The 72,089-nt window shown below is 42.4% G+C and overlaps 2 protein-coding genes across 3 annotated transcripts; both read left to right on the forward strand.

Moving 5' to 3' along the window:
- Window positions 1-8,557: 8,557 nt before the first annotated feature.
- Window positions 8,558-22,368, forward strand: hepacama (hepatic and glial cell adhesion molecule a; the record flags this gene model as incomplete). The annotated part of the gene is made up of 7 exons (XM_080772058.1): window positions 8,558-8,663; window positions 15,253-15,603; window positions 16,160-16,441; window positions 20,118-20,208; window positions 20,938-21,017; window positions 21,519-21,589; window positions 21,943-22,368. The coding sequence occupies 7 exons, from the start codon at window positions 8,558-8,560 to the stop codon at window positions 22,366-22,368; spliced, it is 1,407 nt and encodes a 468-aa protein (XP_080628184.1).
- A 10,520-nt stretch (window positions 22,369-32,888) lies between these two features.
- On the forward strand, window positions 32,889-51,943 carry pde9ac (phosphodiesterase 9ac; the record flags this gene model as incomplete). 2 transcript variants are annotated; one of them, XM_080772223.1, is made up of 18 exons in its annotated part: window positions 32,889-32,957; window positions 36,444-36,514; window positions 36,679-36,756; window positions 37,242-37,285; window positions 37,473-37,527; window positions 38,598-38,668; window positions 39,584-39,671; window positions 39,799-39,880; window positions 41,081-41,155; window positions 42,271-42,357; window positions 42,980-43,084; window positions 43,754-43,836; window positions 44,807-44,963; window positions 46,498-46,614; window positions 47,292-47,396; window positions 48,166-48,294; window positions 48,863-48,958; window positions 51,890-51,943. In XM_080772223.1, the coding sequence occupies 18 exons, from the start codon at window positions 32,889-32,891 to the stop codon at window positions 51,941-51,943; spliced, it is 1,566 nt and encodes a 521-aa protein (XP_080628349.1). The 2 variants fall into 2 exon arrangements, with proteins under 2 accessions (XP_080628349.1, XP_080628350.1); XM_080772224.1 differs by having other exon boundaries at window positions 51,893-51,943.
- Between the last annotated feature and the right edge of the window lie 20,146 nt (window positions 51,944-72,089).

Below are 72,089 nucleotides of genomic sequence, written 5' to 3' on the forward strand. Positions count from 1 at the left end.
AGTCTAAGGGCTCTCGGGCCCATGGTGATGAGCGTGCCACCCGGTGCCTCAGAATAGCTCTGAACATGTACAAATGCAAAATCTAAGGTTACCCTGATGCCCCAACTGTTTGATTTCTTTGCGCAAAGCATTTGAAACCCGTAGGTCCGTAGTTTTCAATACAAAAGTGTTTAAACTACGGACCTACGGGTTTCAAATGCTCACCCACCATGGGGTGAGACCCCAAAAATGTCAGAATCGATAAATACATCTACAAGAGTCTAAATCTTAGGCTATAGCCTATAGAGTAAATGCACATGCTTCACTTTTCCACCGGAACACGCCCCCCTCATCTAGACTGAATGGCAAAACATTGAGCAGGATGGTCACACAATGGTCCTGCATACCACCTGTTTCTAAAATGCACATAATGCAGGAGGCAGCAGTATGTTGCTTTGCTTCAATGACATGACAGAAAGTAGCCCATATAACTTGTCTATGGTGGATTTTTATGAAACAAAAACTTTACAGATATAGAAAGAGGATCAGGCTTTCCGTATACACCTGCATGGAATGTTGGTGAGTTTTTTAATATACAATCAGATAGCTTTTCTGTTTGGATGAATGGGCTGTCAAGGCCAGAAAGTAGTTTTTGCCACTCATTCCTGCAACTTCCGGGTACGATGATATCATGTGCATAGCCTAGCCTCTATAGTATAGGTGCTATATATGGCACCAACAAGATAGCCTATGTATGTGCTACAGACTAGTAGCACTAAAGGAGGTTCCCCTATATGATTATGAGCCAAAGAACTATTTTAATGCCATTTGTTCGCAGTATCACCAGTAAGACAGCAGACTGTCTTACTGCACTGGTGCTTTGACATGGGGCGTCAGATCAACATATCCGCCTGGGTGACGGCAGACTGCTGGGCGAGCGTTGGTGCTTTGACATGGGGGGTCAGATCAACATACGGAATGAATTATATATGGAGCGTGTCTTGAGTGTACAGGGTTTGATGAGGTCAGATCAACGTAATAATGTCAGAACAGGTCAACTCCATTTATGGAGATCTAAGGGTGGCAGTGGGGGCAGTGTCTTGAGTGTACAGGGTTTGATGAGGGCATATATGGAGATCAGCATCTCCATATATGGGCTTAATATATATGACATCACGTGATGTCACGAGGCATGCTGCATGACCATATATGGGGGAGTGACCAACCAAACAAACAACTGACGGGAAATGCACGATTCCATAGTCAATGCGACGTGCCGTCGCAATTACAGTACGACTACAAATCTATGGAAAACGGGTCTAGCAGTGCTGTGAGTGATTTTTCATAATACATTATCGCTCAGCAGGAGTCCATAACTAATGACCACCCTACTACAGACTCTGTGACTATATTCCCATGCTGCTCCATAGATCACCAAGCCAGCCAACCATAGCATGAATCAGATTGAGTAGTTGCAGTAACTTATTTATGTAATCGATCAATAAAAGTAGCCTTTTGCAAAGTGAACGAATGTACTCGCAAACCGTACTGTATTGTGGTTCTCAGTGGGGTCCGGGGGAGAGGGTTCCAGGGGCTCCCCAACAACGTTAATAGATATAGCATCGAAGTCAGTTCCACCACTTAAATATAGGTTCAACCCAGTAATATAGGGCTGTGGCTATAGATCTGCAATACAAAAAACAAAATAGAACACAGATCTTGAGCGGTCCCTGGCACAAAATATTAGTGTGAAATGTGTGTTGGAGAAGCACTGCTCTACTAGGATAGGCTACTGTATGTGCCTTGTGTGTGGTTTGACAGGGTGTGTTCTAATTGTGGCGTGACAGATTCATGGCCGTATGGCATCCATTCCTCTCTCTCTCCATCGTCACACGCAGCAGTAAGCACTAAGCACGCTCTCTAATTAGAGACAGAGAGCTTGTGTTACCAACGTTGCTGCTGTTTCGTCTCCCATGTGGCCCGATCGAACGACAACAAAAAAGGGGAGCCGATAAATAACTCATACACGCTCATAACTCACAGCCGTTGTACATTTTTAATGTTTAAAACCCACTTAGGCCCTGGTTTATACATTGTTGTGCAACGTGCACATGCAATTATCTTCTTTCTCTGTGTGTGCAAACTGTGCATGAATAGGCCTATACATGGACGTCTTTGTTGTTGTTGTTTCGTCTCTGTCGGGTGGAAACCTCATATGTGTCCAGAACTGTTCAAATTAAGAAATATCAAACTTAGCAGATCTACAAGCTCAAAGTGTGTGGCTTCGCGCTACCTTTGATGCTTTTGTGTGACGATGTATGTAGTATGATCAAGTAGGGTAAGAATTTATGGAAAAAAAACCGCAAAAGGTTAAAATATGGAGATAAGAGGTTTCTGCGAGACAGCAACGATATGATTTCCCAAAACAGGGGGCTTTGTTTTCTGATTTCCCAAGCTATGAACAGGTCTATTATACAGAATAAGTGATTATGTTTTGATTCCCATTCAGTGTAGAAAGAACAAGATGGGTGATGCTGCTCGGAGCGGTGTATACAGAATGGTTTCCGTGAGATTCTCTTCTCTCCCCTAGCATCCATCCATCCATCCATCCTCCTCCCCACCACGCTATCCAGTGCACCCACACACATCACACATCTGAGCCCGTACACCAGCACACGACACACATATCCTCACCACACTCCTGCATTCACACAGCAAAAACACCCACCCACGCGGGCCTGCACACGCACACACACACACACACACGCACGCACGCACGCACGCACGCACGCACGCACGCACGCACGCACGCACGCACGCACGCACACACACACACACACACACACACACACACACACACACAGTCACACACACGCACACACACACACACACACACACACACACACACGGCTCCCACGCACATGGAGTTACTCATTCCCACTACGCGCATCACAATTTCTTGCACAGCCAGACAGACACACACCACACGCATGCACACGGCCACACGCACACGCTCGTCCTGCATGCATGTACTGTATATTGTGCACAGGTTCGCGGTTCTGCTGTCACCAGCTGGGGGAAGATGGGACATTTAAAGTGTCAGGAGGCAGGCTCCCTGTGGCATTGCACAGCTTTAATGTAATACGCTGCTTCTTCAGCCTGACAGGCCAAGTCCACAACGGTCTCATCAATGTCCCAATCCCTACTTATAGAGCCATTGCCTGCCTGCCCACCATCTCTCTCTCTCTCTCTCTCTCTCTCTCTCTCTCTCTCTCTCTTCCCCTCCCTCCATCTTGCTCTACTTCCTGGGCCCCTATAGGTGCTATGTTCCCCTGTCTCGTTAATGTGAGATCAGATCACATGTGTATTCCACATGCACACACCTCCCAACATAGTACAACGCCCGTGTGGGGGCTGTGAATTGATGTGTGCCTTTATGTGAAGAAGAGCCTTCGTTTATATTATTAAATCTTGCATCTGCATTGGCTAACTATAGATCTGTGCGAATGTTTTTATGTATCTGTCACAGTTCAGGTCAGGATATAAAGGACCCAAATGCAGTTTGAGGCAGAGCAGGTCGGCACAAAGTGTTTTAGAACGGAAAAGAAACGAATAACAAAGCCACATGCAAGCTGGTGGGTGTGGCCACATAAAGTCATTTTAACACTTTCAGTATACTCTGAGAAGCGGGTCAGATCAACATATTGAATTAATTCTGTACTGGTCATAATATGATATATTATGATATATTATATGGAGCGTGTCTTGAGTGTACAGGGTTTGATGAGGTCAGAACAACATATGGAATGTCAGAACAGGTCGTCTCCATATGGAGATCTAATGGTTTTATCAAGATAATCAAGTTTTGTCACTCATGTTCTAGACCTCTTTTTTTTATATATTATTTGATATACTCAGGTTGAGACCTCGCACCTCTTTGGGCTTCTTGCATCCTCCTTACAATTTATTTTGTCCATCCCTATGTTTAGGGTACCAGTAGAGGCAAAAGTGGCGCTGTTATGCTAGAAACAGAGAGAGAGAGATATGTTGCACTGTTGCCTGCTAATTACAATGTGGAGTGTGCAAGAGAGAGAGAGAGAGAGAGAGAGAGAGAGAGAGAGAGAGAGAGAGAGAGAGAGAGTTGTCTGCTAATTCCCCCACACAGTAACTCTGTAATTTCTCGACCGTTTCGAACGCACCCTGGATGCGTTCCTGTGGACCTGGAAGTTCCGGGGACCCTCACACAGAGTTGCACCACTCAGTTCACACGGGTGTGACTTTTTTGTATTCTATGTATGTCCTTTTTGTATTGTTTTATAATGTGCTTAATAAATCAAATCAAATCAAATGGGTGGCAGCAGGGGCAGTGTCTTGAGCGTACAGGGTTTGATGAGGGCCCAGGTAGGGCCGGGCCTTAAGTTTCGGGCCTGTTGAGAACTGCACTAATAACTTTGGGGCAGGCCCGTCTAGAGTTCGAATGGACAGGTATTAGTCAAAAGGGAGACATCGAAGAGAAAGGACGGGTGGGGAAGTATCAACATACTGTATGGTATGGAATGTCAGAACAGGTCAGCTCCATAAATGGAGATGGAGGCGTGACCATATATGGAGGCGTGATGTCACGAGGCCTGACCATATGTGGAGGTATGAAAAAGCGAATCGATAGAACAACCACCACAAGGATATAAGGAATAGTTGCAGCCCTAATCCAGAGCACGGTTAGTTAGTAGGCCTCTGGTTGTGTCGCTGTACAAGGCGTCACATCATAGATGGACTATTTTGGGATATGGTGTTGGTCTGCACGGCTGGCTTCTCTGCTTGCCTCAGACAGCCTGTCAGTGGGATGAGATCCTGCTCTCCTGGGGTGGTAATTATACAGGGATATGAGCCAGCACAAACAGTAGGGGGCGCACACATCTGCTCTTCAGTGGTTTAAATTATTATGACTGTTAGCCTACTTAGCTCATGCTAACGCTTCACCATTAGATGTCATGCCAACACGGTAGCGGTGTCCTTCAGATGTCGGTCAGTATGGTAATTCTAATTTGTCCACCATCTATAAACAATAACACACTTTCACTGACACAGTGAAAGTGTCAGTGACAGGAGCAGGGTAGCTAGGGGCAGGGTTGCTATCGTTGCTGTTGGGCAGAAACCTTGGATCTCCATATTTTACATTTATATGGGTTGTCGGGGGTAAATGAATGCCCTATTTTGTCATACTACAGACAGTGTCACCAAGAAGTATAAAAAATATGCACTATATATCTATAAGCAATAGTGTTCATCAGCTATTTTCGATTTTTTGGGAAAGTGTGTCTGTGGGATTTATAAATAGGTTAAAGTAATAGTTTTGGACCACCATACCGGTAGCCTATACTATGTGCAGCTTCTCTGCTTCTGTGACACGCCTGCACTCTCTTTCACGCCTGTACTCTCTTTCACGCACGCACACACACACACACACACACACACACACACACACACACACACACACACACACATGACACTACAGTCACTCCACTCACTCACTCACTCACTCACTCACAGATGCAGGCACAGAGAAGCTCATTCTCTCGCCCTCTCTGCCACCCTGCTCGGTGGAAAATGTCCCTCTTGATTTAGGGTTGTATACCGCTACAAGATGAGAGGGGATGAGAGAGGCGATGCTTTAACCCCAGGCAGACAGAGGGGGCATAGAGGGGTGATGGTTCCCACTTTGATGGCCCACAATACTGAGAGAGAGCAGTCAGTATTCTACTGCCCTGGGAATATATACATTTATATGACGTGGTGGACACTAAAACAAAGTACTAAGTAGCCAGTGCCGGATTTAGGAGTTGAGGGCTAGAGTCATTTATCTGGTCCCCGGGCCCTAAAAATACCACCATTTTTGAGGAGCTTTGTGTGATTGTGCACTATACATAGTGATGATTTGATTGGCTGAGCACGGAATCTGTGCTCACTATCACTATCTGTGAGGATGTACGATGATAGGAGTGCCCCTCACTTCACACAAGTGTGATTTTTTACTACACAGTCTGTGTCTCATAGGAGGGCTGTGGGCAGTTCAGAAACCCAGTGACATCATCGTTTGGCAGACTGTTTTAAAACAAGATTTGTGGGGTGGGGGGCTTTTGTGTTTGTGAATGTGCTGAGCACGGAATGTTATGTACAATGATGTATGATAATGATACGAGCGGCCCTCACTTCACATGACTGTGATTTAGTATATATTTATTTATTTATTTTTCTCGAACGATGGCTTGATTGCATTCCATTATCGCCTTGCAACTTAGGAATAGAAAGACTGCCGTTTCTATTAGCTTGGATTCCCCATCGATGATGTCACTGGTGGACGGGTTTCTGAACTGCCCACATCCCTCCCATGAGACACAGACTGAGTAGAAAAACATTGTGGCATTTTATCATGAACATTAGTGAGGACCAATTATATGAAGACAGGTTGAAAAGTGGTGAAGTGTTCCTTAAACTCTATATTGAAATGGCAGATAAGAGCTACAAGCTCAGAACACAAAGTACAGACAGTATAATTTCACTTGCAGTTGAATAGGCCTAACATTTGACCAGGAGTATCTATCTAATCTATCTATAGGTTAGTACTGAGGTTGACTATACTTCTTTTTTCTCTCACCACTGGGAATATGAGGCGCATGGTATCGAGGCAGGTGCGAGACGACAGCAGCTGTTCCCACACGTCTGTTATAGTTTCCTAATCAAACCCCTCGTGTTGACGACACCTCCCTACGAATTCACACCCATAGTACACTATTCGTGCATTTCGTCATTGCTGCCGGGGCAGAAACCTCTCATCTCCAAATGTTTTAACTTTTTGTGTTTTTTCGTAAATTAGCGCCCTGCTTGATCACACTGCAGCGTTGCACAAAAGCATCTAACGTATAGCTCACGTTTTAACCTTTCCATCTGCTGCTTTTGATGCTTTTGAAAGTAACAGTTTTAGACAGATCCACCCGACAGAGACCATTCATTTGTGTAGTATGGACAGTCGGTCACATAACATGTCATTAGTTCTCAGAGGATCGTGGTTTCAAGGACCCACTAATATTTATTTCCTGACAAACATATATTATGTGCAAGAGCCAATCTCCTGTTTCTTTAGTGTATATACACTACAGAAAGGCCCCTTTTCCACCAGGACTGCATTTGTATTATTTATAGTACAATCTTTTGGCTTGCAGTGCCCCCACATTGTTTCTTCAGAAACAATACTTTTCTAGTTGGTATATGCAAATTATATGCAAATCTGCCAATCAAATTGATTCCTGTATTGATTGTGATAATGTGATTCCCATGCATCATGCATGCCAGACATTGCTGATTTAAAAAAATAGGCAGGCACAGCCTTTTTCTCCAAGCTGGTTTGATGCATCTTTTACGCCACCAAGAGGGCAGACTGAGAATGACGACGATGTTCCTTCTCAGTAGGCCTATTCATCTGGCAGACCTGCTCAGTAGTATAGTAACAAAACCTGTTCCAGACGTGCGTGCGTGTGCATGTGTGAGTAATGAGTATGTATGCGCCATGAGTGTGTGTGTCCTCCACTTTCTGCAATTGTCTCTGCATGTACATCAGGTTACATTTGTGTAAAATGTACGATACATTAACACTGAGGATTGGTACTGTGTGTAGAGTCACCAGCAGGACTGCTAGCCAAGTGAAAAATGGTCTGTTTTATTGTGAGGCTCCCAGTGGGGATTTGCACAGGAGGGGAGGAGGAGAACATAGGAGCGGATGGAAGAGGGAGTGAGAGAGGGAGGGTTGTTGTTTTTCAAGTTCTGACATCTTAAGTTCTTCAAGTGGGGTCCCTTCAAAACCACTGTTCTGTTGAGTTGTTCTTTTCAGCCGGAATTCCAGCCAATTATCAACTCATAAAAAAAGAAATTCGTTATTTTCTTTAACATTTTTTGGAGGGGTGGGGAGGAAAGTGCATTCGAAAGTCATTTGTACACATTGAGTTATTTTTTTTGTCTCAAAGGTCAAATCTCAAATGATTTTGGGGGGATTTTACCCATTTATGAACAAATATTACAATATAATATATAGTGCAGTATCACTTAAGAAACATAAGAAACATATAGTTGAATCGCACTGTTCGCACAAAGAAGGCTTTTTTATGATTCTTTGACTCTGTATTGCATTTGGCTTTGTGGGGCACCACTGTATATACCATTCCAATAAAACAAACTATTATCTCTCATCTTTTGTGTGTTTTTTTTCCTTCTTTCTATTTTTTTTCTTTTTTGGAAGGGGCAAAGTTGAAGAGAAAGAGGTCTGCTGTCTCACATGAACACACACACACACATACACACACACACGCACGCGCACACACACGCGCACGCACACGCACACGCGCGCACACACACAGTTGGCTGTTGTTGACTGTGAGTGACTAGGGTGCAATGAGGAGAGAGAGCGGGGCTCAGTGGGGCCGGGGGAAGGCCAGTGAGAGTGTATAGCGCTCAGACACAGAGCTGTGTGGTGCGGTGGGAGGCTGGCTGGATGAACCATGTTCGCTGGGTGGAAGAGAGACTCAACATGAAGGCAGAGAGGACCTCCTCTTCCTCCACAGTCACTCTGAAACGCATTCCTACGCCGCCCAAGGTCTCTGGCCTCGTCCTGACACTCCTCGTCTTCATCACAGGTGAGCGCAAAACTGTGAAATGAAATGAATGGATTCAACCAAAGGTTAAAGTCTGCGTTTGTTCATATAGGGCAAGAAGAACAGGAGGGGGGGGGGAGCAAAATAATGTTCTGAAATCTACTTATTGAAAGGTTTATGAATATCTAGTTATTATTATTATTGATTTATTCATATTTTTGGTAAAATATCAAGGAAGTTTACAGTTTCAGAATAAAATCAACTATGGATCTTACCGTGGACATATACAGATCAGTGTGTTTGAGAAAGTAAAAGTGTGTGGTTGTTTTTGTCCTAATGTAAAGAAAAATTACACAAAATGAAAATTGAGGTGATACCCATGACCCATGATTGCTGTTTTGCTTTAAGCCACCTGTAGGTTGTGTTGGCCACAGGGTTGTTTTTTTGGCCTGTATTATACTGTGTTGTATTAGTCCAGGGGGCGTCATTGGGGTCCCAGGGGATGCCACCACCCCATAGCGTTCTTATTTAACCACTTAAACCCTATGTGGTTGAGTGGAGTCTTAAAAAGGTTATCTTTGAAAAACAAAGAGCACACTGTCAGAAACTTGCCAAAAATGTTGCTCTTTATTGGTCAACGTTTCGGTCGATTAGACCTTCATCAGGACAGACAATTGACCATTGTCTGTCCTGATGAAGGTCTAATCGACCGAAATGTTTTTGGCAAGTTTCTGACAGTGTGCGGGACCCTTCTTTGTTTTTCAAAGATAACCTTTTTAAGTATGCTTTATTGCCCTACGCACCTGTCACTAGCCTTCTGAGGTGTGCATCGGCCTTTTGCTAATAAGTTGAGTGGAGTCTCTCAGGGCTATATGCTATATATGCTGTCTTTTCAGTTTTCTGCTATTGTTTGGAGCTTTTGCTGAAAATAGCCAACACGAAGCATTGTTGTTAGCTTGTCGATCTGCAACGTTGATTTGACTTTAGTGCATCACACAATCCACATCCGTTCCTCTACATCGTTTGTCTGCAATCATAGGCCTATTACACACCACATGAAGCCACATGAAGAGTTCACAGAGATTTTTTAGTTTTTGTCGAAGCCAATAATTTGATGACCGGCGGAGTCACTCGGAGGCTCAGTATAGGATACTCAAAGAGTCTCCTATTGACCCAGTCATCAAATTATTGGCTTAGAAAGAACAAACAATTCCTTTCAAACTCACAATGCGTCACAGCAAGCTTGTAGAACCATAATTTCCACTACATTTCACACTAGATAAAGTGCCCCTCGGGGCACAGGTCTCTAGGGCAGGTCAGGTTGTGGCCTCCTGGTGGTGCTATAATAGGCCAATGTGAAAAGGATGCCATTTGCCATTTCTACTTACGCCTTGGATGGCAATTTAATGATTTGAGGCATTTTGTTCAAAAAATGTGTTTTGCAAACATCCACCTGTTGGTGATAAGAGGCCAATGTGAAAAGGGTGGGATATATTCCTCAGCCTAGTAGGACAGTCTGTGAAAGATTTCACGTAAATTGCACGCTGTATTCATGATTTGAGGCTTTTTGTTCAAAACGGGCCAATCCTGCAAACTTTGAAAGCCAATTACGATGGAATATGAAATATTGGCCAGATCCGCATTGAACACATGACTATAGAGATACTGTGTAACGATTTGCGGGATTTTTGGACAGAATCTGGAGGATTAATATGAAAAAAAATGTTTTTGAAAAGTCGGCCTCTTGGTGGCGCTATAACAGGCCGTTCTGGAAATTTTGGGGCAGAGGTTCATCGTTGGTGCAAAACATACTCTCTCCCCATGCCTTCGGCCTGGTGGAGACAATACGTTTTAAGTGGTTACTTTTTTTGTCACCCCCTACGCTGTAACGTAGGATTATTTCTGTCCTTGCAATGCAATACATTAGTCGTAGGGTTGTTTTTATTATATACTGTACAAAGTGTACAGTACATTAACATTGTATTAGTCATAGGATTGTTTCTGTCCTTACATAGGCTGTGTGGATTGTTTTTGTCCTTACTCTACCCTGGGCAGACAGTAGCATGGTCTACTCTAGTCTCGTTCACAGTAGCTGCTCTATTCACAGCTTGCAGCTTCCTGAGCTCAAAGGAGCCTGGACCGGCCTCCGCTATTGTGGACATGTACTGGAAGAGCTTTATTACTGTACTGTAAAGGGGAGCATGAGTAGTACTTGAGTCCTTGACTCACCTCAAGTCCGGCTTCGAGTCCATATTTTCATTTACTCTGTCTCGCCTCAGTCTCGCCCTTAATTTGACTCGGTCTTGTCTCGGTCTCGCCCATAATTTGACTCTGTCTTGTCTCGTTCTCGCCCTTAATTTGACTTGGACTTGACTCAGTATTGAACTAAGTTACTCAGGACACTTCCCCCATGCACCGAGTCCACTCAAGTCACGAGTCACGTTTGTTTTACATCATCATTACATCGACTAATCATAGCAACATGAGTTAGACTTTAATATATTAACGCCCCTGACTTCACACAGGTGTGATTTTTTATACCCATATTATGATGAGCCCTTAACATTACCAGTAAGACACCCTGAGGGCAAGGTCGCGTGCACGCATCCGCCTGGGTGACAGCAGACTGCTGGGCGAGCACTGGCGCTTTGGCATGAGGGGTCAGATCAACATATGGACTGAATTCTGTATACTGTATGGAGCGTGTCTTGAGTGTACAGGGTTTGATGAGGACAGATCAACATATGGAATGTCAGAATAGGTCATTACTCCATATATGGAGATCTAGAGGGTGGCAGTGGGGGCAGTATCTTGAGAGGGTTCGATGAGGTCTGGCCATATATGGAGCATGTCTTGAGTCTCTGTCGGGTGGAAACCTCATAGAGCACTGAAGTCCTGACGTCACTACTGTGTTATTTTTCAAACACAGTTCTTATATGAAGCGACCTAAAATGGGGATGGGGGGATTTCAATGCAAAAAAGATAATACATGAACCTGTGGACTGGCGCCCTCTACTGAAAGTGACGTCAGACTTAACTGTATGTCCAAAATTGGTACTTTTCAGAATTCAAATTCAAAAGCAGCAAAAGTAGAAGATCTACAAGCTCAAAACTTGTCGCTTCAGACCGCGTTTCACGCTTGTATCTACTAGCCTAGACTTTTGATACTATTGTGTTACGCTGTAGTATGATCAAGTAGGGTATTAATTTACACAAAACTATACAGCAACAATATCTATATCCACATATGCATGTACATACACAATACACAAACACTCTCTCACACGCACACACACACACACACACACACACACCATGTAATTAATGTAGAACTCTATATTTTAGTTGATGTGAAGGCATGTTTTCTGCAGGGTGTGTGTTATTGGTGCTGATATGAGTAAGGGGTCAGTGTAATATCCCATCATGATCCGTACCAACCGTCCAGTTTACTCTGCTGCTCCCACCATGTCACAATCACTGCAGCCTGTGTGACACTGCTGCTCTGCCAATGACAAAGAGTCTCTCTCTCTCCCCCCCTCTCTCTCTCCCCCACCCTCGCTCCCTCCCGTATGTGCTCTCTCTCTCTCTCTCTCTCTCTCTCTCTCTCTCTCTCTCTCTCTCTCTCTCTCTCCCCCTTTCTCCTTTCATGGGAGGAAACTTAGTTTCCAAAACAATCCCGCTCTTTGTCTTATCGTCCTGGCAACGCCTGTCAGGCGGACCAAATGGTTACTACGGCAATGAGGCGATGCCATGCCTGCTACTGCCACAATTTAGAGAACAGTGGATAGTGCTGAATCAATCTCTCTCTCTCTCTCTCTCTCTCTCTCTCTCTCTCTCTCTCTCTCTCTGTCTTAGTTCTCATTAGCTCTTTGTGGTGTGTTCGGAAGAAACCTATAATAATACTTGAGTCAGGACCATTTACTGCAACAGATGGAAATGGAATACAGTTCAATGTGGCATGAAGGGCTCTGCTCTGCTTTAGCTCGTAAGATGTTCCCTAACTAAGCAGGGGACGCTTTGCATTCTCTATTTCATTGAGATCACACATTTTGCAGATTTGACCTTCTTCATCCAACCCAACATAACGACCTAAATATTCAATATAAACTATTATATATTGATATTTTTTTTTTATATTGAATATTGATATATATATCAATATTCAATATAAACTGGCCTATAATCTGAGCACAGACTAGTGATCTTAGGTTTAATAAAACAGTTTTCTATACTATACTATACTATACTATACTATACTATACTATACTATACTATACTATACTATACTATACTATACCATACCAGTATACCTGAGAGCGAGATGAAGGCGAGGTCGCAGACTGCTGGGTGAGCGCTGGCGCTTTGGCATGGGGGGTCAAACAGATTCTGTACTGGCCATATAAGGAGCATGGCCTGAATGTACAGGGCTCGATGAGGCCAGATGAACATGGAATGTCAGAACAGGTCAGCTTCATACAGTATAGACTTGGTTCACTTCTATAGAGCCACTGTGGAGAGTGTCCTCGTCTTCTCAGTCACAGTGTGGTATGGAAAACCAACCATTTTAGAAAGGAAACAGCTGGAAAGGCTGGTACGCACGGCATCAAAAATCATTGGCCTCGACCTCCCATCTGTCTCCTCTATCTATTCCACTCGCACCAAGCGTAGGATGCAGAAGGTGATTGCAGACCCACCTCCCGCAGTCCCGCTTTAAGAACAGCACTTATCCCGAGGCTGTTCGCCTCCTGAATGCTGACCCTCTTTTCACTCGCACTTTACAGCGTGAAGCTGCTTTGTAATAACGATGAACTGCGAGGAATTGCTATTTATTTACCATGAACTGTAACATTGCATGCTTCTTATTTATTGGTCTCTCTCTCATGAATTGTAACATTTGCATTCTTCTTATTTATTGGTCTCTCTCATAGGATGTTTGTACTTTTGTATATTTTTCTACTGTCTGAATATGTGATGTGAATATGTGTCTATGTGTCTGTTTTTAGTGCACTGAAACAAATTCCAATCAACTCTGTTGACATGGCAATAAAGTATTGAATCTTGAATCTGTATATGCCTGGATATCTAAGGGACATTCTCTTGAGTGTACAGGGTTTGATGAGGGCCCAGGTAGGGCTGGGCCTTAATCTTCGGATATATTGAACAGGTTCTGACATATATCTATCTATATGGAGATCTGAGGTCAGATGTAGAGTACCTGGCCAATATTGATGGCATCAGGGATCTCCATATATGGGCTTAACTGTGACAGCAGGTCGCATACACCTCATCTGCATTCCACCATCACCTGGGCGGCTGGGCACCATATATGGGGGCTGATGTCCTGTGATGTCACGATGACCTGAGCAATGGTGGCTGCTGTGGCTCAGGAAGTAGAGATCCCTGGGTCGGCGGTTCGAATCCCGGCTCCTCCTGTCCACATGTCAAAGTGTCCTTGGGCAAGACACTGAACCCTACATTGCCTCCAATGAGTCGGTCGGTGTAAGCTTGCCACCATTGGTGTGTGAATGTGGGAAGTGAGGACGCTGGCGTTGACTGTTCCCCGCTTCACCTCCCAATGTATGAATGAATGAACCATTGTAAAGCGCTTTGAGCACTTGGAAAAGTGCTATAAAAATACAATGAATTATTATGACGATGTCACGTGATGTCACGACGACCTGCATGGGGGCTTGCCTGGTGTGACACAATGGAAATGCAAGATTCAATAGTAATTGGGTTTAAGTGGCCATGCAGTGTCACTGTAAATAGCCAATCCAAAGCCTCGTGCTGAGATTGTAACTTGTGAGCTTGTAGATCTGCACTTGTGAGACACAACACGCAAACACAAAAAAGCAGGCTTTACATGGACCTACCGACCGTATGTTGTGACGGGAACAGATTTATTGCATGTGGTTGTCAAGGCAGAGCTGAAGTATAGAACGGGCACAATGGTTCCTCCATAAATCTGTAGGAGCTGTGATTAGACAAACATAAATCACTACCAGCATCTGACCTTTACAGTGAAGAGCAAGATGGCTGCCATACATGTGGTTAACCACAGTTACCAGAGGGTATATCAGCACAGTAAATTAAGTAATTTTCATTACTCTTATAAATATTGTACTTTTACTCCACTACAATTATTTGAAAACTTTAGTTATACTTTACAATCTGGGAACCCATCGGCAAAAAAAGGAAAAATGCTGATTAGTTAATTCGTAGATTTTGATTATTATTACAAAACATTAACCACTTCAGCCCTATATACATTTCCGCCATTTGAAAATAGCCGATCTACAAACTCACAGTGAGCTTGTAGATCTTCTATTTTTATACATTTGAAAACTAGAAATGCTGCACAATGAGTCTGAGTACTTTTTACTTTTGGCACTTTAAGTACATTTCAATGCCAATACTTTTGTACTTTTACTCAAGTACATATTGAATTCTGGACTTTTAGTATTTCTGTATTGATACCTTTTACTTGGGAACCCCTTTTGGTGTTAGCATTATGTTGTGCTTTAGCTGTTGAAAAATAGCAGATCTACATGTAGAAGACATTTTTTTAATCTGATCTCAGGTCAGAATGTAAAACATGTGAGCACTGTTTCCCACCACTGCTCCACAACAGGCACCCAGGTGTCGGGGGTGAACGTGACGAGCCCGACCCAGGCGGTGAGGGGCACGGTGGGCAAGGAGGCCCTCCTGTCCGTCAGCTACACCAGCCGCAGCGCCGACCAGCCCGTCATCAAGTGGCAGCTGAAGAGGGAGCGGGAGAAGCCCGTCACCGTGGTCCAGTCCATCGGCACCAGCGTCATCGGCAACCTGAGGCCCGAGTACCGCAACCGCGTCCTGGTGTTCGAGAATGGCTCCCTGCTGCTCCACAACCTGCAGCTGTCCGACGAGGGCTCGTACGAGGTGGAGATCTCCATCACCGACGACTCCTTCACCGGGGAGCACTCCGTTGAGCTCTCCGTCGACGGTATGTGTATGGCGACCGTCGGCAGTGTCCAGGGTTCCTAAACCAAAGTACATCATATATAATACAGTACTGTACTTGAGAAAGACTCATACGGGTGGAAACGTTGTCTGGCCTGCTGTGTTCATGAATAAAACGTACCTGGAACATTACAAAGCGAGTTGCGAGGCCTTGCTTTCATTTATGTTATTGTCTCCCCCCCAGGCTGAAAGCATGGTGAGAGAGTATGTTTTGCACTCCATCGATCCGTGTGTGTGTGTGTGTGAGTGTGAGTCTGTGTGTGTCCGGGTGTCCATCCGTCCGTCTGTGAACAGCTAATCTCCAGCACCGTTAACCGTTCGATGCCAAATTTTGCACACACACTGGATGCCAACACTAAACCTCCTTCCCAAAAACAGCCTGTTATAGCGCCACCAGGAGGCCAACTTTTGAAAAACATTTTTTTTTAAATATTAGTCCTCCAGATTGTGTCCAAAAATCCCGTAAATCGTTACACAGTTGTACGTTGTATATAATATACTTTTCCCACCACTGCTCATTGGCCTTCTGTCGTCCACAGTTCCCGTGTCCAAGCCGAACGTGCAGATGATGGCGTCCTCCGTCCTGGAGTACAGCGAGTACTTCTACATACACTGTTTCCACAGCAACGGCACCAAGCCCGTCTACGCCTGGCTGAAGGGGGGCAATGTGCTGGCCAATGACTCGCGCCTGCTGCTGTCACATGACCAGAAGGTCCTGACCATCACGCGTGTCCTCATGTCGGACGACGACGTGTACGCGTGCACCGTGGACAACCCCATCAGCAGCACGAGGAGCGCGCCCGTCCATCTCACCGTCTACAGTTAGGTGGCGCTGTGATGCTATACTGCCACAGTACGACAGTGGTTGTCAAGGGGAGGGGAGGTTACACAGGTGGCCCCCAGCAAGATTGGTTAATAATCAGTTTAAACATTTGGAGCCTTTTTCACCCCATGAGGTTCTTGAGAATAGCCAATCTATACAAGCTGCAGTTTGCCTATTTCTGAGGGGGGCCCCTTCTATGTCCAGCTTTTCGTGTGTGCGTGCGTGTGTGTGCATGCGTGTGTGCATGCGTGCGGGCATGCGTGCGTGCGTGTGAGCACACAATGAGATGATGTATGATGATGTCCGATGATTTTCTATTATAAAAAATGAAAAAGAGCGCCCCTCACTTCACACGGGTATAGATGGTATAGATCTGATAGAGAGAGAGAGAGAGAGAGAGAGAGAGAGAGAGAGACTGAAGTGTGCCTGCTTCTCCAACAATGCTGTTTACAGATTCTTCAGTTGGAACCTCCAGGGCCAGATATCCTAGTATAGGGGTTTCCAAGTCGGCCCCCCAGCTAAATTATGAAGTTTAATCGGGCTACAAATCGGGCTACAATTCAGAGAATTCTTATTTCATACACACAGTATCATGTTGGGGGTCCTTGATCTTAACATGTTTGAGAATAGTTTACAACAAATGACAATCACTCCGTGGAGACTGGTGTAGGATCCCTCCATGGCCGGGCGCTCTACCCAGCACATGTGTCTGTGTGGGTGACAAGCCAGCAGGGGAGCACGGTCTCTGTCTCCAACTCCTGCAGGTTGGGTTAGTTTAGGTGAGGTGACTGTTCAGTAGAGTGGAGCTGGGAATAGTGTGTGGATGAGATACACTACTCCTTACGGTCAGCTGAAAACAAGCTGCTGGTGACTCCATGTGTACCAGAGGGGACATGTGGTTGACTAGTCTACACCCTCCAAAGCACAACAAGACAGGGTTGGCACTTGGCAGTGACAGTGTTTGTGCAGACATACAAACGGTATGCTTGTGAGGACCTTTTTTATAGGCTCATAAAACTGTTCCTGTTGTTTTGATGAGTTTTTCTCGACTACAAATGTCAATATGCTATTTATATAGCATGTTTTTGAGACAGATGCTAGACCCTGATGTGATGTTTACCAGGTATCCTAGTTTCTTTGCACACTACGTAGCTATTTGTCGTATTGTATGTTGATGAGGGTTCATGCTTCGACCTATGTAGGTAAACTGTACCTCTTTGATACGAGCGGAAAGCATGGCAAGGTTTCACTATCTTGTCGACAGAGTTGTTCATGCAGAACACTGAGCACAGAGCAGAAGTAAGACATGTGACTGCACTCTGCATGGCTCTGTTCTTCATGCAGAACACTGAGCACAGAGCAGAAGTCAGACATGTGACTGCACTCTGCATGGCTCTGTTGAACACTGAGCACAGAGCAGCAGTAAGACATGTGACTGCACTCTGCATGGGTCTGTTGAACACTGAGCACAGAGCAGAAGTAAGACATGTGACTGCACTCTGCATGGCTCTGTTCTTCATGCAGAACACTGAGCACAGAGCAGAAGTCAGACATGTGACTGCACTCTGCATGGCTCTGTTGAACACTGAGCACAGAGCAGCAGTAAGACATGTGACTGCACTCTGCATGGGTCTGTTGAACACTGAGCACAGAGCAGAAGTAAGACATGTGACTGCACTCTGCATGGCTCTGTTCTTCATGCAGAACACTGAGCACAGAGCAGAAGTCAGACATGTGACTGCACTCTGCATGGGTCTGTTGAACACTGAGCACAGAGCAGAAGTAAGACATGTGACTGCACTCTGCATGGGTCTGTTCTTCATGCAGAACCCTGAGCAGTGAGCAGCAGTAAGACATGTGACTGCACTCTGCATGGCTCTGTTGAACACTGAGCACAGAGCAGAAGTAAGACATGTGACTGCACTCTGCATGGCTCTGTTGAACACTGAGCACAGAGCAGAAGTAAGACATGTGACTGCACTCTGCATGGGTCTGTTCTTCATGCAGAACACTGAGCACAGAGCAGCAGTAAGACATGTGACTGCACTCTGCATGGCTCTGTTCTTCATGCAGAACCCTGAGCAGTGAGCAGCAGTAAGACATGTGACTGCACTCTGCATGGGTCTGTTCTTCATGCAGAACACTGAGCACAGAGCAGAAGTAAGACATGTGACTGCACTCTGCATGGGTCTGTTCTTCATGCAGAACACTGAGCACAGAGCAGCAGTAAGACATGTGACTGCACTCTGCATGGCTCTGTTGAACACTGAGCACAGAGCAGAAGTAAGACATGTGACTGCACTCTGCATGGTTCATGCAGAACACTGAGCACAGAGCAGCAGTAAGACATGTGACTGCACTCTGCATGGCTCTGTTAACACTGAGCACAGAGCAGCAGTAAGACATGTGACTGCACTCTGCATGGGTCTGTTCTCCATGCAGAACACTGAGCACAGAGCAGCAGTAAGACATGTGACTGCACTCTGCATGGGTCTGTTCTCCATGCAGAACACTGAGTACAGAGCAGAAGTAAGACATGTGACTGCACTCTGCATGGGTCTGTTGTTAGAGTTGTTCATGCAGAACACTGAGCACAGAGCAGAAGTGAGACATGTGACTGCACTCTGCATGGGTCTGTTGTTAGAGTTGTTCATGCAGAACACTGAGCACAGAGCAGAAGTGAGACATGTGACTGCACTCTGCATGGGTCTGTTGTTAGAGTTGTTCATGCAGAACACTGAGCACAGAGCAGAAGTGAGACATGTGACTGCACTCTGCATGGTTCATGCAGAACACTGAGCACAGAGCAGAAGTAAGACATGTGACTGCACTCTGCATGGTTCATGCAGAACACTGAGCACAGAGCAGCAGTAAGACATGTGACTGCACTCTGCATGGGTCTGTTCTTCATGCAGAACACTGAGCACAGAGCAGCAGTAAGACATGTGACTGCACTCTGCATGGGTCTGTTGTTCCCACAGAGTGGTGGCACTGCAGCAGTGCTGGAAAGTATCAAAGTGCATTTACTCAAGTACTGTGTACTTTTAAGTGTAATGTTGAGGTATTTTTCTTTTACTTAGTACTTCCAATGTTCAATACATTTACTTCTACTCCAGCACATCTCATATTGTACTTGAGTTATAGTTACTTTGTAGATTTTGATTATTATTACAAAACCTCTTCAGGCCGAGCCCTACAGTACAGTATATGCGTTGACAATTTGAAAACAGTAGATCTACAAGCTCTGCGGCGTGTTGTGAGCTTGTACTGTACACCTGGATTTTTATACCCATTTGCAAACTTGTGAAATGGGACCTCCTGCACAATGAGTACTTTTACTTTTGTTACTTTAAGTACATTTGGATACCAACACTTTTCTATTTTTTTTTAAAATTTTGATACATGAAAATATATATTTTTTTATATTATTTCTATGGTTGTACTGATACTTTTACATTAGTAAAACAAACATGTGAACATCCATCACTGCACACGCACGCACACACATACACACACGTGCACGCAAACACACACACACACACACACACACACACACACACACACACACACACACACACACACACACACACACACACACACACACACACACACACACACACACACACACACACACACACACACTCACCCCTGACCCCTGTCTCTCTCTGGTTTAGGACGTAGCTCGCTGTACATTATCCTGTCCACCGGGGGCATATTCCTACTCATCACCTTAGTGACTGTGTGTGCCTGCTGGAAGCCATCCAAGTAAGTAATCTAGCCTATATCCAATCTCTCTCTCTCTCTCTCTCTCTCTCTCTCTCTCCTCCCTTTCTGTGGTTCAACTGTTGCTGGACTTCAGGACGTGATTAGAATCTTAATGAGTCCTGTCTCACTCTTTTCACACAGCTATATGCACACGTAATTAAGTTTGTGCACACACAATGACCAGTTTTCTCCCCCCCCCCATAGCAACATATAGGGAGTAAATCATATACATCACAACGTATCAGCCTAAAGTTATCAGGCTACAGTATGTTGTCGTATGTAATATTTTATATTTTTATTATTATTATTATTATGGACCTGAAGGTGCTAAGGCCCCTATTTTCCTACAGTTTTTTCTTCCGGCACTTTTTGCAGGTCTGGCAGTTCTGTGCCGTCGCTTTCGACGGAATCTGGCAATATGGTAGACGGTCATGGGAACGGTCAAGAACTGAAGGACCTCTGACCTTTAGATCTCCCAATTATATGACTGGATGAATGATATGATCCACTCTATATCCACTCCTGATGAATGCGTCGGAGATAACAGATAACCACTCCCCTTGAAACCGCATTTCCATTAATTTGTAGTCTGGAGTCTGGAGCCTCCTCTTGCATGGTTGGCTGCGGGAGTACAGCGTTGACTCAGACAACCCCTATTCAGACAATCAGCGTAAACAAAAAAAGTGACGTCATCTCCAGTTTTTCAAGAATGTTTATATTTTTTGGCAGAAAGAAGAACCGGCCTGTTCCCCCTCCTCAGCCTCCTAGAGCCCCCGTCTATGTGGAACAGAATGAAATTGGCTACGATGGTGAGCTACATTTATACCCAGGGGTCTTCGAGGTATTTCAGGTCAAGGACCCCTTAACTGAGAAATAGATGAAGCAGGGACCCCCAATACATAATGTATAAAATTGCATTGCAGATTAAACTTTTTCATGAATTTTTCATGAATTCATGACGTTGTGTAGAGTGGTCCTAATGGGCAAAAGATCTGGCTGAAATGTGCCTGAATAAAGCGTTTTATATTAACTGTACAATATGTGAAGACATTGAGGGCGGGATAATAAGCCTAGACCCCAAGGCACTTATGAATAGTCTGGGGTTGGTTGGGAGACAAGTGGAGTGCTGGTAAGCTCGATCCTAGCAACCAGACAACACTATGCTGATTCTGGTATAGTGGGATGTATCAGATTCATGTTAATGTGCATTTTCAGACATTTAACCACTGTACTTGGTCTGCTCTTTTTCGGCAAAGAGGTGCAGCACATAGTCAGCACAAATACTAAACCAAATCTATTCATGTTCACAGTCGATGTTGTTCCTAAACCAACAACTCTGGGCCGAAGGAGTCCCATGCCTCTATATGTTCTCAATGAAGATGTAAGTGACATTTTCTATAGGCCTACTGCCACTCTCTTTCACACACATGCAGGCTTTGTCTAAATGTAAGAAAAAAAAAGAAAAACAGTGTTACGATTAGGGGACGTTTGTGACAAGATCCTAACTTTATAGATTATCGTCAGGTATACTCCCGTGAGGCCTAAACGGTTGTCCGCTCTGTTTTTTTTATTTTGGGAGCTTTTAAAACGGTGTGCGGATCTCCTCTCTCCTTTCTCAGTTATTTTTTGGATCCTGCACCCGTTGCAGTTTGTGGATGTGCGTGCACCTTTTGACCATTGTGGACGGTGTACATTTCCACCATGTTAATCAATCTCCTCATTCTCCTGTTGCAGGAAACTCTAGAGCGGTTTGAAGAGCGGCCCGGCAGTCCAGTGAGTCTGCAGTCAGAAATGAGCAGCCTGCACCCTCCCTACATCCCCGTCTCCCATCCCCGCTCCTCCTCCTCCTGCTCGGGTGGCACGCTGGATAGGCCGGTGTGGACCACCCCGCGCCGCTACAACCGCAGCCCCGTGCCCTCTCCCCTGGCACATCCCCTCCCACTGCGGCCCCCGGCTCCCCCCCTGCGCCCAGTCCGCTCCCCGGTCCAGTTGCCTCCTGGGGAGTTGTCGGAGTTGTCGTCATCCCAACATGGCTTCACCCCCATAAGGAAGTACAGGCCTCCCGTAGGTATCCCCACCAGCCACCACCACCTGCCTGTGGAGGCGGCGGAAGGCCCGGAACTGTCTGACCACCAGCGTCATTCACCCGTTCCACAGTGATCAGACCTCATGTTTCTCCTCCTCATCCTCCGGTATAGAGAGTGCACGGTTCCCAAATGGGGTGCTGAGGCACATTGGTGTCCACTCCAGAATGATGTGCCTTACAATATTGTGACAAAAACACATTGTTGCAATACGTATTGTACATGAATATATTTGTTTCTTTGATTTACTATAGCCTATCAGTATTATGCGCCCTTGTTTCAAATTACATACCCTAACAATATATATATATATATATATATATATATATATATACATAGGCCTACTTTCAATCTGGCATCCTTATTTTGGGCATGTCATTATGGGCAAAAACAAAAGTAGGCCTATTGTTTTGTTTTTCTCACACATTTTCAAAAATGGAGAAAATTGCCGATCTACAAGCTCACAACGTGTCATGATGAAATGCGCTGTTGTGAGCTTGCAGATCAGATATTTTTGCTGTGAACAAAGTCATGCCTTAATTGTGATTTTGACTTGTATGTGCCTTGCCAACAGAAAGTTTGTAAACCACTGTTTTTTTAAGGTGTTACTTTGTTACATTTTGGCATTTAGATGATGGACATGATCCACAAGATGCTATAGATGTTTCACCTGGATATCCAGGAGATGTTAAAAAGAGATATACAGTCATTGTTCATTCAATTCAATACACTGTCATATATCAGAATATAATATTTCTAAAGATACAATGTGTAAAATATTTCTGCTGTCTTTTGGTGTAAATTTATTTATATTATATCTTTGCACCAACATTTATGTCAGTCATTGAGACAGTTAAATAATGCCTAGGCCTGGGTTGCACACACACGCACGCATGCGGACGCGTGTGCACACACACACACACACACACACACACACACACACACACACACACACACACACACACACACACACACACACACACACACACACACACACACACTGTTTGACTGCTATAGATATACAGTGTATGCTTGTAAATTATGTAAATAATTCAAGAGAGATTCCAGATTCAAGATGGTCAATGTGTCTGTTACTTTTGTGTGTTAACTATTCAATATAAATGGCATTGGATAACCTAAAAATAGTAATTAAAAATAAAAAAAGTAAAAAGCATAATTAATGTTTTGTTATTCAGCCGCCATGCCATCTGCCTTGACACCAACAGAAACCTGCTCTTGGTTTTTTTAATGACTTTGAGGGTTGTTCCTAGTTTGTCCATTAGGTGTCACCAACACATTTCTTTAAATGTTTCAATAGACAGTGTGGCCAAGAAAGGTTTTACCTCCACTCCACAGGCCTGTTTGTTTCCGGTCTCAATCTCCGGTATCTTGTTTGTGACATTGTTAATGTTCGTATCATCGCACTTAAGTTCAATTAGCCCAGGAGGACACATCACTCAAATATAATTACACACACAATGACGTCTTCCTGATGACTATGCCAAAAAACAACACGTTGTTGCCAGGTAAGTGTGTGTTTTGTAATAAAAATCCAAGTCTACAAAATAACTTTTCACAAACATTTAGAACATAGGCCTAGGCCTATACTGGAAACAAATGGCATATCAATAAGAACCAGTGCAGCGTAAAGCCAATGTGGATGTGCGAGAGACAGCTGTAGTCTATCAGTAGGCCTATCACACAGACACACACACAAATTACCCATTGCATGTAGATTAACCGCCTAAATCTTTACTTTATGGTCGCTGTTAGGTGGAAACCTCATTTATGTCCAATATGACCATACAGCAAGAGCAAGGGAAGAGACTTTTTCTAGTTTTTGAATGGTTCTCTTCTTATCAGCAGTGGCGTTTCCCCTAGACCAAGTCTGGAGAGTCTTGCAGGGGGTCCAGCAAAACTGCTTAATAGCGTCAACATTAACCACTTTAAACATTTTACACATGCCAGAGTGCCACCCTGTGGGAAACTGCCCATAATGACACGGCACCGTTTTGTGAATATGAACAGTGTGGGTAATCCAATATCATGTTGCAACAGATGATCAGTGACTTGCAATTATATTCTGATTTGATTTCAGTAACGAGGTGTCCAATTATAATGTAGTAGAGTAAAATCATAATGTTCTTATAGCTGGGAGGGAATTTGTGAAAATCGTGCACTTGGTGACAAGTTTTTGATTTTTGGCATGGTGTTTGTATGGGTATAAAAAACATCTCAAATGAGTTGGGCTCGACCCGTGGTCTGTTTGCATTGCAATGAATCCAATATTAGCTAAATCAGTAGGCTATATGGTTGAAGGTTCTGGAAAGGCATTTTAAAGATAACGTCCGCAGTGGCTTAAAATGCCTATAAGCTGGGAGCCATCTTGAAAATGATGCCTTACATTTCCAGAAGTTAGATTTCTGTTATTGTCTTGTATGTTGTATTGTTGTATTTATATATTGGCATACAGTAATATACTGACCTAATATTGGGGGCGAGCCCAACTCGTTTCACCAGCACAACCCACCCGATCCAGTGCCTCACCCACCTGTCCTAGTTTATTGGCAGTTACATATAGTAGGCCTAGGCTATCTGCTATGTAAGGGTTTGGTTCAATCATTTTGCCCTGCGTTGCACAAACTTATGCATTCATTCATTAATTTGTTTATTGAGAATGGAATGGATTTTAGTTTTTTCTTTATTTGCCAAATGAGTATTTGTGCCGGCTGTCGTAGACATGCGCAGAGCAAGTTCAGTCAGGGAACCTCAGTGCAGTTGCTGCTGGCCGTTAATTGGGCCGCCTCAGCATCACGCTCTCATTCACATGATTCACTCAACCAATCACACACTCACTCCATCTCATACCGGCTACTTTAACCGGAAGGTTTGCATTTCTCCTCCTGCTTCCTTTCTTGCTGCTGCTGTATCAGCGTGCTGCTGTATACAAACCTGCTGCTCACCCACCTCCACCCAAGCTACCACCTGTCGTTTTGGATCTACTGTTTAGGTATGGGGGATTCAGAGTCCCTATGGCCGGGACTGATGCGCTTGATCTGAGTACCTAAAAAGCAGATCCAATATATCGCCTAAATATATATTCCATGATCCATTCTTGAGTTGTCCTGACTGAACTGCAGAGTGAAAGAAAGGACCTTGACAGTATGAACTTCAAAATAAAACACAGGCTATAGGTGTATTGAGTAGTACACTGCTGTCTCTTCTGTCATTATTCCGTGAGTCTTTATTTAAACCTTTTAGTGCGGATTGCTTACTAGGGGAAATCAAAGCTGTGCTAAAATGAATGGATTGCGTTTTAGGATCGCTCCTTTTTCCAACGTTGGTGCACCATGCAATATTGAGACTAGTCTACTGATCTTTCAATCATGATTGCAGTGGTGGTGAGTGTTTTGCTGCTCTCTCTCTCTCTCTCTCTCTCTCTCTCTCTACTTTGCCCCATGCTCCCCCCCCCTCTCTCCCACATTGCTACACATGCATTTGTGTTAGCCAAGCGCACAGCCGCACACCGGTGTCAATTGTGAAGGACCTGACTGTGAAACAGATGTCAAAACGCAAGCTCTCTTGAAGTAAGCTGCGCATACAGTTCTCAAATGGCACTTAGCTTGAGAAAGTTTATTTAAATATCTTGGAGTATATGGCTCGACCACAGAGCTTACCTTCAAACCACACATAGACTACTTGTTAAAAATTTGATGTTAGGAAAAGAATAATCTCTCAAGTGCTACTTCCTATTATAGATTATGACGATGTCGTGTACCAGAACACCACAGACTCATCTTAAGCCCCTTAATGTCTTATATAACTCCCTGTGCAGGTTTGTATAAGTGCATATGATACTGCATCAGTCATCACTGCTTCATGTTCAAATGGCTGCAGTGTCCTCCCTACCTGAAGCAGTACTTGGCCGGTTGGCCCAGTCTACTTCATCATATATCCACTTGGACATCTACAATACCCTTACTTTAAAATACCAAAACTCTTCAACAAAGTTATAGGTCTTTCTGTTATAAGCCATTTCATTGGAATAATCTTCCTCTATCTCTTAGATGGATTTCATCCTTCAGTTGCTTTAGCTAGGACTTCCCTTCATTCACATCTTGACTCACCTTGTTTATGCTTTTAAAGTACCAGTTAAAGCACATCCACCAATGTATTTGCACTTTCATTCCTCTTATGCTGAACTGCTGATGTTGTGGTGGTTGGTGGGTTGGGTGGGAGAGGCTGAGCAAGCTGTCTGTATTTATGTATGTACAGTATGTATTTGTATATTGTCTGTATCTGTGTACTGTACGTCTTATGTATCTTGTTTGTATGTTATGAACTTACGGGTCCCCCTCTAAAATGAGATGCTGCATCTCAAGGGGCTATCCCTTCAATAAATCTGAAATCTAAAAATATCATGATTCCCAAATCAGCCCCCATCAAACAAGACAGTTGTGGAAAATGATATTGAGCATTGGAACACACATTTTATTTCATTTTTAACATATATATATTTATATGTCAAATTATTTCACGTTATATTCACATAGGCTATAGAATCTCAGTTTAGAACATCTTAATATGGTGACAGAGCCCTCTACAGTATGTGTCATCAGACTGCAGATGGACTCTTCAGATATAGTCAATATTTAGATCAGTGACCATGGAGCTAAAGAATGCTTTAGGAGCTGTGTTCACGTTGTGAATGTGTCCGCCCAATTCACACAGATACAGGAATTAAGTAAACCGGAGATTGAGACCGGAAAGAATTTACGTCATGTTGTAGTCTGTAGTCATCTAGCCTTGTAAACCCAGACGTTTTATTTCCTGGAAGAAAGAAAACGTCTAGTCATCAGGCCGGAACCAGAATTACCCAAAATAATGTTCAAGGGCATCATAGTTTTAGGGCCGGCTATACCCAATAAAAGCCTAATGAATCTGACAAGTTTCTGTCGGATATAGTTGTGGAATAGTTCATTTGGTATCAATCTTTTATTCCAACTCGTATCGACTGGCGAGACAAACATGGTGGACCAAAGAAAGCGACAGCGAAACATGGGAACCATCTTACTGTACATCTTTTTTTTCCCAGTGTTTCTTTCGTTGTTGGCATAATGGTATGATTTTGGAACGTCAGAAAAGCGCTGTTTTTTGATTGGCACTTTTGCCTCTCAAGGTTTCAGCCTCCAGGAATACAAAGGGAAGAGATGGGCATTGGCCACGGACACATGCGCACACGCACACACACAGTGATGTGCTCCTTTCAGGTGTCCAGCTGGATCGACCTCTTTTATCATGAAAATGTGCATGTTTTTGTATCGCTTTTATCCTGAAATTGGTCCCTGATCAGCCAAGGGTGTGACAATCAGGCATACGTGTGTCTGAACAGATGCATATGACATGAGAAGATCAGCCTGTTTTTGATCTGCAGTCTTTGTTCCGTTTGAAAAGAGCACCCTGGCTGCCTCAGACCAGTACATGTACTCACTACTCAAGTACCATTTTGAGGTACTACCTGAGTATTGTCCGTTACTTGTTCTACTCCACATCTCAGAGACAAATATAGCACTTATATCTTTTTACTAATTATTTGAAAACGTTTTTTGTAGATTAGGATTAGACCTACAATACATACATTATAGCCACTTCAGCCCTATAGAGGCCCAATGCATTATGGCTATTTGGAAATAGATGATCTACGACATGTTGTGACTGTGAGCTTGTAGATCAGCTATTTTCAACAAACTAGACCTGTATGTGCCCGTCGGCCTGCTTAAGAACGATGCAACTTGGGATTCTAATAATACCCGTTGTCAACTTGTCATAGCACCCGTTTTAACTATCTGCCTGTGTCCCACATGGAGATCTCTGAATCTGCCAGTCTGCCTGTGTCTGAAGAGTGCAAACTGACTGGGAAAAGTGGAGTGGTTAAGTAATCAATTTGCAGGTGTGGGGTTGCCATGGCAATCAATTGGCCGAGGCTGGAAATTGCACAGGTGAGGGGACTTCAGCTCTTTAAACCCACTGGCAGAGCCTGACCAGAGCCTTTTGTGGTGGTTCTGGAGAACCGTGGGTCCGACCGACTGGATACCGGGCACTGCACTCCCTGCGGGGGTGTGGAACGCGTGTGTCGAAGTTGAAGTCGGTGGGGCAAACGGTTCTCGAGTTACGTGCATTACAACCGTACACACACGCACGCAGGCACGCTGACCAAATCACAAACTGTCCCTGTGCTGATTAAGGAAAAGTCAAGTGGGTCATTTATGGTTATGTCATGTTAAATGTACTGTATCCTGTTTGCATTAGTATATTCCCCCACTCTCAAGTGTGTCCCTTCCCAATGCCCCGCCCCCACGCCACAAGAGGAGACCCTCGCCCACACCACAGCCGAAAAAACACCTGGTTGGCTGTGTCCCAAACGCCACACTAACATAGCCTACTAATCATTACCATGCTAAATTGGTATGTGAGGATTTTTAGTAGCCTAGTAGTCCCGTTCGGGCATATGACATACCCAATCCCTACCTCTCTCTTCCCTCTCTCTCTCTCGGTTCCCATCTCCCTCTCTCTCCAACCTTCCAGCCAATCACAGCATGAAATGCATGTTAGATTATTATTATCCATAGGCATAAAAGGGGTGCAAATTTTGAGGACACAATTACAGTTGTAGTTGTAGTAGCTATTATTAAAAACAAATGGCAAAAAACTATTGGAAGCATGAACATTGTGTCAGAAGGTGAATGAAGATAAACACATTGAAGGAGGTGATTCATCTAAGTGAGCTTGGTAGGTCATTCCAATCGGATGGGCTTTAAATTGATTCATCTTTTTTAATTGTACAGTTCGCGTTTAGGGCGCTCTGCTTGTGCAATTAATAATGCATGTGTGTTTCTCACACATTCATTGTGTGTACAGTATCTCCTGTCATGGCACCTTGATCTAGTTAATGTTAAAGGACAGAACATCTTTGTTTAGCAGAACTGCAGAAGCTCATGCATTTCAATCCATGGTGGATTGAAGTCGTCAAGTCAATCGTTGTCAAGTCAATGAATAACACCTGTTCAGTTCAGTCGTTATGCAGTGTATAGACTCATCGCCTGCTATATGGTAGTGGTTCTCAAACATGCAGTTTAATGTCAAGGTTCCCCACATGTATGTTAGGCCGCATTCCCCCACCGAAAATATTGTGCCAGAGACCCTCATACAAAGATTTGTGATGTTCAAATGACAAAATAAGGTTTTCAAGATTTGTCTAAAATAGCAGATGTACTGTAGAAGTGATTTTTGAGAACCACTGCTAAAACAAAATGATCTAAATCCTAAGATATATATATATATATATAATGAGCTGCTTTCCTGTTTTAATGGGTTAAACTACAGTTCTATTTTTAACCCATGACCTCACTGTCGATGTGCGTATGCAGGTTAACCCTTCATAAACACAAGCTGGCTCTTGACGTTTCATAGCAACATGTACTGTATACATGTATGCAGTAGGGTATGCCGAAAACTCAAATGACTATCTTGACTGAAAGAGCTCAGCTGATATGAGCTCTTCTGACTAAACCATCTGTCAAGCCCAAAGAGTGGATGAGTAGTCGACGTACACACACACACACACACACACACAGATATCAGATATTTTTGTCAAAGACATTTGGTTTAGATGGGACAAAAGCAGTCCAAGTACAAGCCAACTCGGTCCAGTTAAAAAACAAATCTTGAAAGTGTTTGAAACATGTTAGGAGTGAATAATTTTAGGGGCACAGTGGCACAGTCGGTAGTGCTGTCGCCTCACAGCTAGAAGGTCCTGGGTTCGATTCCTGCTGGGGACGCTGTGGGTGCTGGCGGCGTGTTCTCTCCTCCGCGTCATCAGTGCCCATACCCGAGGCGGGGTTGGCGAAAGGGCCTTTCTGTGTGGAGTTTGCATGTTCTCCCCGTGCCCCCTAGGGTAAAAAAAACATGCAGTAATCCTGGTCTCTAAATTGCCTCCTCCTGGCCAGCCGGGGCACCTGATGGAGGGGAAAGGAACTGGTCGGAATAACGTGTTCCTTCCACGTGCTACGTCCGGCTGGTGAAACTCCCCCCTGTCAGGTGAAAAGAAGCAGCTTGGATTCCTCATGCATAGAAGGAAGCATGAGGTCAGTCCACTGCCCCCCCCCCCCCCCCCCCCCAGGTTGGCAGAAGAAGTGTAGGATTACATTAGATAATTGACACTTTGTGAAAAAAGTGGGTTGCAAAATCGTGCGATATAAATTATTAAAAAAGAAAAAAGGAATGAATAATTTTGAATTATGAGAAAGTCTGAGAATTTGTAGAATCGACCTGCAGGTCTTAATGTTTTAGCTAAATAGCATGCCATGTAACTGTGTTTGTTCCATCTGTGTTGCACTGACTGCCCACTGCCCTTTAGGCCAGTTCAGTTACAAGTCCATTGGGGTCAGATTTCAATCAGAGAGGCGTTGTATAGGGCAGGTTTATTCTCCATCATTTGATAAAAGCTCACCGCAGGCACCCAATGCACCCTCCTGACAAAGGGCTGGGTGGGTGGAGGCCGGGGTTAGACAGTGGTGGAAGTGCAGAGATTATTTTAATTAAGTAAAAGCAGTTGCAATACTAATGTATAGTATTACTGTTACAAGAGGCCTGCATTGAAAATTACTGGGACATTTTCTGGCATCATAATATATCTGTGCCACATAAAAAAATTGAAATCTTTAAAAAATGTATCAGTTTCGGCTATTTAAAAAAAAACTGGGCTGTGTACATACATCTACTGATGTACTGATTGCCTCTGAGGTGTAGTGGAGTAGAGCAGTATAAGCATCGAAAAATGAACATACTCAACTAAAGTAAAGGTGCCTCGAAATTGTAAAAAAAAAGTGTGTAAATGTAGGTATTATTGCAGGAGAGTAGATCAGGTAGATACGTTGTCTGTGGTTAGCGTATATGTAAACGCGCTGTGCAGCTCAAGGCTAGGGCTGTTTCCCCCATAGTAACAGTTGCCACTGACAACCAAGGAGAGCACCAATTCTGTTCCTAATACTCCTCCGTCCTCCGCTGGTCTGTCCATCTCAGACGGTGGTGTTAAGTAACCCAGTGCATTTACTCAAGTATACTGTGTACAATTTTGAGGCTTTCTATTTTTCTTTTACTTTACTGGTGTATTTCACATTTGCAGTACTTTCGGTACACTACATCGCAGAGACAAATATTGTACTTGTACTCTTACTTATTTGAAATATTTAGTTACCAGTTACTTTGTAGTTGGTGATTATTATTACAAAACAACGTGGACATTAACGCACGCACGCACGCACACACACATGCACACACATAAATTGTATTTATCCTGCTTCCTCTAATCGCTTTCATCTCATCCGCACCAGTATCTCCGGAATCTTCTCCTCATCCGTTCCCCCATGCCATCTCCTCCAGTATCTCTCTCATCTCATCCTCATTCAGCTCCTATACGTACATTTTGGACATTTCAGAATTGCCGATCTGCTACTGTAGCCTATACTTAAAAGATTTTGATACATTTGAAAACGTGTGGACATTCTGCACAATGAGGATACTTTCTGTTTTTGGTACTCAAGTTCCGCACTTTTACTTGTAACGGAGTACTGCAGTATTGATACTTTTACTTAAGTAAAACATTTGAGTACTTCTTCCACCACTGCATAATATCATTGTCTCATCATCTTCTCTGTTGTTCACAGTTCACCCTAACCCTAACCCTCCCCCCTCTCTCTCTCTCTCTCTCTCTCTCTCTCTCTCTCCTCCAGCTCATCCCATTGTGAACGTAACAGGTCTGTGTGCATGTGTCTCTGTGTGAGCCACACACTGACGCCTTATCAGGACCTACGCAGCACCACAGACGCTGTGAGTATACTGATGACTACTATTATTAAGATTGTTGTTAATTATTATAATAATACCAGCTAAAATATACCAGCGCTTGCGACCTCAAACATTATCATAGAAAAGACAAGAAAATAAAACAAATAAAAGTACTAGTCAGGCATACTGTATTTTGAGTGTGAGGCTGTGAGGGTCCACATCCATAAAGGTGATGCATTGTTTTACTTTATAACCTTAAAATCACTTTGCAGAATAATGATTTATTCTAGTGTGAGTTTAAAGATTGAAATTGTGTGTGATTAATGATTATATTATGTGTCATGTCCTGTATGACTTTATGCACCTGTCTTGTGTAAGTCCATGGATATACATTTTGCTTTTATGCAGTACTTCTCTTGATAATTTAGAGCCTGCCCATTTGAATATAGTCCTTTTTTATTGTGTTTCTATTCCTTGGCTTACATTTTCCATTATTTGTTTCTATTATTTAAGCCAAGATATTGATGGTTAGGATTCAGAACCAAATGGAGCCATATTGTTGCAGGTCTATAACTCTGTCTGTGCATGGCTTAATTCATACCAAACTGTTTGTGATGATCAGATGATGATGTACAGTATACTGTCAGTACTTGATCAGATGAGTATGTGATCAGATTGTGGCTCATGGGTGTTTTTCTTTCAGTCTGGACCTCCAGGTGTGTAACAGAGGAGAGGGAGCTATAGGTGACCATGGGCTCTGCCTCCTCCTTTTATGGCCCCAAACACATTTACCTGGATGTGGACGGGAAGGTGCAGAAGGTGGGTCCAGCACAAGGTTGCACCCTCTGGTCTCAATATGCTTGTTCGTTGCTTATGTTTAACCCATTTAAGACCTGAGACCAGATACTACATAATGTCCTCTAAATCATGACGGTTTTCTGAAAGACCTATATGTTTCTATATCGGTGGTTCTCAAACCATTTCATGTCAAAGACCCCAAGGACCCCCCCCCCAGAAGTGAATATTATGTTTGCTGTAAAAAAGTATATATTCAAAAATGTCCACCCATTGTTACGATAAAAAATTAAATAGCAGATCCGCGCTATTATATTAATAGCTTGTAGATCTGCTATTTAATAGCTAAAGTTTAAAATGATGGTTAAAGTGGTGAACAGCTAAGGTGACACATGCATTTACGAGGTTAGGTTGTCAGTTTAGGTATCCATGGTGCTTATTGGAGATGCTCATATAGTACCTTACGTTCTTCTCACACATGTTACGGACCCCATATGGTGCCATACTGTACATAATGCTTACCTTATTACAATCAAATGCAAGCATTTGTACGTCACACGTCACCTCAAGGGAGGGTAAAAATAGCCTACTGTACAGTACAGCTGAGCAACTATACTGTTGCTCAGCACAGGTGTCCTTGACACACCAAACATATGCTGATAGCATGTTAAACACTGCTACCACATGCATTCTCTTCTCGGTTAGTCCTCTTCCTCATGTCCTCTGATGTGCTTTTAAGGGATATTTCACTTTCACTTTCAAAAAAACGTTTGGTAATTTTAATGTCTACTCAGGCTTATTTGAACACCCCAGACAGTTTTTAAGTTACTTGATTCAGTAATTAGATAGTTGAGATTCATTGTATCTGCCCCGCTCCCTCCCTATACAAACCCATTGTAACCTCAAACTCAATTTTATCGAAAATACCCTACCTTTACTCTGTTGACTGATACTGCCCTCCTAATATGTGAGGGCGCTGTGGTTTTTCATTTACTGTTTTCATTCATTTTTAATAATTCTTTTGGAAAAGAACCTCCTCTAGCGCCGCTCAAAAAATCAAAAATAATTATTAAAAAGAAATGAAAACACTAAATGAAAAACCACGGGTATTAGATGGACAATATCAGTCACCAGAAAAAAGGTTGGGTGTTTTCGATGAATCTATCATCATGGTAACTTAAATTGGAGTTTTAAGTTATGTATGTACAGTATAATGTATAGGAAGGAGGTGTGGCAGCTAAAATTAATATCTAATTACTAAAGCAAGCAACTTAAACACTGTCTGGGGTGTTCACATAAGCCTGAGTAAATGAAAAAATTACAAAAAGTTTTTTTTAATGTGAAAGTTTAAATCCTTCATCCTTTGTTCATTAAATATATATTTTTTTATCACCCAAAAAAAACATCCCTAGAGGCGCTTTTAGAGTACCTCTATCTTTCTCCTTGTTCAGGATGTATATGCCTATCCTTATGTGGCCAGCCCTCACGACCCCATTCACGTAGATAAAATAACTGCTTTAGGTCTCCAGGAAAATACTCAAAATCTCCAAAAAAACAACACTGTCAAAATAAATTAAAGAATTGTGTTGCAACGGTTCAATTCAGCACAGCAGTCGTTAGGCACTTCTATTGACAAGCATACGCTAATGTCCCCTTAGGCCGGGGCTCCGTACAAGCACACAAGGGTCCTCTGGTCTCATGTTTTGATGTTCCAAACACGCTGCATTGATAAATGACGCACAGTGGTTGATGCGCTGAGCTGCCGTCGAGTGTTTCAAGTACAGAGCTCTGGGTTTGACACATGTCTGTTGAAGAGCCCCATAGAGGCTCACCATTTGTCTGTTACACCTGCTGGCTTCAACATTTTACATTGCAGGGCCACAGTTGTCTCCGTGCCTTATCAACTCGTGTCTTGACACCCTAATTAAGGGCCTTTCTCGGCCCCGCCCCTCTCCAATTCTTTATATTGTTTAGTTTCCAAGATGGCCGCAGTACCAGGAGGGGTTGGGGCGGAGGTGGAGTGGGTGGAGTTGACATATGCCCTTTCTGAGCTTACTGAGTGAGAATAGACAAGTGGCGTTCCGTGCCTCATCATTCGTTGGGTGTTACAGCACTTCCATACACTTATATATATTTATATTATATACGTACCGTAATAATCATTTATTGACTGAATTCTTTCACAATTATATATTAACAAGAACAAGAACAAGAATAATACTTGCCATGTGGCAACTATTTGGCAAATAGTTCCAAACACTATACTGTATAGTTCAGTGGATTCCAGGGTCTTATAGGGTCTAAATTGACACTTTGATTTGATTGCACATTTTCGTGGCATAGAAATGAAATGAATGTATCCCCGGTTTGAGCCGAATGTGGGTTGCACGTGGTTTGTTGAACTAACTCTGGTGTTGTGATTGTGGACTTTGTTGACATTAAGGAGGTATTTTGACAGGTACATGTATCTTGGGTAAGCAAATCATGTAGACCAGGCCCATTGCAAGTTGCTGTACGGTGTCAACCCTATAAGCTAAAGGGGAGACCTTGAATTATTTTTTAAGTTTGAGACCCACTGGTATATTTCTGAACATATTAATCTTCATAATGGCTGCTGATTAAAGCATGCATGATATGACATCAAAGAGCGTAACTCTTTCAACAGGTCTGATGTGACTGCGACCTTGACCCTGATTTCTTGTGTGAAGCCTCGCGCCTCAGCTGTCCCGTTCCTTCATGGTGTGTGTGTGTGTGTGTGTGTGTGTGTGTGTGTGTGTGTGTGTGTGTGTGTGACTGTGTGTGTGTGTGTGTGTGTGTGTGTGTGTGCTTCAACTCGTGTACATCAAGTAACACAGACACTGGATTCATACAGTATCCCCATGTGACTTTAATGTCTGAATTCAAACACATGCAATGTGATGATAGGCCTCATCCTCTGTTCCGACACCAAACATCTGGACAGCAGCATGTGACCTTCGGTGAAAAAGTAACGTGGCTACGTTTACTCAAGTCCTGTGCTTGAGTACAATTGTGAGCTACCCCTACTTTAGTACTTTAGTATTTCCATTTTTAGCCTACTCCACTCAAATATTGTAATCGTTCCTAGTCTACAATAATTGAAAACATAGTTTTACTACTTTAAACTTTGTTGTTACTTATAGCAGATTAGATTGCTATTACAAAACTTAACCAACCACTTAATCCCGATGTCATACTTCAGCTTTCCAAAATAGCCAATCAAATTTGACTCCTTGTGTGTAATTCTACCTTTATATATATTTTGTGTACTTTGTGGTCCTCACACAGGCTGCTCTGTTCAGTCATGGAGTTGCACAGTTGTGGGGATGTTTTTGTGTGAACATGACGTGAAAAACTGCATCTCTATTCGCGTGCGTGCGTGCGTGCGTGCGTGCGTGTGTGTGTGTGTGTGTGTGTGTGTGTGTGTGTGTGTGTGTGTGTGTGTGCGTGTGTGTGTGTGTGTGTGTGTGTGTGTGTGTGTGTGTGTGTTAGGTGGTGTTCAGTAGAAACTGCAGTCCATATGACATCAAAGAGCTGCTGTGTTCCTCCTCCAACATACCCAGGTACTGTTCCTTGTTCCTCCTTCACTCTTGCTCTCTCTCTCTCTCTCTCTCTCTCTCTCTCTCTCTCTCTCTCTCGCTTGCTTCTTCCCACATGTTGATGATGATGTTGATGAATGGTGATTACGTTGAGGATAATAATGAAACAAGTGGTGTCATCATGTCAGGAACACCGGCATCGTCCTGATGGACCCAGACGGTGCCATGGTCTCCATAGACCCCACCATGCCCACCAACACTCCCAAGTACAGTAATGACCCTGACACACACTGTCTGTCTGTCTGTCTGTCTGACAGAGTTGTACAGTATGTTACATATTACTGGTCTTGATGCTGTGTCATTCATTGTGTGAGACTGATTTTATTGAAAGCAGCACCATGTGCACCTTTTTAATGCATATATTTATTTAGATTCTGTCCATACATAACTTATAATTGTGGTGGTATATTATTCAGTCTCCCTGCTCTTCTGTTGAGACATTTTTAGATCGTGTCAAAGGTCATGTCTCACCTATAGACACAGGATCTGACACGAAGTTTGACCTGATTCAATTTATCCCCTGAGCAAGCAGGCAGGCTCTATTAACCCAATGGTTAAAACAGCACGGCAGGAAACCGAGTTCAAATCCGTAGTAGAAGAGGAAAGTTACATATAGTGCGGCTTTAATTACATGAAATAAAATTACATACAGTATATCTAAACTGATGATGAATGTACATTTCTCACACAGCTCCTTGTATAGAGTTGTACCCTTGTCCACCAATCAGCTTGGAGGTAAAAACACACACACACACACACACACACACACACACACACACACACACACACACACACACACACACACACACACACACACACATTCCTTTAACACCAGTAAGCTAATTACCAGCAGTGGCTGTTGTTCCCAGGCAGTATGGGACTCATCACAGTGACTCATCACCTGTGCGTCTCTCTTCCACAGATAAGGAGAGCATATTCCAGAACGTGTTGTCTCAGGTGGCAGATCAGTTCAGCAGGTACAATTTACAATTTAGCAGATATATACGCTCTTAACCCAGAGCGACTTACAGTAAACGAGGTCAACGCGAGGTAATACAATCTAGTATCATAGCAGGTAAACCAAGAACCTTGTATAACAAAATAAAATCTGTAAATTGTAACTACCTATACAAACTATAGGACAGGTGGTGAGTCTACTGGAGGTCACTAGTTGTATAGTCATCTGGAGAGAGGGGATAAAAAGGAGGACAGGCATGATTATGTTGGTGACATGTTAATTCAGATCAGTTCAGTATAGGTACAGTACACAGCGGCACACAGTGATGTGGATATTATGTTATGGCTGACACATACAGTACGTCATTCACACGCCAGAGCCTTTCAAACATGTTGAGTGACAGTCAGCAGGCCTAGCCTGCAAGCATTTATACTTGGTCTCAAAAGACCCCAAATATCCGAACTGCTTGTATTGGCTATTTTGTGTGTGACCTTATACTCTTGGCATACGACCAATAGCTGTCTGCCGATGCATACTGTATAGTACCGGTATTACTGTTCTACAGAAACCACATACTGTATTATTATGCTTTTCTAGTGAAATGCACTACTGCACCTGCCGCTACTTTTAAGCTCACCTATGGTGACACCGTACTCATGTGCATACACACCGAGTGGTGCGCTATGAACTTGTAGGTCTGCTATTTTTTTTTAATCGTTAAAATGGCCTCAAATCTTTCAGAAAAAATTTTTTTGTTTGTTTTTTCGACGTCAGGCCTGAATGGGTTAACCTGTTTCTATCCTGTGCTTTTCTCCTTGCTCTTCCTCTATTTCTTTCCTCCTGCCTTTTCACGAAAACCAAGAGAACGCAATTGCAAACATTTCATTTCACCCCCTTCTTTATACCCCTGTAAACCTGTGATGTGTGACAATACATTTGGATTATAAATCAGGCAGCAACGACCGCTGGCTAGAGGCAGGTTATAGGCCAGAGCCCAGGCTATATGTCGTCCTCATTGCCACCCGCAGCAGTGTTTATGTGACCCCACATATGAACAAACTGGATAAACAACTCTTTGTCTCCCCACAGAGCATTTCGCATCACTGAGTTGAAGACGGAGGTCACTAACAGGCTAGCCATGCTGGAGAAACGCGTGGAATGTAGGTGTTGTTGTCTCCGCCAGGTCAATAGGCATGGCGAAGACTATGTTTTCGGCCCTGTCCGTCCTTTCGTCCGCGTGTCTGTGTGACTGTCTGTCTGTCTGTCTGTCTGTCTGTCTGTCCTTCCGTCCGTGTGTCTGCGTGTCCATCTTTCCCTCTGTTACCAGAAAATCTCCGGCACCGTTGTCTCGGTCGCTATACGAAACACACAATCCCTGCATGCCATACAGCGACGAACCTCTGCCCCACATTTTCCAGAGCGGTCTGTTATAGCGCCACCATGAGGCAGATTTTAGCTAAATAGTACTTTTTACATTACTCTTACAGATGTTATCCATATATCACGCAAATGGCTACACAGTACGTATATCCATAGTGATAGTGATTTCATTCTGATTGGCTAAGCTTGGATTCCAAAGTTTGCAGGATATCGGTTTTTAACAAAATGCCTCAAATCATGAACAGTGTGCGATTTACGTGACATTCCCACTAGGCTTTTCTGTCTGAGTTCATATGAAATAGTACAACCAAGTCAGCTTGTGTCTAAATAACAACATCTTCAGTTTGTCTCAAAAGGATTGTTGTGGGCGTGTGGTGGAAAAAGTACTCACATGTTTTACTTAAGTAAGTATCAATACTGCAATGTAGAAATACTGTAGGATAATAATAATGTAGGATTTAGAAGATATTTTTTTAATTTCGACGTCAGGCCTATACATTTGGTTAAGTACAGTACTTAAGTGTACTTTTAGTGCACAGACAGACAGACTGTATGCTCTATAGTCAGCACAAGGACTCAGGTTCGGATCCAACCCCTGTCTTGCTCTTTCTCTCTCTCTCTCTCTGCCCTTATAGTTTCTTGTAGTCTCTCTACATCTGTAATGAAGCACAAACATGTTGTATATATCGTTTCAGTGGAAGGCTTGAAGGTGATAGAGATTGACAAGTGTAAAAATGAACTGAAGAAACTACGAGATGAGATGACCTCCAAGGGTGGCAGCAGGTAAAAACGAAACAATGTATTATACTAAATATTGTTAAAACATCCATGTATTAATCATTTAGACTATGAGAGATGAGTTAGAGAGACCAATGAAAGTTGTGTTTCATTTTCTATCTCCTGGCTTCAGAGTAAACTGCCACTGTAAATACAACTACACAGATGATGGTAAAAAGCTCACCCCTAGACGGGACGTTCCCACTTATCCAAAGGTACAGTATATATTTTGTTTTTTTGTTTATTTAGATTTAGCCAGAAATCTCTTTTACAACAGAGACCTGAACAGAGATACAGAGATAAACCAGGTTAGGATGTCCACCAACATATTTGCATTGATTTATATGTCTTATTTTATCTTAACTGTTGTTGTGGGGTCTGAGAGGGTGGAAGAGCTTTACTGTACAATACCCTTGTTGATATGTTTTTGTTATATGTTTGGGTTGTTTTCTTATTGTGTACATGCTTTGAGGACCCCCTCGAAAACGAGATACTGAAATTTAAAAATAAAATAACGTGTATACGTCTCCAAAATATTGTAAAATGTATTAAATTATTATAAATTATAATTTCAAAATATTTTCAAGAATGTAAACCTTATAAATTAATATTTCTAAATTTCAAGTGTGAATATTTTGTAAAAGAATTTCAGAAATATTAAGAAAAAAATCCGAGGCGACCGTGTTGCGCCAGTGCAACACTACTTATGGAATACTTTCATTACCGTAAGCAAGGAAATACTTTTGTTTTGTAGTTACTTTTGGTCAATTTATTTATTTACTGATTTATTAAGTAGCCGTGTCTGCCTCGCCGCTGAGATTATCCTGTCGCGGTTATTTCTCAACAACGACCAGCGTGTGGTCAAACCAAGCAATGAAAGAGAAGTCTGCACAACAGCTCTGCGCCGCAGTGTTTTATTTCTTTAATACACCAACATTAGTGACACAATTAGTGACACAACGTTTCAGCCATGACATCACCTGATAAAGGCAGTTATGGCCAAAACGTTGCGTCACTATATGTCAGTGTTTTAAATAAATAAAACACTGTGGAGCAGAGCTGTCTTGCGGACTTCCTTCTCTTTTACTCTGTATCAACCTTTGCCCAGCACCAGCGAGGGATTGGGTGTGCCACAATACACAAGAGGTGTGAGGTTATACGTTGTATTTTATGATGGCTGCAGAGGCGTGGTGAGGCACGAGACTCCAACCCTCTCGCTGGATCACTGTAACGCACCTGGGATTGATCAATTAATTTAAGGTGTAGAAAGTAGATTATCGCAAGATTTAGGTCTATTCAGAAACCAGCCAATCGGAATCAAGTATTTGGTACTAACCGTTTTAGAATATCTCTTTTGTAACCACTTTGTCCATGTGTGTGTGTGTGTGTGTGTGTGTGTGCGTGTGTGCGTGCAGTACACCTTGTCTCAGGAGACCATCGAGGCGCTGAAGAAGCCAACGTTTGACGTCTGGCACTGGGAACACAATGAGGTTTGTTCATGGCAGCCCTGTTACTGTAAACTCAGACTGTATGTCCTCACTTCCCCTTCCTGGTCATCCCACCAGTTCAAACCCTGTGGATCAGATTTGGATTATGGGTATTGGCCGGTGCAACGTAACTTTGAAGATTTGATTATTAAACGCACAAAAACAATACATTAACCGCCCTATATTGGCTACATTTCGGCCATTTGAAAATACCCAATGTAGGCTGCAAGATCAGAATGCATCACATCAACCTTTTTTTTTGTATTTTCAAAGATTTTATATTTTAAAACTTGTGAAATGGGACATTGTGCATGATGAGTACTTTCTACTTTTGGTACTTTTAAGTATATTTTGATACAAATACTTCTGTACTTTTACTCAAGTACATTTTTAATTCCGGACTTTTACTTAGTGTGTTTCTACATTGCAGTATACTTTTACACAAGTAAACATTATTGTACTTTTTCCACCACTGACAAAAACAGTATTGGGATCACTTTGATATCTGATCAGTGATCATAGAATTATTTCAGCAGTTATGCCAATAACAAAATACGTTTTTGATTAATCAAATAATATGTTTACCACCCAAAATCCAAATGTGATTCACTCGGATAGGGGTTCAATCTTTGGAACAACAGGCAAGTCAGCCGAGACAGGCTCACACAGTGTTCAAATGCTTTAGCCCAACAGTCTGGACATCATCGGAAGGCCTGAAAAAAGTAGAAAATAATACAAAATTAAAATAAAATGCACTGGAAACCAAATTAGTTAAAGCCTAACTATAACCTACTGCTTGACAAATGGAAATTCAAAAATATATTTTAATAGGTTTCATTGTTTTCATTAATGTAAATGGCAAGCGGATGACAGTTTCCTGTTACAACAGTAAATGGGGCAGAGTTACATGCAGGCTCTCTTATGGCATTCGAAAATTGTGTAAGAATTGAAATTCGAATGCGTGTCAGTCGTACGGCTACAGTAGTCCTCGTTCGAGACAACCAACATCATCGAGCGACAGCAAGTTTAAACGAACGCGTGGCATATTTTGACAGTTGCAGGAGGTTTTGAGACGTTTATCTGGTGCTGACCATCTCGTTCCTCCATTGTGGCTGCAGATGTTGAGCTGTCTGGAATACATGTACCATGACCTGGGTCTGGTGAAGGAATTCAGCATGAACCCCATCACACTCAAACGCTGGCTGGTAAGGTTACAGTACAGGACGATGGCTCTGCAGGACGGGTCTGTATGCGGCGACATGCACAGGGAAGGGAAGGTCTGCTCAAATGGCTTGGACGGGGGGAGTATATACAGTATTATGGGTTAACCGCTTGGGGTTGATTCTACAAATGCCTTTGTAGAATCACTCACTCGGTAGTTTCACACTTTCAAGATTTTTCAAAAATGTTCAAAACTAGTAGTTGTGCAAGCTCGCAGTTGTGTGGCAAAAGTCAAAGAGCGGTGTGTGATCCGTTTGCTGCTTGCTTATAGTTGTTTTCGCATACTCTTAACAGTGCGCGCTACTGAAAGGCATGTAAATGTAAATTTGCAAACAGTGACAGGGTGGGGTCACACTGTCACAACTACATTTAGATTTACTGGTTTTGATGGGGATTTACTGGGGTATATACTAATGGTAGAACTTCAAAAGATTTTTGGAATATACTGTAAACTGTGCATTTTGTGCCGGATCACACTCAATCACCCACCCACGCACACATGCACGCACATGCATGCACGCACACACACACACACACACACACACATACACACACACACACACACACACACACACGTCAGTGAACAATGAATGTGTTTCTCCTAAGTTGGCCATTCAGGAGAACTACCGCAGCAACCCCTTCCACAACTTCCGCCACTGCTTCTGTGTCAGTCAGATGATGTATGGCATGATTAACCTCTGCAGCCTGCAGGTGAGGCGTGCGTCTGTGCGTCAGCGTTAATAGTAGTTTTATGGTTAAAGGAAAACTGTCGGAAAAAGACTCGCTCGCCACATAAATTGTTAAGGAAGACCCTCTTTTGAATGCTCATAAAGTGCTCTGTCCTCAAATTGAGGTTAGCATTAGCAAATATGTTGGTCCTTCATCAGTGCTAATAGCTCCCAGGACCGAAATGTTTTAACCTCACTTTGAGAGCTGAGAGCACTTTATGAGCATTCAAAAGTAAATTCTATTTTCTTAAGGCTCTGTCTAAGGTGTCTTCCTTAACAGTTTATGTGGCGAGCACGTCTTTTTCTGCCAGTTTTCCCTTGTGTATTTGAGACCACCTGCAGTCAACCCGGAACAACATGCAGTACTATACTACTACAAAATACTTTTGTGTTTTATGGTTAAAAAGTGTTTTCCTAGAGTTAGGTTTATTCAGGTTGGGGTTAGTATTAAACATTTAGATGTTAGGTTTAGGGATTCTAATATTATAAATAGAGATATCCCTGGCTATTTAAAAAAAAAAATGCCATTCATAAAGTCACGGTCTTAAAATGTTGTTGTCTGTTGTCCTCACCTGTGTGTGTGTGTGTGTGTGTGTGTGTGTGTGTGTGTGTGTGTTCTCTCGCATTTGTTTATGTATGTATTTTCCTGTAGGAGAAGTTGACTTTGCCAGACATGTGCATTCTAATGACAGCTGCAGTGTGTCACGATCTGGACCACCCTGGCTACAACAACACGTAAGTTGGGTCTGAGGAGCTTGTTATTGGGTCTGGGGGGCCAAAACAATTCCAATTGTACACTCTCACAGTTACAGACCCGTAAGGGTCCATTTGGAACCCCCTCAAGGAACCCTGAGGGTCCCTGTGTGTTATCTTGAATAATTGCGATTAGTCGAATATGTAATAATTGGGACAGACCTACCGTAATCGCAATCCTATGTGGCTCACGTGGACAATTTGTAGCTTCATTGTAACTAGGGAAGTTAAATTGAATTGTTCAAAACATCAACAATGTTATCAACTGGATGCATGTGGGCGTGGTCAAACTGGGGTAATTCCTCTAATTTAAAAAGGTTGAGAACCACTGGTTTAAAACAACTCCTGCATCCCCTGACCCTGAGGGTCAAGGCATTAACCAGGGTACATACATTTTCTCCAGGGGTATAGCCTACACTTAGTTTTTTTTTTAAATCGTCCCTAAAGTCCTGCTATAGTTTTTTGCACGGCACATGTACACGCAGGGGAAGGAGCTCTCTATATTTAGACGAATGTGACGGGGCCACGTTGGGCATCTCTTTGTAGGGGTGTTGAGAGACACATCGCTACAGATGTCCAAGCATGGCCTGTGCAATATATAATTGTCATTGAGATGTGGAGCTGCTGTTCGGGTGTGGAAAGAATGACGACTTATTTTATGCATGTTGGGGGTTGTTTTCAGCAGTACCTTCTCACCACATGAGGTTTATTTTATGCATGTTGGTGTGTGGTTCACATCAGTAGCCTATACCTTCTCACCACATCAGGTGATGTTTAAAATAAACTTTATTTGTGGCATTCATTAGATTATTCGATGGAAACTTGACTTTCTCTTCATCCATCTGTCCATTGATCCATCCATCCATCCATCCATCCATCATCCATGCATCTACACATCCACGCATCCATCTATGCATCCATGCATCCATCCATCCATCTATGCATCCTTCAGATACCAGATCAACGCGCGCACAGAGCTGGCAGTGCGTTACAACGACATCTCTCCCCTGGAGAACCACCACTGCGCCGTGGCCTTCCAGATCCTCGCTCTGCCGGAGTGCAACATCTTCGCCAACGTGGAGCCCGAGGCCTTCATGCTCATACGACAAGTAAGCTCCAGTATAGGACTGGTGACATTTCTTTTCTTTGTCATTTTCTTGTTTTTTAAAGATTTTCTGACTTCAATTGCACCCAAAACAACCTGGACTTTGAACATTGAGGCCTCATTCACACGTATCAAACACCAATCAAGTAAATGTTTGGTCGTTTTTTGTTTTGTTTTTTTAGGCCACCACAATGCTTTTCCAATGGGAGTCACATGGTTTGACCAAACATTTATGTTTGATTTCCCATCAAACAAAAATGTTTGGTCAAACCATGTGACTCCCATTGGAAAAGCATTGTGGTGGCCTAACAAAACAACCGAAATGTCCTTGATTGGTGTTTGATACGTGAGGCCTCACTGGATTTTCTGTGCTATTGTCTGTGCATGCTATGATTTGCCTGTGGACGGTGATGTCACGGTCCACAAATCCCACCCTTCTCCTCCCTGCCCCTCCCCTATGCTTCAGCCCTGGGGGGGCGGAGAGGGGAGAGGGGGCAGAGCAGGGGTGATGGATAAAATAAGGCGTTTTTCCATTGCATCTGAAGAAGCTTTAGAACACAGACAGAAAAAACACCTGGCATGGCATACTGGAGTGGATTTTTCTTTTAAAACCTTTCAATACACTTTTGAAGGACCATGACAAAATGACTCTAAATGTTGTTCAAATGTTGTTAAAAAATTATGCGGATTGTACAATTTTCTAAATGCATATCATGATAATTAAAACATGAGTGAATGCTTGTGCAGCCAGCAGGAAGGGAAATAGCAACATCTGCTGGGCCACTAATGGATGCCGCCTATTTTTCGGATGTCTTGTTCATCGTTAAGGCCTAATGGTAATTGCAGCGAAGTGTGTTCTTGTGTGAGCTAGCAATTTCCATTTTGAGGTATTTGTACTTTACCTGAATATTACTCCACTACATACTTTTACTTCACTACATGTAAATAACTAATAAACAAATACTAGTTACCTTGTATATTCTGATTATTATTACAAAACATACATTAACCACTTCATCCATATACATTTTGGCCATTTGAAAGTAGCTGATCTACAAACTCACAATGCGTCATAATGCGACGCATTGTGAGCTTGTAGATTGGCTATTTTCAAAAGATTATTATTATTAACTTTGGGGCTATTTGCCTTTATTGATAGATTACAGTATAGTTTGACAGGAAAGGGGAGAGCGATGAGGGGAAAGACATGCAGCTAAGGTCGTCAGGATCGGGACTGGATTACCAGCCTGGTGCCTGGCCGCTCGGCCGGCCAAGGCTTCAAAAGATTCTTATTGAAAACTTGAAATCGGACATTCTGCAGGATTTTTACTATTGGTACTTTAATTACATTTTGAAGACAATACTCTTGTACTTTTACTCAAGTACATTTTGAATTCCGGACTTTTATTTGTAAGTAACAGAGTATTTATAGTAAATAAGTTGAGTACCTTTTCCACCATTGTCAATTTCAAGAGCTCTCCCTTGCTGCCTGCAGCCATTTACAAGACTTTGACATTGGCTCTTTTGTCCTCTGGCAGGCAATCATCACCCTGATCCTGGCCACGGACATGGCCCGTCACGGGGAGATACTGGACTCCTTCAAGCGCAAAGTGGAAGACGTCTTTGACTTCACCAACGAGGAGCACCTCACATGTGTACGTTCTAGGGGTGTAACGATACATGTTAACAGCGATACAATAGGCTATATATCACGCTACATGGTTGACTAAATGGTAAATGGTGGATTTATATAGCGCCTTTATCCAAGGCACTTTACAGAGATTGTGCATTACATTCACCCATTCACACACACATTCACACACACACACACACACACACACACACACACACACACACACACACACACACACACCGATGCCATGAGGCAACCATGCAAGGCACCAACCTGCACATCAGTAGCAATTAGGGGTTCAGAGTCTTGCTCAAGGACACTTCGACACTTACTCTGGGGGAGCCCATGGAAAGACATGAAATCATGTGGATAGAGCAGGGAAACATTTATACACATATACACAAACACATATACCGGTATATCATATATCTGAACACATTATGGACAAACCTACACCTTAACATGAACACAGAGAATACACACATTGTTCGATAGAAGTGTAGCGATATAGAGTGCTTAGTATTGATAGCCTACAATAGATTATTTGCATTGCAAAACGCTTCAATACCAATTATTTTAATTAGGAGCGTGTGTGCGCGTGCGCGCACGTGTGCGCGTGAGTGCGTGTATATGTGCGTGTGTGTCAAGATCTGCTGATTGCCCAGTTTCTCCTTTCAATAACACCTGCGTGTGTTTCAGCTAAAGATGGTGTTGATCAAGTGCTGTGACATCTCTAATGAAGTGCGACCAACGGAGGTGGCAGAGCCCTGGGTGGACTGTCTGCTGGAGGAATACTTCATACAGGTGATGTTCACCTCACTCCTTAAAGGGGAGTCCCGGACCAGCCATTTTCTTACTGTAATATGATGGCTAACTAACTAACGGACAGGAGATGCACGCTTTCATTGTAAGCGCGACGTTTGGTCGCAATAATAGGCATATCCAGGGGGTTCCTTTTGCTCGTTTCCTGAAAAGTAACTGTGTTTTGACATGCATACAAGGTTTCCACCCGCCAGCAATGATATGGTTAAATATGATTTCAACATTTTAAAATATAAAACATCGTCGCTGAATATTATAAACCTCTTTAAAATGAATGCCCTACTTCATCATACTACAGTACAGCCTCACACAAAGGCATCATAAGTAGCAGATCTCCAAGCTCGAAACACGGTTATGAGGTTTCCACAGGCAAATGGAGCCTTTACATATAACATCTTTCTCCAAAGTGCTTTACAAGGTGCAATGCGGCACGATGTGACACATTGTGATCTTGTAGATCTGCTATTTTCAAAAGATGTCTATACATTTGAAAACTTGAAACGGGACTATTATTATTATCATTATTATTATTATTATTACCCTTATTATTATATATTTTTTAAATAGTGAATTTGGGGGATTTTTCTTTTAATCTCATAATAATTAAAAACAAAATGCAGTTAAATAAATAAATACATACATACATAAATATAGGGGATACATATTTACTAAAAGTTGGTCCGCAATGGGTCCAGAACCACTGTTTGGGGAAATATAAAAATCTAATAATTGTCTCCGCTGTGTCTTCCAGAGTGACAGAGAGAAGACAGAGGGTTTGCCAGTGGCTCCTTTCATGGACAGAGACAAAGTCACCAAGCCCACTGCTCAGATTGGATTCATCAAATTTGTCCTCATTCCAATGTTTGAGTCTGTCATGAAGGTAGGAGCGTACAGTATGTGAGTGAGTGCATGTTTAACGGTCACTTCATTGTTGTTGTATATGTTGTCCAAACACAGTGGTGTAAAGTAACTAAGTACAATTCTGAGCTATCTGTACTTTACTTGAGTATTTCCAATTTCAAATACATTTACTTCTACATCTCGGATCAAAATATTGCACTTTTTCTCCACTACATTTATTTGACAACTTTAGTTACTAGTTGCTTTGTAGAGTTTGATTATTATTACAAAACATACATTAACCACATTTCGGCCATTTGAAAATAGCCTCTACAAGCTCGCAATGCATACTATTTTCAAAAGATTTTAATACATTTGAAAACTTGAAATGGCACATTCTGCATAATGAGTACTTTTACTTTTAGTACTTTAGGTACATTTTGCTGCCAATATGTTTGTACATAGTATGTTTGTACTTTTACTGAAGTCCATTTTCAATTGCAGACTTGTAACTTGTAACAGAGTATAGTTCTACATTGCAATATCGACACTTTTATACTTAAGTGAAACAATGGAGTACCTTTTTTTCCACTCACTGGTCCAAACAGCTGTTCCCTCAGATTGAGGAAATCATGGTTCAACCGCTGAGGGACTCTCGTGACCACTACGAAGAGCTGAAACAGATCGATGACGCCATGACAGAGGTATAGAACCTCTATTCCAGATACGTTCCATTTAGTTATCACTGACATGACAGAGATAGATACCTTCTATTTAGTTATCACTGACATGACAGAGATAGATACCTTCCATTTAGTTATCGCTGACATGACAGAGATAGATACCTTCTATTTAGTTATCACTGACATGACAGAGATAGATACCTTCTATTTAGTTATCACTGACATGACAGAGATAGATACCTTCTATTTAGTTATCACTGACATGACAGAGATAGATACCTTCTATTTAGTTATCGCTGACATGACAGAGATAGATACCTTCTATTTAGTTATCGCTGACATGACAGAGATAGATACCTTCCATTTAGTTATCGCTGACATGACAGAGATAGATACCTTCTATTTAGTTATCACTGACATGACAGAGATAGATACCTTCTATTTAGTTATCGCTGACATGACAGAGATAGATACCTTCTATTTAGTTATCGCTGACATGACAGAGATAGATACCTTCTATTTAGTTATCGCTGACATGACAGAGATAGATACCTTCTATTTAGTTATCGCTGACATGACAGAGATAGATACCTTCTATTTAGTTATCGCTGACATGACAGAGATAGATACCTTCTATTTAGTTATCGCTGACATGACAGAGATAGATACCTTCTATTTAGTTATCGCTGACATGACAGAGATAGATACCTTCTATTTAGTTATCGCTGACATGACAGAGATAGATACCTCCTATTTAGTTATCGCTGACATGACAGAGATAGATACCTCCTATTTAGTTATCGCTGACATGACAGAGATAGATACCTTCTATTTAGTTATCGCTGACATGACAGAGATAGATACCTTCTATTTAGTTATCGCTGACATGACAGAGATAGATACCTTCCATTTAGTTATCGCTGACATGACAGAGATAGATACCTTCTATTTAGTTATCACTGACATGACAGAGATAGATACCTTCTATTTAGTTATCGCTGACATGACAGAGATAGATACCTTCTATTTAGTTATCGCTGACATGACAGAGATAGATACCTTCTATTTAGTTATCGCTGACATGACAGAGATAGATACCTTCTATTTAGTTATCGCTGACATGACAGAGATAGATACCTTCTATTTAGTTATCGCTGACATGACGGAGATAGATACCTTCTATTTAGTTATCGCTGACATGACAGAGATAGATACCTTCTATTTAGTTATCACTGACATGACAGAGATAGATACCTCCTATTTAGTTATCGCTGACATGACAGAGATAGATACCTCCTATTTAGTTATCGCTGACATGACAGAGATAGATACCTTCTATTTAGTTATCGCTGACATGACAGAGATAGATACCTTCCATTTAGTTATCGCTGACATGACAGAGATAGATACCTTCTATTGAATTATCGCTGACATGACAGAGATAGATACCTTCTATTTAGTTATCGCTGACATGACAGAGATAGATACCTTCCATTTAGTTATCGCTGACATGACAGAGATAGATACCTTCTATTTAGTTATCACTGACATGACAGAGATAGATACCTCCTATTTAGTTATCACTGACATGACAGAGATAGATACCTTCTATTTAGTTATCACTGACATGACAGAGATAGATACCTTCCATTTAGTTATCGCTGACATGACAGAGATAGATACCTTCTATTTAGTTATCGCTGACATGACAGAGATATAGAACTTCTATTCTAGATACGTTCCATTTAGTTATCACTGACATGACAGAGATAGATACCTTCTATTTAGTTATCGCTGACATGACAGAGATAGATACCTTCTATTTAGTTATCACTGACATGACAGAGATAGATACCTTCTATTTAGTTATCGCTGACATGACAGAGATAGATACCTTCTATTTAGTTATCGCTGACATGACAGAGATAGATACCTTCTATTCTAGATACGTTCCATTTAGTTATCACTGACATGACAGAGATAGATACCTTCTATTTAGTTATCACTGACATGACAGAGATAGAATACCTTCTATTTAGTTATCGCTGACATGACAGAGATAGATACCTTCTATTTAGTTATCACTGACATGACAGAGGTATAGAACCTCTATTCTAGATATACCTTCCATTTAGTTATCGCTGACATGACAGAGTTATAGAGCGTCGCAGTTCCGCCTCCTTTCAGAACGACGGGGGCACCGGAAGAGAATTTTCCATTCATTTTTCCATAGATGTTTCAGAAAGTATTTATTTAAAGACCTTTAAAAGTCCTACAACATGAAATTCAACTTTTCAGCTGGTGTTTTTTTGCACTCCCCTTTGTGTTTTCTATCCCCACAAATACGCAATTGTGAACAATTTCTCAGCAACAGCTCAAATGATTTGGCCGTACACCGTAACACGTGATGTCATCGGTATCCCTACTTTGTACAATTCCTCTCCCTCTTTAGTCTTCAGTTCCAAATTTGCAGTTTCCAAGCTGGCATGGAATGGAAACAAGCCTGGGTTGATTTGTCAGGAGCCCAGTTGGCTTTGTCCGAGGCTTAAAGGTCTTTAAATAAATACTTTCTGAAACGTTTGGAAAAATGAATGGGAAATTCTCTTCCGGTGCCCTCGTCATTCTGAAAGGGGGTGGGACTGCGATGCTCTATAGAGCGTCGCAGTCCCGCCCCCCTTCATGACGACGCCAGGCCCAGGAAATAGTTCCCAATGCATTTTTCCCATAGATAATAAGTCATTTTGTGGGTGAACTACTCCGTTAAGTTACACGCAACTAAATCAGGAAATACCTACAACCCCAACCGCTAAGTCCTCACAATATATAGGCTAATGCAAGTAGTAAAGTACACACACACACACACACACACACACACACATGCACGTCCACACATACACACGCGCATGCACATACACAAGCACTTGCTAACATAAAGGTGTGTTTTTGTTCAACGAGGGACGGAAGGCAAAAGCAGAGAATATGTCGTTAGGTGTGAAGAAGAAGTAAGAGCTGCTGTGAGTCACAGACAGTCAGTGTAAATGTGTAAGTAACAGGGACAGGCTTGCTGTGACTCCTATTGTGTTTGTGTGTTAAGTATGTACTAATAAACTGACTCCTTGACTGCTGTGACTCTAGAGTATAGCAAGTGGACTGACTTAGCCTCGTGTAGCCAACCTCCATCTGCCTTTGCCATGCATATTGCCCCAGGCAGATACAGTCTTGCCCCTCTCAATTGTGGGAGGACTTCACGGCCAAAGTGGTGACGAGCCAACCAGATTCGTCTGGAACCAGGCTATAACCAACCAAAGCCCAGCATGCAAATATGGGGCGGGACATTGCATAAAAAAAAATCTAATACTGAGAGGGATGAGACTAATATCCACGCAGTGATATTAGAATCGCTACACGAGGCTAGGACTGACTCGCTCTCTGCCTCTAATCTATAACTGTATAAAGCTCTGTTTACCAAAATTCACACCTAGCCAGTCATTCTCAAATGCATTAATAAATAAATAAATACAAACAATAAAGAACCCCCATAAAGTGTAACCAAATGGAGCAATTTGTCCTTGAGTCCTTGATTTGTAAGGGTCCCTTTGGAACCTCCTGGACCCGACGTTTGAGAACAATACTTCTCCAAGCACAGCACTTTTCATTCACACGTAAATTAATAAAATAGCCTACTGTATACAACTTCAAGTGTGAAGAAAGTTAAGTTGATATTATTGTGGTATGGCCTTGTGAAAACCTTAATCCTAAATTTGTTTCAACCATAATCCTATATTTGGCTCACTTGAACAATTTGTAGGGAAGTTATATTGAATACAAATAAGCATACTCCGCCTCCATATAAAAGAAGAGTAATTTTCTAAAATAGCGATCCTTGATTCCTTACATGATACAGATTTACTTCTTCATGTCAGTGTTGGCAAGACAGAATACAATTCATACATTTATTATATTGTCTTCGCATTGCCCCCATCAGTTAAACATAAAATACATTTTGTCTCCTGTAGCCTACTGCTAACTAATGTCTACAAGCTCTGAATCCAGAAGTTGGCTACCTGCTGGCAACCACCCCACCAAACTCATCCTTTAACTAAACCATCTGTAATGTAATGCCTTAATGCAGCTATTTTGAATTTGGTCCTCACGTTGTTGTATTGCAATGGGCTCTATGCCACACACCATTTTGCAAAGAACTGGGCCCCTTCCCTACTTCCTTTCCTTCACAGGTGTTACGGATGATACTAATGAATGCTCAGCTGTTCCATTCTGGTCAAACACAGTCAGTGTCATGTCAGTGCGACATGCGTGTTTGCTCACAGGAAACACTCTGCTACAATGCTACCCAAGTGTCCTTGTGTGTAACTCTGAGAGTGTACAAATGGAACCAAATAAACCGGTCCATTTGGTTCCGTTCCATTTGTACACTCTCAGAGTTATGGGCCTTGAAATTAAAAGCTTTGAGAACCACTACACAGTGCACACTAAATGGAACAGAGCCTTAATTAGTACCATCGGTAACACCTGAGAAGGAAGTAGGGAAGCGACGAGGAAGTAGGAAGAGTAATTCTGTGTGCATATAGCCTATAGGTATGATGTAGACAGTTCAGGAGCCACTACCTTTAAAATAACTGTGCTGTCTGTCAAATAACTATATACCATATAACTGTGTTTGAGGCTCATCACACAAACGCCACTCATCACACAATGTCCTCCAGTTGGGCCAGTCATTTGATTCAACAATGCCAAGCAATCTGGCACAGATCACTTTATCATGCACAATGGACCTTACTAACCCTATCTCTAACCCTAACTAAACATAACCGCAAGCACAGGAGCAGCGCATGTTCACCAACCTTAATGCATGTTCGCCAACCTTAATGCATGTTCGCCAACCTTAATGCATGTTCGCCAACCTTAATGCATGTTCGCCAACCTTAATGCATGTTCGCCAACCTTAATGCATGTTCGCCAACCTTAATGCATGTTCGCCAACCTTAATGCATGTTCACCAACCTTAATGCATGTTCACCAACCTTAATACATGGTTGAACCAACGGGAGGTCGAACCACAGGGAAGTCCCCCAATGGGCGGGTCTCCGATACATTTGTGTGGGTCGTGAGTGAATATCCCTTTATTGTCTCCACCAGGCCGAAAGGCATGGGAAGAGAGTATGTTTTGCACTCTGTCCGTGTGTGTGTATCCGTCTGTCCGTCCGTCCGTGTACAGCTAATCTCCGGCACCATTAACCTGATCGGTGCCCAATTTTGCACGCACACTCCCTGGATGCCAATGCTGAACCTCTATCTATCTCTGTAGTCATGTGTTCAAGCCGGATCTGTCTGATATTTCATATTCCATCCTAATTGGCTAACATTGGTTTTCAAAGTTTGCAGGATTGGCCCGTTTTGAACAAAAAGCCTCAAATCATGAACGGAGCATGCAATTTACATGAATTCTTTCATGGACTTTCCTACTAGGCTGAGAAATATATCCCACCCTTTTCACATTGGCCTGTTATAGCGCCACCAACAGGTGGATTTTTGCAAAACACATTTTTGGAACAAAATGCCTCAAATCATCCAATTGCCATCCAAAGCGTAAGAAGAAATGGCACCCTTTTCACATTGGCCTATTATAGCGGCCTATATAGCGCCACCTGGCGGAGACCTGTGCCCCGAGGGTCACTTTTTTCTAGTTATCACTGCAACAATGTCTGAGGAACCAGAATAAAATAAACTTTTATGCACCTGTATACACAATATGTGACAATAAATAACACCTTGAACCTTGACAAACAAGACATTTAGGTTTTATGGTTATTTAGCCCTGTGGGCTTCTATTTCTTCTACATTTCCCCACTTATTTTGCAGTGAAAGAGGTTAATGTGACATTCTCATGCTTAATCTCTGCCTCTCTTTATGCTGCTTTTGAAGTTCATCTTCCTCAAAGTAGAATGAAGTTGCGACTTAACTCAGATCATGGGGGTCATAGTTTTGACATCTCCACAATAATGAGATTAGGATTAGGAGAGTGGGAAGTTAATCCTGACTCAGTACCAAAGGGTACCTCAATTCTAGAAACCGATTTGTTTCCCCACAATGAACAACTATGATCAAAGGACATTCATACAAGCCAGCAGTGGTGGACAAAGTGCTCAATAGTAACACCAGTACTCGAGTGCCAGTAGTTACTCCTGGTTAAATATTATTCAACTGCAAGTGAAAGCTGCTCTGGTCAGATTTGCACACACTAAAGTAATAGAGAGCTTGTTAATAATAACAACCAATGTGAAAAGGGTGCCATTTCTTCTTACGCTTTGGATGGCAATTGGATGATTTGAGGCATTTTGTTCCAAAAATGTGTTTTGCAAAAATCCACCTGTTGGTGGCGCTATAACAGGCCAATGTGAAAAGGGTGGGATATATTCCTCAGCCTAGTAGGAAAGTCTGAAAGATTTCATGTAAATTGCACACTGCGTTGATGATTTGAGGCTTTTTGTTCAAAACAGGACAATCCTGCAAACTTTGAAAGCCAATGTTAGCCTATTAGGATGGAATATGAAATATCAGACAGAAAAAATTGGCATCGACCTGGTTAACGGTGCCGGAGATTAGCTGTACACAGACGGACGGACCAGACACACACAAACACACACACACACACACACACACACACACACACACAGACGGGGACACACACGGACGGAGTGCAAAACATACTCTCTCCCCATGCCTGAGGCCTGGTGGAAACAACAATAACAATAATACGTACTTTAGTACATGTTGTATTGTTTTAAAATGTACCTTGTAAAAAAAAATATCAATAGTGAAATTAGTGATCTGCAAGCTCACAACCCGATGTGAGCAAGACGTAGCTACTATTTGAAATCCGGCTTAATGCATAATGTACTTGACCCCCTCCTGAACTATACTGTACATAGTGGAGAAATATTTGTCTTTCAAATATAGTTTAGTGAAATTCATGAATAAAACTTACTTAAGTGCAGTATAGGCCTACTCAATATGACTTTGTTACTGTTCACCACTGCAAGCTCTACAGTAGGCAAGCATGTACATGTAGGAGCTACCCAACTGCTCCTTGTCAATGAGATGGTGTCCAACCTAATTGTATAGCTCCCTCCTTCCTCATAGATTTTATCACTTCACTTATCACGTTTACAAAAAAAACAGTTTCGTATAGTTCCTACGCTTGGATGTGTTCTTTTGGCAAGCAACACACACCGCCGCACTGAATGGCACTCACTCCTACTGAAACCATGTTCTTGTTCTCACGCAGGGGGCTCAGTTTTTGTACCGATTGAGAAAGCAGCCAAAGAAGGATGTTTGAAAGAGACCACATTGAGGACCCTACAGGTGGACCAGAAGCTCTGCAGAGTACTGTACTACAGTGGTTGTCAAGCCCCCCCCCCCCCCCATCTGAAAAGGTTTGGTGCCAGGGACCCCCAGAAGAGAAGATTTGTGTTAAAAAAAGAATATATATATTCAACAACAAGATATTTGTTTTTATTTTGTAGCAGATCTACAAGCTCACAGTGCAGCACGAAGTGACGCGCTGTGAGCTTGTATATCTGCTATTTTTTTTATATCCAAAGTATAAAATAAGGGTTAAAGTGCATGGTTACACAGATTGTGACACTATATTACATAATATTGCTGGGGACCCCTTGGAACACCCGCAAGGACCCCTTACGGATCCGTGGGCGTCCATCCATCCATTATCGCCGCTGTCTGGTGGAAATATAGAGCACCGAAGTCTGACGTCACTTTCAGTAGAGGGCGTCAGTCCCCAGGTTCATGTATTTGTTTAGTTGCATTGAAATCCCCATTGAGGCGATTTTAGATCGAACTGTGTTTGAAAAATAAACATGTCACCCCGGCCGCTTCACTCATATGGATATGAAGAATCAACTGACTGAGAGAAAACGCTAATGTTACTGCTGCTGAATTAGTTAGATTTTCGCTAGAAGCAGACTCTATCATATATGAGTGACTGACTGTTGCAAACGATACAGAGACACCTCCCTAACAATAACGCAGAGACAGCTTGTTTATTTTTGGACCACAACGCTTATAGTAGACGATATTAAGATCACCCCATGTTATTCTCCATAGAGAAATTACTTCTGCGAACCAGGGGAATCTTCGGGATGAGCGAGTTACGTCAGGACTTCGGTGCTCTATTGTAGGCCAAAATGTAGTCCAAAATGTGTTGCTTTTCAGGAAATGTAAAAAAATGTGTTCAAATGAATCTAATATAATTCATATTTAGTCACAAGCTCTTGTTAATACGTTTCATTTGTTCAATACCGTTTTTTCTAAAACCCACAGACAGTCACTTTCAACCAGTCGTCCCTTATTTTGGTCATGTCATTATAGGTGAAAAGTATTTTTCAAAAGTCTTTTATAAAATACATTTAGTACAAAAAAAGCACCTCTACTGCGACGGGTTGAAAGCTTTAAGGCTTATTCATACTCCAGTTTTAGGTGATAAGATGACCACCAAAACAGTGGTTATAGTCAAAACAGAAGGTGAGCAGTGAGTTCCTTATCACCGCGGGATGGCGTGATGTAATGTATTACCTAAATCTGGAGTATATGAATAGGCTAATGGGCTTGTAGATCTGCTATTTTCCGCATGCAACTAATTGTAAAATGACTTATAGTGGATATCTTGTGCACTAGTCCCTTTATTAACATTTTAGTCTAGTTTTTATTTGTTGACGAAATTGTCAGTATATTTAGTTTACATTTAGTTCCCATTTAGTTTTCGTCAGTGGAAAAAGGTAGTCGACAAACATTTTTCGGCCTTAGTTTTTGTCGACGAAATCAACACTGCACAAAATGTGTCCGCGGCCCACAAATGGGTCCTGACCCAGTGTTTGGGAGTCACTGCTTTATCGGACGGCCTGACAGATGTGATGTAATTTGGCTGTCACATTTTGTGGAGCGACGCAGTGGACTCGTGTGAAAGCGCCGCAGGGAGCCGGCCAGCTCCCTGTCAGCGTGTGTGTGTACGTCGATGATCATATTTTCCCTCCCTCGAGTCCCTCCACTTGTTTACATTTCAAGGCACCGCAGCAGTCAGATGAAAAACTTCAGCATCTTCATGAAGCAAACTTTTCAGGGATGAAAAAGAACCTACATTTGACGGCAAGGGATTTTAAAATAATATACAAGAGCTTTTTTGAATGAGTCTCATTGGGCTTTAGATTTGTTTGGCACATGGATGACCGTGCAAATGTTCCTTTCCTGTGCAAAAGTAAACATCATATTTGGCCTTAGAACTTGGCAGATATATAATGTTTCAATAACGGGTGTAGTACTGTCTAAGAGCAGTATGCTAAATTAGAAGGAGTAGGGACTTTAATTCACATAAAACAGGGTGTAAGCAATGTAATTTTTTTGTGTTAACCATCAATCTGCTGGTTGTTTGTTCAGTAATAGGGACAGGGATACAAATGTTCCTGTATCCTGTATTCATACAGGATAACAGGATTGGTTTTCTAAAGAGCTGGAGACCCTGTTACTGAACAAACAATAACATTGGTTTTCTAAAGAGCTGGAGACCCTGTTACTGAACAAACACACTAGCAATTATTTTTACTCTAATACCCCTTTTTCTCCCAAATTCAGTCGTTATGCCAATGTATTCCTCCCCACACACCGCTGTGACATGTGTTGTCACTGCTGTTGTACGTACCCGATGCTGGCTCACCTGTGAGGAGCCACCGGGTAGACTGGGCTCAGCACAGCGGTAGAAATGGCAGTGCATGTGCGGGGGACCCAGGTTGGAATCCCAGGTAGGATATATCGTTGCTGTCACGCTAGACCACTTTTTGAAGAAAGTTTAAAGTGAAAGGGAAAGTTGGTACGGGATTTACAAATATGTAACCATTTAAGTATAAACAAGAGCTTGTGACTGAATGATAACCTCAATTATGATCTCCACCAGATCAGTGATGTTGGGACAAAATGTGCAGGAGTAATATACCGTAAATGTGTTTTAGTTTTTTGCAAAAATGTGACTCCTGGTGGCGCTATAATAGGGCAATGTTTACAGGGCGGCATTCATTGTTCGTCAACGTAGTGGAAATGTGCATGCAAAGTTTCACAGCAATTGGACACTGGAATCAGAGCGCCCAGCGATTTATAGCAGCGGAGCACATTTAGCGACGGACCAGGTGCTATCCCGGATGATGCTGAAGTAGCTTCATGTAGCCAAAACACTCCTGAGGCCTCAGGGCATCTTACTAGTAAAAAATACTTTTCAATGGATTCTGTTACTATATTGGGTATGCTATACATTATTGATTTGTGTCCTTAAAATATCCGTAAAATATTTCACACTGAGCAGAATGTCCAGTGCATGGCCCTCATGAATATGCTTGCAAATTACTCGCCCATTGTCATGATGGAAAAAGATATATATTTAAGGCCTATAGGCCTACTTTAGTCTTCAGGCCTATACAATAGCTACAGTAGGCAATGTGTTCAAACACGACTTGCAGCCAGGTTTGTACCACGCAAAGGTACCACTTAACTCAGCCCGCCCAGCCGCCATGCCTCTCTCTCTCTCTCTCTCTCCCCTTCCAGGGTCCTCTGGGCTCGTTGGTTGGGTGGGTGGTTTCGCCCACAGGTAGATTTACTCTGCCGTGTTTTCATAACTGTGTTCATGGCAAACTGTTACCTTCTCTCCATATAGCGATAAATTGTCACATGCCGTGCATTTGTGCTCCATCGGTGTTCCACAAAAGGTGTCACGGGCACCGGAAATAGCACATCTGCGACGTGTTGTCAGCTTGTAGATCTGCTATTTTCGGAGGAACACATAATAATCCAGCTGCCTTCCCCCAACTGTCACACGCAGCACGCCATGAGGTTATTTATGGCCTACGACGTGGTTCTGAGGAGATCATGTTAGACAATGCACGGTGTGTGGCACAAAGAAACTCCCAAGATGTTAATGATATGGTAGATTTTTATTATTAGGGTTTCAGGGGGCTTGTATGTGTTTATTGTGCCTTTACATGTCAAATAGGAGAATTTATTGTAGCATTTATGACCGTGCACCTTCATTTCAAAAACCCCCACAGGTACAAAGACGGGGCAATGCTGGAAATTCAACTAATGTGGAAAAAACTACACCAATGTTATAATTTGGCATTCTCATAAACTATAAATAATATATATTTTGGAAATTCTCCAGCTAAATCTGCCCTGCCCACCACATTTCCCATATAAAGCTGTGTATCAGGAGTGGAAGTAGTATTGCTGCTGACTGCACCGTACAAATATCATGAATATACTTACCTAACAGTAGAAGGGCTTGCAGAGCATTGCAAATATAGCTGGTTTTGAATGCTTTACATTTACAATGTACATTTATAGGCCAGTGGTTTCCAACCAGTGGTCCGGGGACCACCATTGGCCTTTGAGGCTGTTCCAGGTGGTCCGGCCCAGCTAAATGATGAAGTAACCAAATGGACTCTTATAGATCTTTAACTCTTGAGAGCGTAAAATGAAACCATATGGTTTCATGTTTGGCTCTCAAGAGTAAAAAAAAAATACAGCTCATCTGCTGAAAAAGCTTAAGTGAGCTTGTGCTGGAGTCACAAAAGGATAATGAAGAAAAAAGAAAGGGAAGCTCTGCACACTCAATGTGCACAATCAATTTATTTGCAAGCTTTCCGTCTATACTGAGTACTGACCGAATATATACCTTTTTACAAAAAGCTTTTTGTTTTAACCAAAAAATACTTACTATGATATAACATTAAAGGGATAGTTCGCCCCAAAATGACTTTGAGAAAGAGTCTCCTTTGTGTCTCCATAGGCGGAATAGAACCACTGCTGCTCATCAAATTATTGGCTTAGGAATGTGACAAAAACATAATAATAATCGATAGAAAAAGTATTATTTTTAGGGGTGAATTGTATCTTTAAGTGAAATCGTATTTTTTAGCAGCCAAAATGTCTGCTAAAAAAAAGGTTACTCCAAAAAGTGATTTGTCAACTCATTTGTTAAGTAATTCAAGCACTGTCACTTTTTATCCGATACTAGAATGAGGGCTTATGTATAGGTTACACAACAGTCTCCCATTACAGTGGTGACAGTGTGCTTTACCGCAGTCACCATAATTAACTTTGTGGTGTTGCTGAGTTTGTTTTCTTTCTTCTTGCGACAGAATATGAGATCTCAAAGTCACAGGCTGTGCTTTGTCAAGATGCTTGTGTTTGTTGTTCTGCTGTTCAATGTGTGTTCTACTTCACTGCGTCTCCAACATTCTCCAAAGCGTATTTGACAGCGGACCCCCCTTCTGAAATCATTCTGTGCCGGGGGCCCAACTTCTTTACTACAAGCTCACACCATTTCATATTGTGATGCGTTGTGCCCCTGGAACCCCCTCAAGGACCCCATGGGGGTCCCTGGACCCCACTTTGAGAACCACTGTTCTGCTTAGATTACTGTATGAAGACATGATGTGGTTTTCAAAACCTGAGTTCAAAGTCTGAATTGTGCTGCGATGTATTAGCTTAGCTTGTAGATCTTGGCTGAGTCAAGTATTTGTATCATTGGCGTTTAATCCCAGTGCTTATCTTCTATTTAGATTAAAAACAAAGTCATTCTGAACAACCACCCATACATATTCTGTAGCCTCCTGATAATTAAAGCAATGTTATGGGCTGGCTGTTTTTTCTGCTGTGTTTCTGTTTTTTCTCCTTTTCCCTATATGTTCTGGTGGGCAGAACGTAGTTTAGAATCATGCATGAATTGTATTAGTAACCTCGCATCAGTGTCACCAGACTATCCTCCAGCCACCTTGGAGGTCTGGTAAGACAGGCAGTGTCGGTATAGGCCCATCAGAGGCAGGCGGGGCGTCACTTATGCGCGTGACATCATCATACCCGGAAGTTATTGCGAACGCAGTGATTGCGAACGCAGTGATTGCGAACGCAGTGATTGCGAACGCAGTGATTGCGAAGGCAGTGAGCACTTACTATGATACCTAGCAGATCATGTCTGTCTGTCTGTCCCGCTTTTGTGCCCATATATGGAGCTGAGTGATTTGTGTCACCATGACTCAGCCATAACCATATAAGGAGTCCCCAAAGCAGCTATACGTCCAAAACCCAAATATGTACGAGCTGCGTTCGCTTCCCGCGTTTGCGCGTCTTACTGGTATACAGGAACGCCTACTGAGTGGCAAAAAACTACTTTCTGGCCTTGACAGCCCGTACATCCAAACAGAAAAATCTTAACTAATTGTATTAAACAATGTTCCCGCTCACTGTGCCACTCGATTCGCCATTGACTTCATTGACCCTCTAGACAGACGTAGTATAGAATCATGCCTCTGGCGGCCGTGTGACTGGCTGCCTGCGCTGTAACGTTCTAATCATCTCATTGCTGTCATGCTGTGTGGAGCTGTCTGCACACCTTGGGTTCAATGGGTTATGATCTCCTCATCAAGCCCAGCAGATAAAAGCCTTGGCTCTTCGCTCCATCGCTTCCCAGTTTTTCAGTTTCCTGACCGGTAAAGCTGCTGTGCCTGCTCTGAGCTCTCTGTTTTTTGCTTGCGATCAACTTATTTCTAGCTCCTTGTCTCCCTGAGCCCCCATGTGTCTCCACGCCTGCTGCCTGCCACGCCACCCAGCCAAACATGACAACATGCAGCCCCTCCAAGCCTATTTTTGCATTTTTCATTTGTTTTTTTGTTTGAATTACGGTTGAATAAATAACCTGTACTTGAAATCTGGTTCTGAGTTCTGCTTTTGGGTTCGAAGAAATACAAAACCCTAATAAGCAACTGATTTGATTATTTCTCAGTCTTATAGATATAATCTAATTATATGGAAATACTGTATCACTTACAACTGCATCGTGTCAGTGATATGATGTAATTATTTGCACGTTTAAATAGTTTCTAGCCCGCTTACGTGATGTTTAACTTGAGCAAGGAACGGAAGGAAGTCTGTTTTAAATATAATATCTGCATTTTAAACCGATAAAGCAGTGCATCACAGTGCTATAATTATGAAACTTGTCAGTATTCTCACGTTTAGTTTTACTTAGGCCGAAGGCAGACAATTATATTAATGAGCGGCTGTGGGAAAACCTGACTGTAATCTGAGCCAGGAAAAGTTGTTCTATCCAATTCTTATCAAAGCTTATCAGGTATAGGCCTACGGTGTGTATGTGTTGGATACCGTGTGAGAGATAGTTTTGCTGGAATGTTAATCAGAATAGATTAAATCTTCAGTTTGCACAGCAATGCAGTGAAACACCGCCGCCTGTTGTGTTGTGTCTACGGAGGTATATTGGCCGTCAAAAAAGGCTTGTGTTGTGTGGTTACCGAAGCACATTAACCACTCAAAGAGCACTTCTCCCATTTACATGGTCCTCACTATTGTTCATTATGAGATGGCACCACTTCTGTCTACCAGCTCACTGGCCTTGTGGTTAGAGTGTCTGCCCTGAGAATGGGAGGCATATCATTAGTATAGATTTAGTACCCATGTGTAGCGGAGTGGCTCAGAGCCTCAGCCTGATGGCCTCAAAAGTCTAATATCTCCCCCGGTCCATAGGGATGTCCCTTTTGGTCTAGTGAGTCAGTGGTTAAGATGTTGGACTTTCACACGGGAGACCCGAGTTAAAATCCCGGGTGTTACATTGGTGCCGTGACCCGGATTACGTTTCCCCGTAGGGGAGGTCAAGAGGGGGGTGAGTGTAGCTGAGTGGCTCAGAGCCTCAGCCAAAAGTCTAATATCTTCCCCAGTCCAGAGGGATATCCCTTTGGTCTACTCTAGTGGTTAAGATGTTGGACTGTCACGCGGGAGACCCGAGTTTGAATCCCGGGCGTTACACATGCAGCCCTGCTTGGCACTCAGTATCAAAGGTGAGATTATTGGGTCTTTGTGACATACAGTGATGGAAAAAGGAGTCTCACATGTTTTAGTTAAGTAAAAGAAGAAATAGTCTGTTACAAGTACTAGTTTATTCAAAATGTACAGTAAAAGTACAAAAGTATAGGGTTGAAGTGGTTAAAGTGGTTTGTAATATAATGTAACTAGTAACTAAAGTTTTCAAATAAGTGGAGTAAAAAGTACAATGTTGTTGGTCTGAGATGTAGTGGAGTAGAAGTAGAAGTATTGAGAATTGAGAATTGGAAATACTCCAGTAAAGTAAAAGAAAAAAACCTCTTGATGTACTTAGATACTTTACATCACTCCTCATGCATGGAAAGAAGCATGAGGTCAGTCTGTTGGCAGAGGGAGTAGTAGCGCTGAGGATTACACTACAATTGACACTGGCACAATGGACAGTCTTAATCACGTCCCGTGTTTTATGATTCTGATTCTACAATCCAAACACTTCAGCCCTACAACATAATGACCTTATCTTGCATCAAATAGTGACAATAGCTGATCTACAAGCTAATAACGCAATAACACAATTGACAATGTTGCGAGCTTGTAGATCTGATGTTTTTGCTGTTTGGGATTTAATTTTTTCCACCCACAGTATAATGTCATGCCGTCAGGTTGAATGTGATTAATCCAAAGGATTAGTAGCACCATATGGGCAGAATAATGAAAAGCTTCACGCACTCTGTAATCTGTTCCAAAGAAAGAAATGCTCCTGTCATAATATAGCTCAACCCTGTAACTTTCCCTGAGTGAGATTAAAGAAGGAAGTGCTCCTGTCACATAGTTCAACCCTGTAACTCTCCCTGAGTGAGATTATACTGTATGAGAACAGTATTGTTCTACTGCTTTTCATTCTTGATTCTTTGCTTTTCTTTGTCTCTTTTTCCTCCTCCCAAATTCTTGTCCGTCTCCTCCAGTGGTGTAAAGTAACTTTGTACATATGTTTACCTACTACCTACTGTAGTGCAATTCCAATTGTGTGTTTGGTGTTTTGTTTTTTACTTTACTGGAGTATTTCCAATTATGGAAATTATTATCCATCTCTATATCCTACTTTCTGCCATTTGAAAATAGCCGATCTACAAGCTCACAATGTGTCCTATTCTCTCTCTCTCTCTCTCTCTCTCTCTCTCTCTCTCTCTCTCTCTCTCTCTCTCTCTCTCTCTCCTACTCCCTAGTGCTTTCTCACCTCACAATGAACCCTTGAGAATGTATTAAGGTTAAAGGGTATTTTGAGTGCATGTGTCCGCTGAAGCCTTCTTGCTCTCTGAAGTGTCAGCAGCGATTCCACTGAAAGCTGCTGCAGTCTGAAACTCTGCATGACCCTTAATGGCATCACCAGTTGTCATAGGTCATATAATCCATAATGGCAGATGACAGGAAAATAGCACATGACACACATATAGGATGAATTCCAACAGTGCACCAAACATTGACTGATCCTTTTTGATCCATAGGCCTGATGCTCTGTATACATAACTATACAGTATGTCTCTCTCTCCCTCTCTAATGATGTTTTTATTGATGACCGTATGTGACACCATGTCGCCAACATTTACTCTATTTCTATCGATAAATGGTGCATTTATATAGCGCCTTCATCCAAGGCGCTTTACAGAGATTGTGCATTACATTACATAACACTTTTGTGCTGGTACTGGACAACCGGAAATGCATGCATGCCCCACCCAGTTATTACTTGCGCAAGCAGAGCGTGCAAGTATTGTGGTCGTGCTGTTACAAATGTGCGTATGCTCGGAGGTATATATACTGATGTTGATTGTGACGTAATTAAGATATATTTCTAGTAGCACTAGTGCCAGTTAGTAGGCCATTTATGGCTGTCGACAGTAGTTTGCGCTCTCTGCTTGCACACTAGTCCTACTTGTGCGCAGCGTGCAAGTAGGCACTCGACAGGGTGCAGTTCTAGTTATTTATGTGTCCCTGTTATTACCATATATGGAGTTCTTTGTCAAGCATGCCAAATTAGGCTTTTGTGCTGGTTCTGGACAACCGGAAATACATTGTACCTGTTCCACCCATTAGTCTGTGTACCTTTTATGCCCATACAGTATATGGAGATTTCTGTATGTGTCTCTGTGTCACGTTATTCCTATATATGGAGTTCTGTGTCCGGCATGCCCAAATATGGAGTGTTGTGATGTCAGAACAGGCCAGCTCCATATATGGACCATGGGCAGAGGCCTTTTTGGGGCAGTTTGAAGTCGGTGGGGAAAACGGTTCTCGAGTTACGTGGATTACACACATACGGGCAGAGACATATTGCGAATTTATTGATAGATTATACTGTTTTTTGTTTTACCATTGTAGTGTAGCCTACTGCCTGCCTGCCTGTCTTTCTATGTCATGTCCTTACTTATACTTACATTACTATGCATCAGTCAGTGGTAAACTACATGAATTATGAATGCCCTACTGGATTCTCCCATCACGTCTACTACATAAATATTCCGTGTTTGCCTTCAGTGAGTCAGACAGGATAAACGACTCTAGTCTAGTCTCAAGCCAAAGCCAGGGGTCGTAGAGCGGACCAGACATGATTCACAGTCTTGTGCTTTTTCGCTCACTGACCACGCCGTCGACAGGCCAGCCACAGAGATGGTTCAGTGTGGTCGTTCCGGATCCGTTTAATGTGAACGAACAACAGACATGACCGGAACAAAGACTTGTTTGTGAGCAAAGGCAGTTAAATCATCGTGGATCATGCTATGTTCTCTTGACTCCCACGTTACCCAAAGAATGTCCATGTGGCGTGACGGAGCGCTGTGAGCAGACAGATACATTTACTGAAGACACAGACACTTGGCTCCGTTCTCCTTGTGAAGGGGTGAGAGAGTGCCTCAAAGTCAAAGGGCAGAGGTCAGAAGTGAAAGTTGACCGTATATATTCTGGCCTTGCATCACAACAAGGCGTTTCCCCAGATTTGATTCATCTGTATACGACAGTAGTTCAGCAAATAACTTTCTCATAAGCTCTGTTTTCAAATTATATACCTGAAATAGACTTTCTATACCAGCGCCTGTCCTGTGTCGCTCATCCCATCCAAATCAGGCTGATTTGATCCCTGCTGCACCGGGTGGCGTCACCTCAGGAGCTTCTACGTGTCTGTAACATTTTTTATGGCAGAACTCATAAAGCGGTTTTTAGGCAGCAGTTACACTTTATTTAACGAGCCGGGAGGACCTCACATAGTTGGGAAGAAACACACCTGTGCTACATCCTGAGCTGGCTCATTCACTGTCATTGTCAAAAATGCTGACAAAACTAAACCCGAAGTGAAGCGTAGAAAGCCTCCCACATTGAACGACAAAACAGAGTAAGTTCGAGTTTTCATTGTGATACAGATGAGTAGCCAAGTAGGATATAGGACCTTGTTCCTTTATTCCAATTTATCATGCTCTGATGCACGCGGCCCACCTATCTGACCATGAAAACATTCCATTAACGGATAGAAGGTGTCGCTATTTCCACTCGCAGAAGGCGTTTCATCCCATTACCTTTTCTTACCGTAGTAAAAAAAAAGTAATTAAAAAATATATATGAAAACGTAGGGTATACTTTACTGGTTCTACTGAGTTCACCCTTGCTGCCCTTACAGCCAATAGCATTCGTTTCTGGTTGTTCATTCGGAAATTCCAAGAGTGAGTTTGAGTTTGCTGAAATAGTGGCTTCAAAACGGGTCTGTACCTTAGAGTGTATATTAATAGAGACGGCACCGGATTCCTCCTCCCATCCACTTGCATTAAGGTGGATTCCTCCTCCCATCCACCTGCATTAAGGTGGATTTCTCCTCCCATCCACCTGCATTAAGTTGCTCAAAAGCGCATGAGGCGATTTCACTCCTCCTTCCGGGTAGGAACAGAGTGCATTCTGGGATTGATTGGGCCAAACACATGAACTCGCTGGCCGTTGACTATCATTGCACGTGTTCAGCGTTCACGTGTAATCATGAACGTGCGCAATGATAGTCAACGGACCAGCGCGTACATGTGTTTGGCCCATGAGTGCTGCAATACCAAATTCGGCCACTATGTCCATTTGGCCTCAGGGTTTCCTCCGGGTGCCGTCTCTATTCATATATAATCTAAGGTCTAAGGAAACCACGTTACCGTTCCCTGTGTCCATATATTTTTTTACAGTCGGATTGTGCGATTGTAGATTGGCTATTTTTGCTGATCTACAAACAATTGAAAGTTAAAGTGAAAGTTGATTAAAATAACAACTACATTGGATCCATTGAAAATGGAACTCACAAAGTAATGTATTTCAGACATGCAAGATTTCCACCCAACAGCGACGATAAACTACTAACTAGTAACTACATCATCAATTTCTCCATTCTTCCATCATCAACCCCCATCCGCGCAACGTAGCTATACTTTCTTTCAAAACACACGTGTTGAAAAATCAAAGGAAACGTGCTTTTAGGCAAATATTACTGAAAGCTTGCATTTCCAATGAGTGGAGCTGGATATAGAGGCTAGCTCAGCTTAAAGTATCTATTTCCTGCATACCAGCATCTATCCAGCGCAGTTCCCTCATGCAGGCCCTAGGGTAAGACAAAAAAAAGGAGTCATGCTCTGGGGAATGTTTTTTTTTTTTTAAATCTCTGTCAGCTATGATTTCCATGCACTCACACTTCCTTTGTAATTTCTTTGGCTGTGTCACTGTTATGTAAGCCCATGAAAAGTCAACTGTAAGGGTCACAGAATGCTTCTATCTATATCTCAGCCCACATTTAGTTGAGAGGGGACAGTTTTGGTTAATGGGGGTTTGTGTCAGAGGGATTGTACAGTGGTTTTGGATTGTACAGTGGGTTTTTTTCAGTGGTTCTCCAACATTTTCATGTCAAGGATCCCCGAATGTATATAGGCCGTGCGGACCCGGACATTGCTTGTGCCATGGGCCACCATAAAAGTAGATCCATGTTAAAAATAATAATAATAATAATAATAATAATAATTAAAAAGGTGTAGATTATTCTAAGAATAAACATAAATCTTTCAAAAATAGCAGATCTACAAGCTCACAACGCATTGCACTGCAACGCGATGTGAGCTCGATCTGCTATTTTTGAATAGCCAAACTGTAAAACAGATTATACATTAAAGCAGCACTATGTAACCTTGTTAATTAATTCATCATAATTTCGTCCAGTAGAGTATGTTAATAACTTAATACATGTTTTTAATGCTCTTTGCCGAGCTTATGCCGTTTAAATAAAGGCTTTTTACTTGACTGTAACAGAGTGCCTTGGACCTCTTTTTGTATTACCATGTTAATATTGGGGTGGTTGTATTTTGTCTCCCTGCTCTTCTATTGAGACATTCAATACTCAAGACTCAATTTATCCCCTGAGCAAGAAGGCATTATTCTCTATTCGCCCAATGGTAAAAAATAAATTCAGCACTTGTACAGGAAACCATGTTCAATTCCAGGAAGAAGAGGACAGTTCAATAGAGGGTATAAGCATGCATAAAGTGAATGGCAAATCGAGTGGCAAAGTGACAGGCAAAGTGAGTTTAACATTGTTTAATGTCGTTTAATGCAATTATATATGACTTTTCTGTTTGGATGCATGGGCTGTCAAGGCCAGAAAGTAGTTTTTAGCCACTCAGTAGGCATTCCTGCATAACTTCCTGGTTTGATGATGATGTCACACGCATACCCTCTATAGTGAAGCTTTAACTAATTTATCTGGGGACCCCCTTGAACCCCCCCAATGACCCCTGGGGGTTTTGGAGAGGGGGACGAGAACGGAGGCCGTGTGGCTGATTGATTTGAAGCAGACAGCAGAGACATTGAAACAACATTACACGGACATGTGGGGCAAACAATAATAAGTCCCACAATGCAATGCCCCACACTCCCGCGTAGCAGATGTCGGTTGTCGTTCCGTTCCACCAACTCAACTTGTAGTATAACTCAACTGAACGCAATAAAGAAAACATATATTTTTCATTGTTCCTGTGGTTGATTTGGCATGGCCTATACAATTGAATTAATGAAGTTTCATTTCATAAAGAGACTTTGAAATACATTTAGTTTGAATTAAATTCAGCATAAGGCTCATTAATGTGGACAAAAGAAACTTGTATTTCCCCCGCCACATTTACAAAACACAGCATTCTAAAGGAAACAGATGTTTTATTGGTTTGCTGTTCTCCTCAGGCAAAGCAGTTATAGTTTCGATTCTCAACTCCAAATGAAACAAGAAAAGGGAAGAAAGAAAGATAAACAGAAATAAATAAAGCTCAAACAAAGAGAAGAACTTGGTCATAATCATGTAAACCCTTTCATAAATACATAGAGTCACTGTTTGTGTTTTGTCAAAGTTCTGCTTGGCTGGGGCTCGTATGTAGTTTAGTGACGAACGTCTGTGTGTTTTCATTGGCCCTGCACTGCAGACGGATCCAGACAGTCAGCAGTTTTTCGTGAGCAACGTTAAAAAGGAATGAAATCCAAGGTCTGGCAGCTGGCAGTTTTTTTGAGAGATGGTAATCCCACCACCAGTCTATAAAGAAGGAGGCCCTGGGGTTTGGCCAGCGGGGGAGGGGAAGGGGGGAGAGGAGAGGAGAGGAGAGGAGCGAGAGCGAGGAGAGGAGAGGCCCAAACCCAGCTTGTTTACTGCATGATAATCTGGAGCAGGCATCTTGATTGTGTGCTGGCAGAACATCAGCGGCCGTGGCACGACCGCATAGGCCGCGCGGCAATTACACTGCTCTCTTATCTGGATGCATAACAGGCCTGTCAGCGGCGACGCGTATGCATGCATGCAGCAGCTAGCGGCTCACAAGCAACAGACACACATATGTGTACACATATATATATATATATATATAGAGAGAGAGAGAGAGTACATTCAAATTAATGGGAACAATATATATATATATATAGCCTGTCAAATTTGTTGGATCTGTGTGATTGTGTGAGGCTGGTTGCAGGTTTATTGTCTTGGAGAGAGAGACATTCTTTTCAATCCTATATTACCAGTAAGACCCCATGAGGGCGAGAAGCGAGCGCGCATCCGCCAGGGTGACGGCAGACTGCTGGGCGAGCGCTGGCGCTGTGGCATGGGGGGGTCGGATCAGATCAACATTTGGAATGAATTCTGTACTGGCCATATATGGAGTGTGTCTTGAGTGTACAGTGTTTGATGAGGTCAGATCAACGTATGGAATGTCAGAACAGGTCAGCTCCATACGAAGATCTAAGGGTGAGAGCTTGGGCACAAGAGCTTATATAGATCTTCTATTTTTATTCCATTATTTTATTCCCACGTTTTTGTAATCTTTGACCTGGTGTCAATTGCCTAAACTGTAATACTGGGTGCTATACTCTCCCTCTGCCAACCTGGGGAGAGTCACAAACTGAGCTCATGCTTCTCAAGTTCTTATCACCTGACAGCTATAGGTTCCTTACATCCCATACATCCATACATCCCAGTAGGATGTAGCCCGTGGAAGGAACACGATATTCCAATGACATATTCCAAGTCAGGTAACGTACGCACTTCATACACACGCACACACACACACACAAAATAAACACAAGCACGACGTAGACATGCACAAACACAAACACACAGACATGCAGTTGTGCTATCAGCTATGAGTTCACTGAGTACAAACTTAAAGCAGACCCTTCTCTGTAACCACAGCTTTGAAAGCTATATAGGCCTATACATTTTTGCCACAGAACATATGGTTTGGGACTCAAACCTCAAACTTGGTTATGCTCAAATCTCTATCCGGAGAGTTAATGTATGAATATTACGTATTGCTCTCTTGACATGCAGGGAGAAGAAAACATGTGTGGAAAGAGATTTTCACTCTCTTTTACTTCGTTCCACCTGACACCTGTTAAATGTTTCAGACACTTTTAAGATGTCAACAGTCCGCTTGTCAGAACACACATTTCATCTCTGGCTCGTGCAGTGAAAATAACCTGGGCGTCTTGGGGACGGGTAAAGTATTATGTCCACCAGATACATCCCATTTTCAATCATTTTACTTATACTCCACATCTCAAAGGCAAATATGGTAGCCTACTATCACTCCACTAATTATTTAACTTACAAGTTCTACTTTGTAGATTTATATTATTATCACAGAACCACTTCAGACCTACTTTGGCAATTTGAAAATAGCTCAAGCTCGTTAAATTAAAAGTA

The sequence above is a fragment of the Protomyctophum bolini genome (assembly GCF_963924005.1).
Source record: "Protomyctophum bolini genome assembly, chromosome: 9".
Taxonomy (NCBI): domain Eukaryota; kingdom Metazoa; phylum Chordata; class Actinopteri; order Myctophiformes; family Myctophidae; genus Protomyctophum; species Protomyctophum bolini.